This window comes from Budorcas taxicolor, chromosome 8 (assembly GCF_023091745.1).
Source record: "Budorcas taxicolor isolate Tak-1 chromosome 8, Takin1.1, whole genome shotgun sequence".
NCBI lineage: Eukaryota > Metazoa > Chordata > Mammalia > Artiodactyla > Bovidae > Budorcas > Budorcas taxicolor.
In genome coordinates, this window is record NC_068917.1 from 74,066,514 (window position 1) to 74,138,602 (window position 72,089).

The following is a 72,089-nucleotide window of genomic DNA, read 5'->3' on the forward strand; positions in this document are numbered from 1 at the left end:
TATCTCAAGCCTCTAGAACCTTGCCTGACTTACAATAGGTGCTAAAAATATTTCATTAAATCATTTGCTAAACTCTTGAATCTTCTAAACTCTAGCTTGATTTCCCTCAAAGGCACAACAAAATGCAATCTGGACTTGCAATTGAAGTCAATTATACAGTGGGAACTTATGGAGCTCCTGGTATGTGTGAATTCCAACTATTTTAAGAAAAATGTTTGTTGCAAGGAAAAGCATTGAGACTGGCCTTGGGTAAAATATTAAATGGGTTTCCCTGGTGGCTGAGTAGCAAAAAATCTGCCTGCCAATGCAAGAGATGTGAGTTTGATCCCTGGGGTGGGAAGATCTCCTGGAGAAAGAAATGGCAACCCACTCCAGTGTTCTTGCCTGGGAAATCTCATGGACAGAGGAGTCTGGTGGGCTACAGTCCATAGGGTCTTAAAAGAGTCAGATACAAGTAAGCAACTAAACAACAGCAAAATATGGAGTAGGGAAAATTTCATATCTCTTATATGCCTTCCTTCTTCTTCCTTACCCTTAACTATCCTGTTGCTCATTACCTTTTCTCCAGCCCACCTCACCTCCTTTATCCTTGTTTAAGGAAGATATATCTCAGTTATTTGCACCATAGTTTGAAATTAGATGAAAAAGACAATGTATGGGAATGGCTAACTACATAGGTCTAAATAATTATGTATTCCTTTATGGCAAGATTTCTCAACTTTGACAGTATGGCATTTTTGAACCAGATGATGCTGTTGTAGGATCTTTAGAGCATCTCTGCCCTTTATCTACTAGGTACAAGTAGCACTCCTCTACTCCCCATCCTCTCTTACCCTATTGTGACCATTGAAAATATCTTCGGACATTGCAAATATTTTCTGGGAGAGTGGGAGCAAAATATCTTGCTGGCTGAAGACCAGTGCTTCAGAGAAGTATTTGATTTTTCCAAGGATATTCAAGATGAGTTTCTCAATAGGGGACTATGAAGAACCTATAATCAGTATACTAGGGAGGTGGAGAGGGATTCTCTGGTGGTTCAGATGGTAAAGAATCTGCCTGCAGTGCAGGAGACCCAGGTTCAGTCCCTGTGTTGGAAGATCCTCTGGAGAGGGGAATGGCTACCCACCCCATTATTCTTTCCTGGGAAATCCCATGGGCAGAGGAACCTGGTCGGCTGTAGTTCATGGGGTCACAGAGTCAGACATGACTGAGCAACTAACACATGTCTGTCCGGAGGTCTCTTGAAATGCTTTTAAAGTGACTTGTTTATTTCATTTACCTTTCTGAACAGCTGTAGTTCAGCCTCATGTGACCTTGAGCCTGGATAGAGGTTGAGTAAATCAAACATATACAGCTTATCTGAGGACCCTTTTTGATTGTATACATGAGCCTAGACCTTGTCTGCCTCCTCATTCCCACTGAACCTTCCCCGTTATTAGGATGGTTGGGACATAATTTTTCTATACTTAATGATAACATAGTAATAACATGATTGTGTTATTATCATGATGTACTAGTCATGTTATTATTATGATGATAATTATTTTTAAAATATTTATTTATTTGGCTGCCTTGGCTGCATTGAGTCTTAGTTGCAACGTATGGGAACTTCATTGTGTTGTGTGGGCTTTTTCATTGTGGTGCATTGATAGACTAGTTGTGGCACAACAACTGATAGTTGTGGCACACAGGCTCAGTATTTGGGGCACATGGGCGTGGTTGCTCCAGAACACTTGGGGTCTTAATTACCTGACCGGGGATCAAAACTGCATCCCATGCTTTGCAAGAAGGACTCTCAACCACTGGACCACCAGGAAAGTCCCCTATTATGATAATTATAATAACAATGCTACTGAGTGCTTTCTTCTTGAGTGCAGTTGTTGAGTTGCTCAATCATGTCTGACTCTTTGTGACCCAATGGACTGCAATACGCCAGGCTTCCTTGCCCTTCATCAACTCCCAGAGCTCACTCAAACTCATGTTCATTGAGTCAGTGATGCCATCCAACCATTCTCTGTTGTCCCCTTCTCATCCTGCCTTCAATCTTTCCCAGTGTCAAGGTCTTCTCTAATGAGTTGGCTGTTCACATCAGGTGGCTAAAATATTGGAGTTTCAGCTTCAGCATCAGTCCTTCCAATGAATATTCAGGATTGATTTCCTTAAGGATTGTGGGTACACACACCATGCTAACTGCTTTATGTAAAATAACTCACTTCATCCTTTCAGCCACCCTCTGTGATGGATGAGAATAACAGTGGATTATATGCAGATAACTATAAGAAGATTATATGCTAATAACTATCATTATTAAAATCTGATTTGGGGGAAAAAATCTTCATGAATAGTTGATATGGGCAGAATACTCTGGAAAGTAAAGGGAATTATATCTCACATTAGCTGCCTTTAAATAGTAGTTAAATGGTTTATTGTGTCATCCATCCTTCTGACTCCCAACTACTTATATACACACCTGTCTGTCTCCACTAGACTCTTAAACCATTTGTAAGGATCTGACTTACTGTTTTGGATATCCTTAGCATTCGCCACGTAGTAAGTAATTCAGTGTGTAGTGAATGTATAACAGAGGGAATGGCCTGGCATTAGTGGTAAGGACTCGGGCTTTTACTGCTAAGGGCTGGGGTTCAGTCCCTGATGGGAGAAATAAGGTCCCACAAGGTGTGTGGTGCAGGCAAAAACAAAAAAGGGCAAACTGATTGTGTAACAGAATGGCTGAATGGGTAGGCGAATGGAGTGTATGTTGTATTAAAGAGAGTAACGCAAGTGAAGGAAATTCTGCTGGCTTGCTCTTTCCAGATTATTCAGACATCAAGGCCCCCCACTTTTTTTTTGGTATTTTCCCAGCTCCTTTTAGTTTCTTTCCTTTCCTATCTACTATGGAATTCCTATATGCATATCTTACAAATGCAGTTATACAAAATCTATTATTATTTTGGCTGAAAATTATCCTCACAACTGGAAAATTTTGGAGTTTGCCTTTGTTTTTTTAACTTTATTGAAGTATAGTTGATTTACAATGATGTGTGTAATTTCTGCTGTACAATAAAGTGACTCATTTATATATTTGTAAATATAGAAATATATTCATTTTCATATTATTGCCCATTATGGTTTACCACAGGATATTGACTATAATACCCTGTACTGTACAGTGGAACCTTGTTATTTCTCTTTCTACATGTAAGAGTTTGCCTCTGCTAATCCCAGTCATAGGGAAGGACTGGAGTCTGGGATCAGACATTTAGTTCAGTTCAGTTGCTCAGTTGTGTCTGACTCTGTGACCCCATGGACTGCAGCAAGCCAGGCCTCCCTGTCCATCAGCAACTCCCAGAGTTTACTCAAACTCATGTCCATTGAATTAGTGATGACATACAATCATCTCATCCTCTGTCATCCCCTTCTCCTTCTGCCCTCAATCTTTCCCAGCATCAGGGTCTTTTCAAATGAGTCAGCTCTTCCCATCAGGTGGCTAAGTATTGGAGTTTCAGCTTCAACATCAGTCCTTCCAATGAACACTCAGGACTGATCTCCTTTAGGATGGACTGGTTGGATCTCCTTGCAGTCCAAGGGACACTCAAGAGTCTTCTCCAACACCACAGTTCAAAAGCATCGATTCTTCGGTGTTCAGCTTTCTTTACTGTCAAACTCTCACATCCATACATGAATGCTGAAAAAACCATAGCCTTGACTAGATGGACCTTTGTTGGCAAAAGTAATATCTCTGCTTTTTAATATTCTGTCTAGGTTGGTCATAACTTTCCCTCCAAGGAGTAAGCATCTCTTTATTTCACGGCTGCAGTCATCATCTGCAGTGAGTTTGGAGCCCCCCCAAAATTAAATCAGCCACTGTTTCCACTGTTTCCCCATCTATTTCCCATGAAGTGATGGGACAGGATGCCATAATCTTAGAAAACATTTCAAAAAAGAGTCAGTCTGCATTCAATGGAGAATGATGCAGAACCCAAACTCCTGCCTCCATGATTTACTGAGATTTGTCCTTTAAAAAGTGTCATGGTAGGACTTCCCTGGTGATGCAGTGGTTAAGAATCTACCTTCCAATGCAGGGAACTCAGGTTCGATTCTTTTTTATTTTCTTAATTTTTATTTTATTTTATTTTTTTAAATATAAATTTATTTTAATTGGAGGCTAGTTATTTTACAATATTGTATTGGTTTTGCCATACATCAACATGAATCTGCCATGGGTGTACATGTGTTCCCCATTCTGAAGCCCCCTCCCACCACCCTCCCCATACCATCCCTCTGGGTCATTCCAGTGCACCAGCCCCGAGCATCCTGTGTCATGCATCAAACCTGGACTGGCAATTCATTTCAGATATAATATTATACATGTTTCAAAGCCATTCTCCAAATCATCCTACCCTCGCCCTCTCCCACAGAGTCCAAAAGACTGTTCTATACATCTGTGTCTCTTTTGCTGTCTCACATACAGGGTTATCGTTACCATCTTTCTAAATTTCATATATATGCATTAGTATACTGTATTGATGTTTTTCCTTCTGGCTTACTTCACTCTGTATAATAGGCTCCAGTTTCATCCACCTCATTAGAACTGATTCAAAAGTATTCTTTTTAATGGCTGAGTAATACTCCATTGTGTATATGTACCACAGCTTTCTTATCCATTCGTCTGCTGATGGACATCTAGGTTGCTTCCATGTCCTGGCTATTATAAACAGTGCTGCAAAGAACATTGGACTACACGTGTCTCTTTCAATTCTGGTTTCCTTGGTGTGTATGCCCAGCAGTAGGATTGCTGTGTCGTATGGCAGTTCTATTTCCAGTTTTTTAAGGAATCTCCACACTGTTCTCCATAATGGCTGTACTAGTTTGCATCCCCACCAACAGTGTAAGAGGGTTCCCTTTTCTCCACATCCTCTCCAGCATTTATTGCTTGTAGACTTTTGGATCGCAGCCATTGTGACTGGCGTGAAATGGTACCTCATTGTGGTTTTGATTTACATTTCTCTGATAATGAGAGATTATTGTCAGGAGGGCCTAGAGAAGCTATCCCACGTTGAAGGTCAGGAAGGGCGGCGGTGAGGAGATACCCCTCATCCAAGGTAAGGAGCAGTGGCTGTGCTTTGCTGGAGCAGCCATGAAGAGATACCCCATGCCCAAGGTAAGAGAAACCCAAGTAAGATGGTAGGTGTTGCAAGAGGGCATCAGAGGGCAGACACACTGAAACCATACTCACAGAAAACTAGTCAGTCTAATCGCACTAGGACCACAGCCTTGTTTAACTCAGTGAAACTAAGCCATGCTCACAGGGCAACCCAAGACAGATGGGTTATGGTGCAGAGGTCTGACAGATGTTGTCCACTGGAGAAGGGAATGGCAAACCACTTCAGTATTCCTGCCTTGAGAACCCCATGAACAGTATGAAAAGGCAAAATGATAGGATACTGAAAGAGGAACTCCCCAGGTCAGTAGGTGCCCAATATGCTACTGGAGATCAGTGGAGAAATAACTCCAAAAAGAATGAAGGGATGTAGCCAAAGCAAAAACAATACCCAGCTGTGGATGTGACTGGTGGTAGAAGCAAGGTCTGATGCTGTAAAGAGCAATATTGCATAAGAACCTGGAATGTCAGGTCCATGAATCAAGGCAAATTGCAAGTGGTCAAACAAGATGGCAAGAGTGAACGTTGACATTCTAGGAATCAGTGAACTAAAATGGACTGGAATGGGTGAATTTAACTCAGATGACCATTATATCTACTACTGCAGGCTGGAATCCCTCAGAAGAAATGGAATAGCCACTATGGTCAACAAAAGAGTCCGAAATGCAGTACTTGGATGCAATCTCAAAAATGACAGAATGATCTCTGTTCGTCTCCAAGGCAAACCATTCAATATCACAGTAATCCAAGTCTATGCCCCAACCAGTAATGCTGAAGAAGCTGAAGTTGAATGGTTCTATGAAGACTTACAAGACCTTTTAGAACTAATGCCCCAAAAAGATGTCCTTTTCATTCTAGGGGACTGGAATGCAAAAGTAGGAAGTCAAGAAAGACCTGGAGTAACAGGCAAATTTGGCCTTGGCATACGGAATGAAGCAGGGCAAAGGCTAATAGAGTTTTGCCAAGAAAATGCACTGATCATAGCAAACTCCCTCTTCCAACAACATAAGAGAAGACTCTACACATGGACATCACCAGATGGTCAACACCAAAATCAGATTGATTATATTCTCTGCAGCCAAAGATAGAGAAGCTGCATACAGTCAGCAAAAACAAACCGGGAGCTAACTGTGGCTCAGATCATGAACTCCTTATTACCAAATTCAGACTTAAATTGAAGAAAGTAGGGAAGCCACTAGACTATTCAGGTATGACCTAAATCAAATCCCTTTTGATTATACAGTGGAAGTGGGAAATAGATTTAAGGGCCTAGATCTGATAGATAGAGTGCCTGATGAACTATGGAATGAAGTTCGTGACACTGTACAGGAGACAGGAATCAAGACCATCCCCATGGAAAAGAAATGCAAAAAAGCAAAATGGCTGTCTGGGGAGGCCTTACAAATAGCTGTGAAAAGAAGAGAAGCAAAAAGTAAAGGAGAAAAGGAAAGATAAAAGCATCTGAATGCAGAGTTCCAAAGAATAGCAAAGAAGAGATAAGAAAGCCTTCTGCAGGGATCAATGCAAAGAAATAGAGGAAAACAACAGATTATGAAAGACTAGAGATCTCTTTAAGAAAATTAGAGATAGCAAGGGAACATTTCATGCAAAGATGGACTCGATAAAGGATAGAAATGTTATGGACCTAAGAGAAGCAGAAGATATTAAGAAGAGGTGGCAAGAATACAGAGAAGAACTGTACAAAAAAGATCTTCATGACTCAGTTAATCACGATGGTGTCATCACTCACCTAGAGCCAGACATCCTGGAATGTGATGTCAAGTGGGCCTTAGAAAGCATCACTATGAACAAAGCTAGTGGAGGTGATGGGATTCCAGTTGAGCTATTTCACATCCTGAAAGATGATGCTGTAAAAGTGCTGCACTCAATATGCCAGCAAATTTGGAAAACTCAGCAGTGGCCACAGGACTAGAAAAGGTCAGTTTTCATTCCAATTCAAAGAAAGGCAATGCCAAAGAATGCTCAAACTACCACACAATTGCACTCATCTCACACGCTAGTAAAGTAATGCTCAAAATTCTCCAAGCCAGGCTTCAGCAGTACGTGAACCATGAACTTTCAGATGTTCAAGCTGGTTTTAGAAAAGGCAGAGGAACCAGAGATCAAATTGCCAACATCTGCTGGATCATTGAAAAAGCAAGAGAGTTCCAGAAAAACATCTATTTCTGCTTTATTGACTATGTCAAAGCCTTTGACTGTGTGGATCACAATACACTGTGGAAAATTCTGAAAGAGATGGGAATACCAGACCACCTGACTTGCCTCTTGAGAAATCTGTATGACGGTCAGGAAGCAGCATTTAGAACTGGACATGGAACAACAGACTGGTTCCAAATAGGAAAAGGAGTCCGTCAAGGCTGTATATTGTCACCCTGCTTATTTAACTTCTATGCAGAGTACATCATGAGAAACCCTGGACTGGAAGAAACACAAGCTGGAATCAAGATTGTTGGGAGAAATATCAATCACCTCAGATATGCAGCTGACAGCACCCTTATGGCAGAAAGTGAAGAGGAACTAAAAAGCCTCTTGATGAAAGTGAAAGATGAGAGTGAAAAAGTTGGCTTAAAGCTCAACATTCAGAAAACTAAAATCCTGACATCCGGTCCCATCACTCCATGGGAAATAGATGGGGAAACAGTGGAAACAGTGTCAGACTTTATTTTTTAGGGCTCCAAAATCACTTCAGATGGTGATTGCAGCCATGAAATTAAAAGACGCTTACTCCTTGGAAGAAAAGTCATGACCAACCTAGATAGCATATTCAAAAGCAGAGATATTACCTTGCTGACTAAGGTCCATCTAGTTAAGGCTATGGTTTTCTCCAGTAGTCCTGTATAGATGTGAGAGTTGGACTGTGCTTTTGAACTGTGGTGTTGGAGAAGACTCTTGAGAGTCCCTTGGACTGCAAGGAGATCCAACCAGTCCATTCTGAAGGAGATCAGCCCTGAGATTTCTTTGGAAGCAATGATGCTAAAGATGAAACTCCAGTACTTTGGCCACCTCATGTGAAGAGTTGACTCATTGGAAAGGACTGTGATGCTGGGAGGGATTGGGGGCAGGACAAGAAGGGGACGATGGAGGGTGAGATGGCTGGATGGCATCACTGAGTCGATTGATGTGAGTCTGAGTGAACTCTGGCAGTTGGTGATGGACAGGGAGGCCTGGTGTGCTGCGATTCATGGGGTTGTAAAGAGTTGGACATGACTGAGTGACTGAACTAAACTGAACTGATGATGAGTTGTTCTGAGGATCTTTTCATGTGTTTGTTAGCCATCTGTATGTCTTCTTTGGAGAAATGTCTGTTTAGTACTTGGGCCCATTTTTTGATTGGGTCATTTATTTTTCTTGAGTTGAGCTGCAGGAGTTGCTTGTATATTTTTGAGATTAATTTTTTGTCAGTGCTTCATTTGCTATTATTTTCTCCCATTCTGAAGGTTGTCTTTTCACCTTGCTTATAGTTTCCTTTGTTGTGCAGAAGCTTTTAATTTTAATTAGGTCCCATTTGTTTATTTTTGTTTTTATTTCCAATATTCTGAGAGGTGGGTCATAAAGGATCCTGCTGTGATTTATGTCGGAGTGTGTTTTGCCTATGTTCTCCTTTAGTAGTTTTATAGTTTCTGGTCTTATATTTAGATGTTTAACCCATTTTGAGTTTATTTTTGTGTATGGTGTTAGAATATGTTCTAGTTTCATTCTTTTACAAGTGGTTGACCAGTTTTCTCAGCACCACTTGTTAAAGAGATTGTCTTTCTCCATTGTATATTCTTGCCTCCTTTGTCAAAGATAAGGTGTCCGTAGGTGTGTGGGTTTTTCTCTGGGCTTTCTATTTTGTTCCATTGATCTATATTTCTGTCTTTGTGCCAGTATCATACTGTCTGGATGACTGTGGCTTTGTAGTAGAGCCTGAAGTCAGGCAGGTTGATTCCTCCAGTTCCATTCTTCTTTCTCAAGATTGATTTGGCTATTCAAAGTTTTTTTTGTAATTCCTTACAAATTGTGAAATTATTTGTTCTAGCTCTGTGAAAAATACCGCTGGTAGCTTGATAGGGATTGCATTGAATCTATAGATTGCTTTGGATAGTATACTCATTTTCACTATATTGATTCTTCCTATCCATGAACACGGTATATTTCTCCATCTATTAGTGTCCTTTTTGATTTCTTTCACCAGTGTTTTATAGTTTTCTATATATAGGTCATTTGTTTCTTTAGGTAGATATAGTCCTAAGTATTTTATTTTTTTCATTGCAATGGTGAATGGAATTGTTTCCTTAATTTCTGTTTCTATTTTCCCATTATTAGTGTATAGGAGTGCAAGGTATTTCTGTGTGTTGATTTTATATCCTGCAACTTTACTGTATTCACGGATTAGGGCTAGTAATTTTCTGGTGGGGTTTCAGGGTTTTCTATGTAGAGGATCATGTCATCTGCAAAAAGTGAGAATTTTGCTTCTTCTTTTCCAATCTGGATTCCTTTTATTTCTTTTTCTGCTCTGATTGCTGTGGCCAAAAGTTCCAAAACTGTGTTGAATAGTAGTGGTGAGATTGGGCATCCTTGTCTTGCTCCTGACTTTAGGGGAAATGCTTTCAATTTTTCACCATTGAGGATAATGTTTGCTGTGTGTTTGTCATATATAGCTTTTAATATGTTGAGGTATGTTACTTCTATTCCTGCTTTTTGGAGAGTTTTTATCATAAATGGCTGCTGAATTTTGTCAAAGGCTTTCTCTGTATCTACTGAGATACACATATGGTTTTTATCTTTCAATTTGTTAATGTGGTGTATCACATTGATTGATTTGCAGATATTGAAGATTCCTTGCATCCCTGGGGTATAGCTCACTTGGTTATGATGTATGATCTTTTTAATGTCTTGTTGGATTCTGATTACTAGAATTTTGTTAAGGATATTTGCATCTGTGTTCGTCAGTGATATTGGCCTGTAGTTTGCTTTTTTTGTGGCATCTTTGTCAGGCTTTGGTATTAGGGTGATGGTGGCCTCATAGAGTGAGTTTGGAAGTTTACCTTCCTCTGCAATTTTCTGGAAGAGTTTGAGTAAGATAGGTGTTGAGTTCAGTTCAGTCGCTCAGTTGTCTGACTCTTTGCGACCCCATGAATCTCAGCACGCCAGCCCTCCCTGTCCATCACGAACTCCCGGAGTTCACTCAGACTCACATCCATCGAGTCGGTGATTCCATCCAGCCATCTCATCCTCTGTCGTCCCCTTCTCCTCCTGCCCCCAATCCCTCCCAGCATCACAGTCCTTTCCAATGAGTCAACTCTTCTCATGAGGTGGCCAAAGTACTGGAGTTCCAGCTTTAGCATCATTGTTTCCAAAGAAATCCCAGGGCTGATCTCCTTCAGAATGGACTGGTTGGATCTCCTTGCAGTCCAAGGGACTCTCAAGAGTCTTCTCCAACACCACAGTTCAAAAGCATCAATTCTTCGGCACTCACCTTTCTTCGCAGTCCAACTCTCACATCCATACATGACCACTGGAAAAACCATAGCCTTGACTAGACGGACCCTTGTTGGCAAAGTAATATCTCTGCTTTTTAATATGCTGTCTAGGTTGGTCATAACTTTTCTTCCAAGGAGTAAGCGTCTTTCAATTTCATGGCTGAGGACAGGTGTTAGCTCTTCTCTAAATTTTTGTTAGAATTCAGCTGTGAAGTCCTCTGGACCTGGGCTTTTGTTTGCTGGAAGATTTCTGATTACAGTTTCAATTTCCCTGCTTGTAATGGGTCTGTTAAGATTTTCTATTTCTTCCTGGTTCAGTTTTGGAAAGTTGTACTTTTCTAAGAATTTGTCTATTTCTTCCAAATTGTCCACTTTATTCACATATAATTGCTGAGAGTAGTCTCTTATGATCCTTTGTATTTCTGTGTTGTCTGTTGTGATCTCTCCATTTTAGTTTTTAATTTTATTGATTTAATTTTTCTCCCTTTGTTTCTTGATGAGTCTGGCTAATGGTTTGTCAATTTTATCTATCCTCTCAAAGAACCAGCTTTTGGCTTTAGTTTTGCTGTGGTCTGTTTTGTTTCTTTTGCATTTATTTCTGCCCTAATTTTTAAGATGTCTTTCCTTCTACCAACCCTGGGGTTCCTCATTTCTTCCTTTTCTAGTTGCTTTAGGTGTAGAGTTAGGTTATTTATGTGACTTTTTTCTTGTTTCTTGAGGTATGCCTGTATTGCTATGAACCGTCCCCTTAGCACTGCTTTTACAGTGTCCCACAGGTTTTGGGTTGTTGTGTTTTCATTTTCATTCGTTTGTATGCATATTCTGATTTCTTTTTTGATTTCTTCTGTGATCTATTGGTTATTCAGCAGCGTATTGTTCAGCCTCCATATGTTGGAATTTTTAATAGCTTTTCTCCTGTAATTGAGATCTAATCTTACTGGATTGTGGTCAGAAAAGATGCTTGGAATGATTTCCATTTTTTTTAATTTACCAAGGCTAGATTTATGGCCCAGGATGTGATCTATCCTGGAGAAAGTTCTGTGTGAGCTTGAGAAAAAGGTGAAATTCATTGTTTTGGGGTGAAATGTTCTATAGATATCAATTAGGTCTAACTGGTCTATTGTATCATTTAAAGTTTCTGTTTCCTTGTTAAATTTCTATCCATAGGTGTGAGAGGGGTTTTAAAGTCTCCCACTATTATTGTATTATTGTTAATTTCCCCTTTCATACTTGTTAGCATTTTTCTTACATATTCCAGTGCTCCTATGTTGGGTGCATATATATTTATAATTGTTATATCTTCTTCTTGGATTGATCCTTTGACCATTATGTAGTGTCCTTCTTTGTCTCTTTCCACAGCCTTTGTTTTAAAGTCTATTTTATCGGATATGAGTATTGCTACTCCTGCTTTCTTTTGGTCTCTATTTGCGTGGAATATCTTTTTCCATCCCTTCACTTTCAGTCTGTATGTGTCCCTTGTTTTGAGGTGGGTCTCTTGTAGACAAAATATATAGGGGTCTTGTTTTTGTATCCATTCAGCCAGTCTTTGTCTTTTGGTTGGGGCATTCAACTCATTTACGTTTAAGGTAATTATTGATAAGTGTGATCCCGTTGCCATTTACTTTATTGTTTTGCGTTCGAGTTTATACACCCTTTTTGTGTTTCCTGTCTAGAGGAGATCCTTTAGCATTTGATGGTTTGGTGGTGCTGAATTTTCTCAGCTTTTGCTTGTCTGTAAAGCTTTTGATTTCTCCTTCATATTTGAATGAGGTCCTTGCTGGGTACAGTAATCTGGGCTGTAGGTTATTTTCTTTCATCACTTTAAGTATGTCCTGCCATTCCTTCCTGGCCTGAAGAGTTTCTATTGAAAGATCAGCTATTATCCTTATGGGATTCCCCTTCTGTGTTATTTGTTGTTTTTCCCTTGCTACTTTTAATATTTGTTCTTTGTGTTTGATCTTTGTTAATTTGATTAATATGTGTCTTGAGGTGTTTCTCCTTGGGTTCATCCTGTTTGGGACTCTCTGGGTTTTTTGGACTTGGGCGATAATTTCCTTCCCCATTTTAGGGAAGTTTTCAACTATTATCTCCTCAAGTATTTTCTAATGGTCTTTCTTTTTGCCTTCTTCTTCTGGGACTCTTATGATTCGAATTTTGGGGCGTTTAACATTGTCCCAGAGGTCTTAGAGATTGTTCTCATTTCTTTTAATTCATTTTTCTTTTTTCCTCTCTGATTCATTTATTTCTACCATTCTATCTTCTACCTAACTAATCCTATCTTCTGCCTCTGTTATTCTACTGTTTGTTCCCTCCAGAATGTTTTTGGTCTCATTTATTGCATTATTCATTATATATTGACTCTTTTTAATTTATTCTAGGTCTTTGTTAAACTTTTCTTGCATCTTCTCAATCCTTATCTCTAGGCTATTTATCTGTGATTCCATTTTGTTTTCAAGATTTTTGATGATTTTCACGATCATTATTTGGAATTCTTTATCAGGTAGAGTCCCTATCTCTTCCTCTTTTGTTTGGTTTGGTGGGCATTTATCCTGTTCCTTTACCTGCTGGGTATTCCTCTGTCTCTTCATCTTGTTTATATTTCTGTGTTTGGGGTGGCCTTTCTGTATTCTGGCAGTTTGTGGAGTTCTCCTTATTGTGGTGTTTCCTCACTGTGGGTGGGGTTGTATGGGTGGCTTGTCAAGGTTTCCTGGATAGGGAAGCTTGTGTTGGTGTTCTGGTGGGTGGAGCTGGATTTCTTCTCTCTGGAGTGCAATGAAGTGTCCAGTAATGAGTTATGAGATGTCTGTGGTTTTGGAGTAACTTTGGGTAGCCTGTATATTGAAGCTCAGGGCTCTGTTCCTGTGTTGCTGGAGAATTTGCGTGGTATGTCTTGCTCTGGAGCTTGTTGTCCCTTGGGTGGTGCTTGGTTTCAGTGTAGGTATGGAGGCGTTTGATGAGCTCCTGTCAATTAATGTTCCCTGGAGCCAGGAGTTCTCTGGTATTCTCAGGATTTGGACTTAAGCCTCCTGCTTCTGGTTTTCAGTCTTATTTTTACAGTAGCCTCAAGACTTCTCCATCTATACAGCATCATTGATAAAACATCTAGGTTAAAGATGAAAAGTTTCTCCACAGTGAGGGACACCCAGAGATGTTCACAGAGTTACATGGAGAAGAGAAGAGGGATGAGGGTGATAGAGGTGACCCCAATGAGATGAGGTGGGATCAAATGAGGAGAGAGCAAGCTAGCCAGTAATCACTTCCTTATGTGTGCTCCACAGTCTGGACTGCTCAGAGATGTTCACAGAGTTATACAGAGAAGAGAAGAGGGAGGAAGGAGACACAAGTGGCCAGGAGGATAAAGAGGGGAATCAAAAGGAGCAAGATAGATCTAGCCAGTAATCCATTCCCTGTGTTCTCCACCATCCAGAACACACAAAGAGATTCAGAGTTGGGTAGAGAAGAGAAGGGGGAGGGAAGAGATAGAGGCGACCTGGTGGAGAAAAAGGAGAGTCCAAAGGGGGAGAGAGCAGTCAAGCCAGTAATCTTTCTCCCAAGTAAAAATGGATACTGAAGTTTGGGTTCTTAAAGGTACAAAATTGATAACAAATACCAAAAAGCAAAGATTAAAAATCTAGAGTAGAGATTGGATTTTCAAAAATACAACATTAAAGAAAAAAAAGTCACAAAAATTATAAAATATATATACATGAAGTTTGCTTTAAAAAATAAGGTCACTTTCTTTTTTTGCAAAGTAATAGTAGGTTATAAAAATGAAAATTAAAGAAGTAATAGAGGGCTTAAAATTTATTAAAAAATTTAAAAGATAAAGAATGATTGTAAAAATGGTAAAAATATATCTAGGACTTTCTCTGGTGTTGTTGTGGGCAGTGTGGGGTCAGTTCATTCTCAGAAAGTTCCTTGATCCGGCTTATATTTCTCAAGATCTATAAGCCCCTAACTACAGGGTTTTAATCTATTGCTCCTGTCACTTCCATGGAGGTTCCCTCTGTTTCAGCTTCTTCTGTTAGCTGGTCTCTTCAGTGTCTAATTTCCACCCTGACACAAGGAGGTGGTGGTGGACTCTTTTTTAGGCTCACTTGTTCAGTGGTGCTGTGGGGAGGGAGGGATGCTGCAAACAAACAACAATGGTGTGTGTTCTCAGTGTCTCGTCCACACTGGGTTTGCCCCTGCTCATGGCATGTGTGCTTTTCCTGTCAACACTGCTTTGTCTCTAGGTTGCTCTGCCGGGAACTGTCTGAGGCCGGCCCTGGGTTGTATGCACTTCCCGGGTCTAAGCCGCTCAGGTTCAGGTACTCAGGTAGTCCTCAGAGGCTCAGACTCGATTGGGTCTGCATTTTGTGCCCTTCCCAGGTCCAAGCAGCTCAGGTGACCAGGTGTTTGGTGAGCGTGGTCGCTGCGACTTATTGCCTCCCCCATCCCTGCTGCTCGGTTTTCTTGGTGTACAACCGGTGCACCTTCTCAGGTGGATGTTGACCATCCAGAATCCCAAGAAGTCTTAGTTAACAATGAAGCCTGCTTGCAATTTGTTAGATAATGCCTCCTTGGGGCTGCTATTGCCCCCTTTCGGCTCTGGCTGCCTGTCATTGGAAGGGGATGGTCTGCAGCCGGCTAGCTCTGTTCAGTCCTTTGTTCTGTGAGCAGCCCTGACGGTGTCTTAGGTTAGGGCTTTTTGTGTAGCTTTAGTCAGTCCATTGTTTTGTGAGCGGGCCTGGCTGTGTCTTAGGTTAGGGCTTTTCGCATGGTAGCTATCCCACAGTCTGGTTTGCTAGCCCAAGTTAGTTCCTTCAGATTGCCCTCGGGGCATTCAGGCCCGGTCCTTACTCTAAGCAATGCAGCCCACGCCTCCCTGCCCAGCCCCCGCTTGCTAGTGGTGGATGCAGGCGTCTGCACTGCTTCTCCGCTGGGGGGTTACGGTTGGGCACATAATCTGTGGGTTTTAATTATTTATTTGTTTTCCTCCCAGTTATTTGCCCTCTGTGGTTCCAAGGCTCGCCACAGACTCGGCAGTGAGAGTGTTTCTTGGTGTTTGGAAACTTCTCTCTTTTTTAAGACTCCCTTCCTGGAATGGACCTCCATTCCTACCTCTTTTGTCTCACTTTTTGTCTTTTCTATTTTTTCCTACCTCCATTCGAAGACAATGGGCTGCTTTTCTGGGTGCCTGATGTCCTCTGCAGGCATTCAGAAGTTGTTTTGTGGAATTAACTCAGCGCTCAAAATCCCATGGATGGAGGAGCCTGGTAGGCTGCAGTCCATGGGGTCGCTAAGAGTCGGACACGACCGAGCGACTTCACCTTTCATTTTTCACTTTCATGCATTGGAGAAGGAAATGGCAACCCACTCCAGTGTTCTTGCCTGGAGAATCCCAGGGACAGGGGAGCGTGGTGGCTGCCATCTACGGGGTCACACAGAGTTGGACACGACTGAAGTGACTTAGCAGTAGCAGTAGCAAATGTATTTTTGATGAATTTGTGGGGGATAAAGTGATCTCCCTGTCCTATTCCTCTGCCATCTTAAGATTGCCTCCCCAGGTTTGATTCTTAATTGGAGAAGTAAGATCCCACATGCTGCAGGTCAACTAAACTTGAACACTGCAACCCCTAACTGCATGCTCTAGAGGCCATGTTCCTAAAAAAGAAAAGCCCATGACCTGCAACTAGAGAAAGTCATTGAGCTGCAATGAAGACCCAGCACAGTCAAAAGAGAACAAACAAAGAAATAAAAGTCATGACTGAGCAGAATCTTTGGAGTTTGTCTCTGAACATGAGTCCACCACAACCTCTCCAGATTGCCACCTTGTCTGATTAAAGCAGCTTTCCTTTCTACTGAGACTTGTCTTTTGAGTTATTGGCTTATAAGCAGCGAGCAACTGAGCCTGGGTTTGGTTACAATTTCACTTGTACAGAATTTTTTATTTAAGGTTCAAGATGCACATTGATCTGACTTTCATCCTCCCCCTAGAGAACTCTATATATACAATGACTGTGCATTGTAATGTAAGGGCCAGATTCTTTTTCTTTTCTTTTCTTTTTTTTTTTGCATTTCCTTTAACTTACTGTAGGATTCTGATGTCTCCTCTTTCTCATCCTTCAAATATGAACATTATTCATTTCTGCCATCAGACCATGTCAGTGAGTACTTTGAAATCCGTAAATGAAAGACCCTACATAAACAACAAATATGGCTTTCCAGTGGCAGTAAACAATAGAATGACAGTAACTTGGGGCTAAAGTGTCAAGTTTAATCCTTTGAAATCTTTTATCTCCAAGCAGAGCCAGGGTGGATACATCTTCCTACAAACTTCCCAAGAACCACACACTAAAAAGTTGGGAATCTGTTTAGTTCTGCAAAAGATAAAGAGTTAACTAAATCATACCAGGACTTCAGACCATGGCCAGGACTTCAGACCATGGTACATCAAACCAGATGTTCAGACTGAGCCATGCCCTCCAGCTGTCCCAGGAAAACATTTTTTAGACCAAGAATGAACATCTTACTTGTCATCATTGAGCTGCATGTAGCTTCCAGCAAAGTGAAGGCTGGTACTACTTTTAATTTGTTTTTGCTATTGTTAAACTTTGTTCATTCTTGTGGTCTCCTTCATTTGTGTGTGAGAAAGAAAGGCTTAAGAAAACCACACATATTTGCTCTCTCTTTCTTTTGGTATTTTCCTGGGGATAGTCTTAATTGAGGACAATTGGGGATTTGCCAACTGGCTAATAGAGTCATGGAGACTGTTGTCTTGTTTTCCGGTAGGATAGTGGTCAGCAACTGTTTCCTTCAGAAAAGTGTCAATATGCAGAAATTTGGGGGACCAGTTTTTGGATGTTATCTTCAATTTTGTATAAAATATTATTTTGTCACTTCAGTGTTCCAGAACACCTCTACTTTCTGCTATTTCATCCTTCATACTGATTGAGACTTTACCAGTATAAAGATACAGCTGGAGCATGGCATTAATAAAAAGCAGGGAAAACATTTGGATTCACTTATCTTTTGGATATCTGCCTCTTCCCTTGCATTTAATCAGCATGCACGAGTTCTGGGTACCAGGTTAGAGAATAGAATGTCCTAGGACATTGGTGTCTAAGATATTTTCCTTCTTCATGATATCAGAAAAGATGAAATCATTTGAAAAGCATTTTTCCTTCTTTCAACTAGCAACTGTGCAATAGAAAATAGGTTAAGTTCCAAACCAATACTTTGGTAAAGCTGTTGCCTAACAAAATAAATGGGGTAGGTAGCATTCACCCCTCTATCCCTCTTTGATGGAAGTTTTGACAATGGAAACATAGTTACCTTAGAAATATGCACCATTGCATAAAAACCTTTTTATCTTGGGACCAAAATAACTGCTTTTGTGGTTATAAATACACTAAGAGAAACCTCAAGAAAACCTGGAGCCAATTAGTCAATTGATGTCAAAGTGACAGAGGCTGGTGTATTTACCTTCTTACTGTTACAGACTGGCTGTTACAAGCTTCTGAGTTTCTTCCTAATAGTTTCCCCTCTACTTATTTTACAATACTCAATGTATTTTTATTTTTGGATGTTAGATATTGTTTACTCTCATCCTTTCATAGACCAGCTGGTTACTTGAACAGAGACGATCTCTTTTTTTCTCTAACATGATGTAAAGGAAGGAAGTATACCACTTCATTTTAAATCCTGGGACTCTCAGAAACTGAAACAGAGCTTCAATAGTATACACTTAAAAGAAGTCCACCAGATAAAACTATAATTCAAAAAGATACATGTACTCTGATGTTCCTCAGTTCAGTTCAGTCGCTCAGTCGTGTCTGACTCTTTGCGACCCCATGAATCGCAGCATGCCAGGCCTCCCTGTCCATCACCAACTCCTGGAGTTTACTCAAACTGATGTCCATTGAGTCCATGATGCCATCCAACCATCTCATCCTATGTTGTCCCCTTCTCCTGCCCCCAATCCCTCCCAGCATCAGTCTTTTCCAATGAGTCAGCTCTTCGCGTGAGGTGGCCAAAGTATTGGAGTTTCAGCTTTAGCATCAGTCCTTGCAATGAACACCCAGGACACAGAGCAGTGCTATTTACAATGGCCAAGGTGTGGAAATGACTGAAATGTCCACCAACAGATGAAGGAATAAAGAAAATGTGATATATATATATATATATATATATATACACACAGACAAATATTTATGTATCAATATACATATACATGTAAACATGAATAATATTTAAATAATTATTCAACATGTACATATGAATGTGTGTAAATATATTTACACACATTTATATGTAAATATATGTCAATATGAATATACATAAATGTGAAAATGTGATATATATATGTGTGTGTATGTATATATATATATATATACATATATATATACTGAAGTGCTACTCAGCCATAAAAAAGAACAAAGTAATACCATTGCAACAACATGGATATAACCAGAGATTATCACACTAAGTGAAGTAAGTCAGAAAGAGAAAGACAAATACCGTAGGATATCACTCATATGTGAAATCTAAAATTTGGCACAACAGCCTGGATGCGAGGTGGCTTGTGGGGAGAATGGATACATGTATATATGTATGGCTGAGTCCCTTCACTGTTCACCTGAAATTATCACAACATTTTTAATCAGCTATACCCCAGTACAAAACGTTTTTGGTGTTACAATATGGCACAAATGAGCCTATTTACAAAACAGAAACAGACTCATGGACATAGAGAACAGGCTTGTGGTTGCCAAGGGGTAGGGGGTTGCCAAGGGGGTTGGGGGAGGGGTGAAGTGGGAGGTTGGATTAGCAGATGCAAACCATTATATATAGAGTGGCTAAACAACAAGGTCATGCTGTATAGTACAGAGAACTGTTTTTGATATCCTATGATAAACCAAAATGGAAAAGAATATAAAAAAGAATATATGAATAACTGAATCACTTTGTTGTACAGGAAAAATTAACATGACATCATAAGCAAACCATACCTCAAATTTAAAAGACAAATTTAAAAGGAAGTCAATACCTCTGCTTATAAAATCTGTTTTGCAACATCTTGAATATTTTTGATATCCCTTCCCTTGCCTGATACCAGTTCGTGAAAGGCACCCTCGTGCTTGATTTCCATTTCGAAATTGGGTGACATTGAAATACTTTCCTCTTGCTTACTCATTTGAAATTAAAGCTTTGGAAGCTACTGATGGCCTGACAGTGCCCATGTGGGGCAATTAATAGCTAAAGACAAATATTTCCAAGGAATGCTTTCTCAAAACAATAACTCAAGCCAAACCTTTTGAGATGGCATGGGTACTGTGCCACATTAGTTTGCTATCATATTTTCCTGCTTTAGTTTTGCTCTTTCACATGTCTCACTCTGTTTTCCACTGTTCTTATATCCTTTATTCAGCTTATATGGAAATGTGTTGCCTTTCAGTCAGTCTTATGATTTAGACATAGTACAAACACCAGAAACCTTAAAAGTAATCAATTATCGGCAACGGTACATTTCAATCAAGTAAACACTGAAGTTTAAGAAACACATTTTATTGCAAGAAACTCGACTTTCCAAATTCCTTTCTTTATTTCTTCTTTCCCTTTTTAAAGGTATATTGGTTCTATATTTTACTGGGAGAGAAAGGAGGTTATGAATACTCACAAGAATCTGAGATACACCATTATTTCAGAATAGTATTCAGAGTAAAAGAATTAAGTTTATTTGTTGGAGGTATGTCTTTTTTTTTTTTACATCTTAACATTGATTGGCATTAAGATTCCTTAAGGCATTAGTAACAAGCTTACCCCTTTGGTTTCTTGATTAATATTAATAAGATCTTTATTAAAATTTTATCTGAGGTATTATGGTTTGTAAAGCACAGAGCACAAAGCAATTTTAAAATATACATCAATGCTATATAAGCTTATACTCACAGATGCTCTTCAACCTGATGTGGTGGGGATAAAGTTTGAATTGGGAATTATAGTCCAATTCTTTCTGCCTTTATTCACCCATTCAAGAATTGTGTAATGAAAAGATAGCTCTATGTGGCAGTATCTTAGAGCAAGTTATTGGGTATACAGAAATAGAGTCATGTGCTCAGTCATGTTCGGTTCTTCAAGACTCCATGGCCCGTAGCCCACCAGGTTCCTCTGTCCATGGGGTTTCCCAGGCAAGAATACTGAAGAGGGTTACCATTCCCTCTTCCGACAGATTTTCTCAACCCAGGGATTGAACTTGGATCCCCTGTGCCTACTGCATTGCAGCTAGAATCTTTACTGCTGAGCCATTTGGGAAGCCTCTAGGAGAGTCATTCAGAAACTGTCAAGTCTCTCAAGTTAGACCCATGGAATATGCAAAAAATGCAGGCAAACAAAACTTCAAGAAAATAATATGAGATTCAAATTATAAATAATCTTTTTGTCAGGTGTTTCTGAATGAATTTTGGGAGATATAAAAGACAAATTTAACCAAAAGGAAATACAAGAAAAAATTTTCAGGATTCTTTGTAAATCATGAAATTACACTGGTGATCAAAAGTAACTAAGATCATGTGACATCCAAGTTACTTTGGGATTTTGTTGTTCAGTTGCTCAGTCATGTCCAGCTCTTTGTGACCCCATGGACTGTAGTACGTCAGGCTTCCCTGCCCTTCACCAGCTCCTGGAGTTTACTCAAACTCATCTCCATTGAGTTGATGATGCCATCCATGTTTTTATATGTGTATCTGACTTAAGTCTCATTAAAAAAAAAAAGGGTAATTGAAATAAAATTTACGTGTCTGAGGATTCACATGGTATTGAAAGGCAGAAAGTTTCAAAAGACTGTAATCTCTGAATATATTAGAAGGTTTAGAATAAGTCTGCAAGTATGAAGAGACTGTAGTTATGTTCATTTGTATGAGTGAATGTTATTACTGCACTTAAATATATGTTTATACTTAATACAGTGTTTATCTCCAAAAATCATATAATTTAAATTGAGAGTATATTAAAATATTAAAAAATATATTTTATCTAAACTCTGAGGGTATGACACTGACAAAAATCCCTGTTCTCATGGAATTAATCCCATCGAGAAGATAAAAACAGCTTTTGCCTTCATTGAGTCTATCTTACCGGCTTAGTAACTTTAAAACAAAACAAACAAAAAAAGCCACACAAATGAAATTATTTCATTTGGTGATGCATACTGTGGAATAAATAAATGAGGCTGTGAATTAAGTTCTTTTTTCTCCCTGAACTTCAATCTCATCTATAAAAACGAGATGTTTACCTTCAGTTTAAAAGGTCTAAGGATCTATTGAAAATGTGAATTAAAGAAACATACTGAAAGTGAAAGTTTAGTCACTCAGTCGTGTCCGACTCTTTGCGACCCTGTGGACTGTAGACTACCAGACTCCTCTGTCCATGGGATTTTCCAGGCAAGAGTACTGGAGTGGGTTGCCATTTCCTTCTCCAGAGGATCTTCCCAACCCAGGGATCAAACCTGGGTCTCCCACATTGTAGGCAGACATTTTACCGTCTGAGCCACCAGGGAAGTCATACTAGCTCATATAAATGTTTTTAAAGATGCATAAAATCATCATAATTACATCTATGTAGTCAAAGGGGCAGAAAGTCATTGACAAGTTTTGGTAGGGATTGACGACGATTGGTGTCGCTTTCACCTTCTAGCTTTAAGGAGAAGCTGAGGACTCAGAGATGGTCAGAACAGTGACCAAGAGCTGACAAGCTGATAGAGAGCAGATGCTTTGGAAGGAATATTTGTGTCACCCCACACCGAATTCATATGTTAAAATTCTAACACCTGACATGATGGTATTTGAAGGTAGGGCCTTTGAGAGATAATTAGATTTAGATGGGGTCATGGGAGTAGGATTTTCAGGATGGGATTAGTGTCTTTAGAAGAAGAAAGACCAGAAGTCTCTATCTCTATTCAAAGGCACTGAGCAAGGGCCATGTGAAGACATAGCAAGAAAGAAACTGTCTACGAGCAGAAAATAGGTCCTTACCAAGAACTGAATCTGTTGGCACCTTGATCTTGGATTTCTCAGTCTCCAGAGTTGTGAGAAATAAATGCCTGTCATTTAAGCCCTTGTGCATGCCTGCTAAGTCACTTTAGTTGTGTCTCTTTGCAACCCTATGGACCGTAGCCTGTCAGACTTCTCTGTCCATGGGGTTCTTCAGGCAAGAATACTGGAGTGGGTTGCCCCTCCAGGGGATCTCCCTGCCCCAGGGATCTAACCCCCAGCTCCTGTGACTCCTGCATTACAGGTGGATTCTTTGCCACTAAGCCACCAGGGGAGCCCCATTTAGGCCCCCAGAATATGGTATTTTGTTATAGTCACTGCAGTTGACTAAGACAACAAGTAATGGTGTTGACTAGGTCAAACAGCTAAGTAGAAAGTGTTAGAGACAGCAGCTCTATAGAAGCATGAGGACCAGACTCAGAAGACCTTGAACCCAGCCCTGCATTTCTCAGTTGTATAACTCTAGTGAGTAGCTTGACTTCTGGAAGCCACTGTCTCCTCACTCATTAAACAAAGATAGTATCTAATTTACAACATTGTGAAGATTCAAGATACATGTATGAATAGACTGAAACATGACAGATACATATTTTTTTTCTTTTTTTAGGCAATAATTTTTGAAAGGCTACAGGCTCGAAGATTCATCAACAAATTACACATTTCTTCTCTCAAGATCCTCTGTACTCTACCTATTCATCCCTTGCCTCAGCTTGGACAGCATTGATCTTTTATTGTCCCCAGAATTTTGCCTTTCCTGGAATGTCATACAGTTAAAATCATACCATATGTAGAATTTTTAGATTGGCATTTGAAGGCTGGCATTTTAAGAGTGGCATTTAGATTGGCATTGAAGACCCTGATGCTGGGAAGGATTGAAGGCAAAAGGAGAAGAGGGCAGCAGAGGATGAGATGGTTGTATAGCATCACTGATTCATAGGACATGAACTTGGGCAAATTCCAGGAGTTAGTGAGGGACAGGGAGGCCTGATGTGCTGCAGTCCACGTAGTTGCAAAGAGTTGGACGCGACTTAGCGACTGAACAATATGCATTTAAGTTTACTCTATGTCTTTTCATAACTTGTTAGCTTATTATTGGTGCCGAACAATATTCCATTGTCTGGATGTACCAAGATTTATTTATCCATTCACCTACCGAAGGGCATCTCGGTTGCTTCCAAGTTTTGCTAGGGTTGGGTAAAGCTGCTATAAACACTTGTATGCAGTTTTGTAGACATAACATTTTAACTTCTTTTGGTAAATACCATGAACCATGATTGCCAGACTGGATTGAATTAATAATGTTACAAATCTCCCCAACTAATATTTATTTAATCATTTAAATTTAATTTATGAATCTTATTTTGCTTATATTTGATCTTTGTATTGCTTTATAAAAAGATTGTGGTTAAATAATACATAACACATAATCTACTCTTAAAATGTACTTCAGTGTATACTACAGACAGTACTGTTAGCTACATGCACATGGTTATACAGCAGATGTCAACAACTTTCCCATCTTGCATGACTGAAACTCTATATTCACTGAGCAGTGCCCCATTTTCCCCGAGCCCCTGGCAACCACCATTCTATTTTCTGCTTCCGTGAGTTTGGCTTCCCAGGTGGCGCTGTGGTAAAGAACCTGCCTGCCAGTGCAGGAGACACAAGGTACAGGGGTTCGATCCTTTGGTCAAGAAGATCCCCTGGAGAAGGAAATGGCAGTCCACTCCAGTATTATTGCCTGGAGAATCCCATGGACAAGGGAGCCTGGCAGGTTGCAGTCCATAGTGAAAGGTTGCCACTATGAGCAATGAACAACACCAGGATTCTTGGCCTCCGGAGGAGAGGAATTCGATCTGGGGCCAGTGATGAGGCTTTACCACTCAGAGCTTTTGTATAATAAAGTTTTATTAAAGTATAAAAGAAATAGAGAAAGCTTCTGACAGAGACATCAGAAGGGGGCAGAAAGAGTGCCCCCTTGCTAGTTTTTAGCAAGAACTTATATATCTATTAGCAAGCTGCTATTTAGAGAAAGGAAATGTCTCCAAACTCAGAGAGTGGCACCAGGCCCCTCATCCACAACATGCATTTTGAGATAGCACTGGCACAAGGTGAGTCATCTCGAGCCATAAAACAATTGACATGAATCTTAAAGAAAGGCAGGTTTCTGAGTAAATAGTTAGTTTCATTAACATAGCTTAAGAGAATATTTCCATGAGTAAAACATACTGGTTTGTTGAGCCGTTATCGGTTCTGAGTCTTAAGTGGAACCGACTTGAAGAAAGAGTTTAAAGTAAATTCATAGTTCATTAACAAGGCTTAAGAAAAACATTTCCATAAGAAAAATGCATTGGTTAGCTAAAGGTTTGAGAAAAGTTAAGTTAGGGTGGAAGCAGGTGTCATCAGGACAACACAGAATTTTAAAAGAAACCTCCTTTTAATTTTGTATAGAGAAAGGAAAAAGTCTGACACTTGTACTTTGTTTCCTCCTGCTGGTTAAGTGAGAAAAAAAAAGTCTCACACTTGCAGTCTATTTACTCTGCTTGCCGACCCCTAGCTTTCCTGCTTGTTACCCTCTCAATAGGATGGCAAAGAGTCGGACATGACTAAAGCGACTTAGCACACAGCACGTGAGTTTGGCTACTTTATTTACCTTGTACAAGTGGAATCAAGGAGTATTTGTCCTCCTGTGACTGACTTATTTCACTTAGCATAATGTCGACGAAGTTCACGCATATTGTACCATATGACAAGATTTCCTTCTTTTCCACGTCTTTAATATTCCAAGTGTCTGTAGACCACATTTTCTTTATCCATTCATTCATCAATGGACATTAGGATTGATTCCAGGTTTTGGTGACTGTGAATAAAGCTTTTATGAACATGAGAATACAAATACCTCTTCAAGATCATATTTCAAATACTTTTGGATAAATCCCCAGAAGTGGAATCACTGTATGATAAGGTAGCTGAATTTTTAATGTTTTTAGAAAACTCTATGTTTTTCATAGTGACTGCACCATTTTACATGCACACCAAGACATAGGAATTCCAATCATGCCACCTTCTCATCAATACCTGTTATATTCTTTTATTCTCTTTCTTTCTCTATTTCACTCCTATGCTCCCTACCTTCCTTTTTCTCTCTCCCTTCTCTTCCTTCCTTCCCACCCTCCTTTCTTCTTTTCTTCCTCCCTCTTCCTTCCTTTCTTTCTTCCTTTCTTACTTCCTATATATCTTTCTTTCTTTCTTTCTGCCATCTTAATCATTGTTCCGTTACTAAGTCATGTCCAGCTCTATGCAACCCCAATGACTGCAGCACCCCAGGCTTCCCTTCCCTCCACTATCTCCTGGAGTTTGTTCAAACTCATGTCCATTGAGTCAGTGATGCCATCCAACCATCTCATCCTCTGTAGTCCCCTTCTCCTCCTACCTTCAATCTTTCCTAGCATCGGGGTCTTTTCCAATGAGTCAGCTCTTTGCATCAGGTGGCCAAATTATTGGAGCTTCAGTTTCAGCATCTGTCCTTCCAATGGATAGTCAGGATTGATTTCCTTTAGGATTGATTGCTTTGATCTCCGTGCAGTCCAGGGGACTCTCAAGAGTCCTCTCCAACACCACAGTTCAAAAGCATCAATTCTTTGGTGTTCAGCCTTCTTTATGGTCCCACTCTCACATCCGTACATGACTACTGGAAAAATCATAGCTTTGATTATGTGAACCTTTGTCTGCAAACTGATGTTTCTCCTTTTTATGACACTGTCTACGTTTGTCATAGTTTTCCTTCCAAGGAGCAAGCGTCTTTTAATTTCATCGCTACAGTTACCATCTCAGTAATTCTGGAGAGGTGATAGGCCATCTTAATAGGTAATAGGTAGTATCTCATTATGATTTTGATTTGTATTTCCTTGATGATTAGTGATGTTGAACATCTTTTCATATACCTGTAGACCATTTGTAAATCTTTTCTGGAGAAATGTCTATGCAAGTCCTTTGCACATTTTTTTTTTACTAAGATTGTTTTTTGTTTTATTTTGCTTTTGAGCTTTATGAGTTCCTTATATTTTTTTGGTTATTAACCTCTAATCAGATGGATATATGGCTTGCAAATAGTTTCTTTCATTCTGTAAGTTGCCTTTTCACTCTGGTTTGAAGGTTTTCTTTGCTGTGTAGGAGGTTTTTAGTTTGATATTATCCCACTTGTCTATGTCTGCTTTTGTTGCCTGTGTTTTGGGGGTCATATCCAAGAAATCTTTGCCAAGACCAATGTTATAAAAAAAATTTCCCCTATGTTTTCCTATTGGAATTTTGTGGTTTTAGTTCTTGTTTGTAAGGCTTTAATCCATTCTGAGTTGTTTTTTTGTGTGTGTGGTGTAAATTAAGGGTCCAATTTAAATTCCTTGGTGTGTGGAGATCTAGTTTCCCCAACATTATTTGTTGAAGAGAGTATTCTTTCCCTTCATGTAGGTTTGGCACCCTTATAGAATATGAGTTGATTCTATACGTGTGGGTTTGTTTCTGGGCTCTCTATTTCACTGGTCTATATGACTCTCATTATGCCCGTATTATACTGTTCTGATTATTATAGCTTCATAATGTGGTTTGAAGTCGGGAAGTGTGATACTTCCATCTTTTTTCTTCTTTCTCAAGATTGTTTTGACTATTCAAAGCTCTTTATGGATTCTTAAGAATTTTAGAATTGCTCCTTTTTCTTTTTCAAAAATGCCATTGGGATTCTGACAAGGATTGCATTGAATCTTTATAATGCTTCAGTATAAGCATTTTAACAATATTAAGTCTTCCAATCCATGAACCTGTATGTATTTCCATTTGTTTTCTTTTATTTTTTTAATCAGTGTTTTGCAGCTTTCAGTGTATAAATCATTCACCTCCATAGTTAAGTTTTATCCCATCTTAGTTTTTCTAGGCTATCGTAAATGATTTTGTTATTCTTAATTTTACTTTCAGCTAGCATGTTGTTAGTGTACAGATGTGCAACTGATTTTGGTGTACTGATTTTTTATCCTGAAACTTCGTGGAATTTCTTTTTATTAGGTCTGACAGTTCTTTTGGTGTCTTTGGGATTTTCTACATATAAGATCATATAATCTGCAATCGGAGATAACTTCACTTCTCTCTCTCCAATTTAGATGCTTTTCTTGTCAAATTGCTCTGGCTAGGACTTCCAGTACTATGTTGAACAAAAGTGGTGAGAGTGGGAATCCTTGCCTTGTTCCTGATCTTAGAGGAAAAAACTTTCAGTTTTCCCCTTTTGAATATAATATTAGCTGTGAGCTTTTCGGATATGGCTTTTATTATATTGAGGTAATTGTCTTCTATTCCTAGTTTGTTGAAATTTTTATCATGAAAGTGTGTTCAGTTTTGTCAAGTGGTTTTCTGTATCTGTTAAGAGGATCATGTGATTTTAATCCTTTGATCTGTTAATGTTTTTCATATGTTGAATCATCCTTGCAACCTAGAGATATGTTCCACTTGGTCATGGTGTAAGATCATTTTAGTGTGCTATTGAGTTCTGTTTATGAGTATTTTGTTGAGATTTTTTCCATTTGTACTCATCAGGGATGTTGGGCTATAGTTTTCTTTTCTTATAGTGTCTTTTCCTGGCTATGGTGTTAAGGTAATGCTGGCTTCATAAAATAAGTTAAGAAGTATTCCCTCCTCTTCATGTTTTTGGATAAGTTTGAGGATTGGGACAAATTCTTTATTAAATGTTTAATAGAATTCTCCTGTGAAGACATCTGGTCCTGAGCTTTTCTTTGGTGAGGGGTTTTTGCATCCTGATTCAATACACTTGTTAGTTATAAGCTTGTTCAGGTTTTCTATTTCTTCATGATTCAGTTTTGTTAGGTTGTGTGTTTTTTAGGAATTTATCCATTTCTTCTATATTATCCATCTTAGGGCACATAATTGCTCATACAGTTGCAATTTTGTTAATTGTTTTATATTTGGTTTATAACATTTTTGTCCCTTTTTTTCTCCCTTGCTTTCTTCTTTGTGTTTTATTGATTTTTAGGTGAGATTCTTTCATTTTTTTTCTTTTTGTCTTCTATGGATATTTTCTTTATGGTTACAATTGTGCTTACATGGAACATCTTATTTGTCTTTCTTTTTTTTAACTTGTCGGCTTTGTTTTATTTATATTTATTTAAAAATTTTTAAACTTTTTATTTTGTATGAGAGTATAACAATATTCCCCTAACAGTTTCAGGTGAACAGTGAAGGAACTCAGCTGTACATATACATGTATCATTCTCCCCCAAATCCCCCTGCCATCCAGACTACAGGTAACACTGAGCAGTGTTCAGTGTGCTATATAATAGGTCCTTTTAAACATAGAAGTCTGTACATGACCATCCCAAACTCCCTAACTATCCCTTTCCCCTGGCAAAATATTTTTTCATACAGACCAAGAAATAATTATCCATAAGTTCATTTTCTAAGTCTGTGAGTCTCTTTCTGTTTTGTAAGCAAATTCATTTATATGGTCTTATTTATAAAAGTTTGTTTTCAGCTGATAATAACTTACATATAAAAACTATTTAATTTCTTCCCTGTCTCACCATACTTTATATTACTGATGTCACAATTTATATCTTTTATATTATATATCTTAACATGTGCTTATTACATTTTTCCTTTTAACTTCCACACCATAATTGAAAGTGATTTAATCTACCACCACTGTTGTAATACTGTATTCTGTATTTGTTTATGCATTTACCCTTACCAGCAAGCTTTATACTTCCATATGCCTTGTTACTATCTAGTATGTTTTCATTTCACCTGGAAGAACTCACTTTAACAATTCTTTTAAGACTGGTTTGAAGTGAGATACTTTCTCAACTTTGGCTTATCTGTAGAAGTCTTTACTTCTCCTTCATTTTAAAGAACAGTTTTGCCAGAATTTGCATTTTGGATGGCAATTTTTTTCTTTTAGTACTTTGAACATATCATTTTCATTCCCTTCTACCTATAGTGTTTCTGTTGAGAAGTCTGGTAATAATCTAATGGCTACTCCCCTGTATGTGATGAGTTGCTTTTCTCTTGCTCCATTTAAAATTGTTTTTGTCTTTGACTTTTGACAATTTGATTATAATGTGTCTGGATGTTCACTCTTAGTTCATCCTTATTGGAATTCACTAGGATTCTTGAAACTAAATGTACTTTTTCTTCGCCAGCTTTGAGACATTTTTGGCCATGATTTCTTCAAATAATCTTTCTTCCTTTTTGTCTCTTCTTCTCCTGGGACTTCCATAATGCATGTATTGCTCTTTATGGTGGTGTCTCATCAATTGCTTAGGCTTTCTTTATACTTTTTCATCCATTTTTTTTTCTTTTTGCTTCTCTGACTGGATAATTTTCAATGATATGGCCTCAAGCCCACTGATTCTTTCTTCTGCCCGAAAAAGTCTGATGTTGAATGTTCCTCCCCTTCCCCTAGTAAGTTTTTCAAATGAATTATTATGTTCTTTAGCTCCAAATTTCTGTCTGGTTCTTTTTAATTTCTTTTAACCTCTAATTTATATTCTCATTTTGTTCATGCATTGTTGTTTTGAGCTTTTGAGCATCTTTATAAAGGTTATTTTGACTTATTTGTTGGATAATTCATATACTTCCATTTGTTTAGAGTTAGGTTTTGGAGGGTTAGGTTAGGTTAGGTTTAGAGTTAGGTTTAGGGTTAGGTTAGGTTAGTTTGAGTTAGGTTTTCCATTCACATTTATTTTTCTCCTTTGAATGGCCCATGTTTTCCTGTTTCTTAATGTGTCTTTGTTAGGATCTATACACTGGAAAAACAAACAACAACAACAACAACAACAAAACGCCTTTCACAATCTGTATGAACGGACATTATAAGAACTTCACCAATAAGTTTGTCTGGAGATGATTGGGGTCTCTCAAACCTTTTCTGAGGATGTATCTTCTCTGGGTTTGTGTGTAAATATCAGTCTGAGGAATTTGCTGATTTCCTTTTTCAGAAATCTGTGAACTCTTGCTCCCTCTCATGTCTATCAATGGTACCACCAGTGCTCAAGTTCCACTGCCTGTCCTCAGTGCTCTCTTTTTCGTTTCCACAAGTCTTCTAGAGTATGCCAGCTATCATCAGTACTGCAAATTTGTGAATCAGAAACTGGTTTCTCAGGCAGCCTTTTGAAAGTCTAGAATGTCGAACACTAAGGCTGATCAGTCAGTTTCTCTTTATGTTGAAGAAAAAGTTAAAATGTTAGTTGCTTAGTCATGTCTGACTCTTTACAACCCATGAACTGTAGCCCTCCAGGTTCTTCTGTCCTTGGAATTCTATAGGCAATAATACTGGAGTGGGTAGACATTCCCTTCTCCAGGAGATCTTTCCGGCCCAGGGATTGAACCTAGGTCTCCTAGATTCCAGGAGGATTCTTTACTGTCTGAGCCACAGGGAAGCCTCCTTTATATTAAAATTAAATGCCAAATATCTATCCTTTTGAACTGTAAATCCATAATTCTACTGACAAGAACTACAAACCTGATTGTGTACAATCATTTCAAGCAGTTATCAGAAACTTGCTCCAATACTTCGCCTTTTCTCCACACAAACTGGAAACTGTAAGTTTATGGAGTTAAGCATAACCTAGCATGACTTGGCTGTAAGGGAAATTTTATTCTTACGTGTGTGTGTGACAAGTTGCCAAAGGTTGACTATTTGCATCCCTTTGGACTGTAGCCCACCAGGTTCCTCTCTCCATGGGATTCTCCAGGCAAGAATACTGGAGTGGGTTACCATGCCCTCCTCCAGGGGATCTTCCTGACCCAGGACTCTAACCTGTGTCTCTTATGTCTCTTACATTGGCAAGCAGGTACTTTACCACTAGCGCAGGCAGCATATTGATGTCAAGCACTCTCCCTGACTTGATCTCTCTCATCTGACGTCAGGGGATGGTTTTGGTAATTTTGAGTTCAAGGGCTGCTGCTGCTGCTGCTAAGTCGCTTCAGTCGTGTCCAACCCCGTGCGACCCCATAGACGGCAGCCCACCAGGCTCCTCCGTCCCTGGGATTCTCCAGGCAAGAACACTGGAGTGGGTTGCCATTTCCTTCTCCAATGCATGAAAATGAAAAGTGAAAGTGAAGTCACTGAGTCGTGTTCAACTCTCAGCGACCCCATGGACTGTAGCACACCAGGCTCCTCCGTCCATGGGATTTTCCAGGTAAGAGTACTGGAGAGGGGTGCCAGGGCAGGGCTCATCATTTTTTTCAATCTTTCTAGCATAGAAGAATCCTTAAAGGAAAACCTCATTCCACTTTTACCTTTCCAGTGTCAGGTGGATTTGTACTACATATCCAGATTAAGATAGACAGAAAAATATCTCCAGCATACTCATCTCCCGTTGTATCCTTTTGAAAGTTTCAGTTTACCATTAATGTTTACACATTGCTTCATTGTTTCTGTTTATTAATTTGCTTCTTTCCATGTGGATTCTGTTTATTATATTGCTGCAAAGAGAGTTTTTTAGTATTTAATTTATTTTTTATTTTTATTTTCTTCCAGTTTTATTGAGATGTAATTGAAATACAGCACTGTATATAAGTTTAAGTTTAAGTATACAGCATAATAATTTGACTTACATACATCATGAAATGATTACCAAATGGTGAACATAACTATCTCACATAGATAAAAGCATCAAAGGAGTACAAAAAATTTTTTTTCTGTGATGAGAACTCTTAGAATTTACTTTAACAATTTTATTACAGCATATAGCAGTATTAATTATATTTGTCATTGTACATTACATTCCTATTACTTATTTTTCTTATAACTGAAAGTTTATACCTTTTGACTGTTTTTATACAATTCCCCCTCCTGCAACCCTCACCTCTGGTAGCCACAAATATGATCTCTTTTTCTATGAGTTTGTTTGTTTTTGAAGTATAATTGCCCTCTGATACTATGTAAGTTCTTGTTACACAATAAAGTGATGCAATATTTCTACATGTTTCAAAATGATTACTATGGTAAGTCTAGTCACCATCTGTCACCATCAAAGATAATACATAGTTTTTGACCATATTCTGACACTGTACATGTCATAACTGTGACTCATTTATTTTTGTTTTACAGCTGGAAGCTGGTGTCTCCCAATCTTCCTCACCAATTCCTTTCCTCCCTCGCCCCCCTCAACTGTCTTCTTTCTGGCAACCACCAATTTGTTCTCTGTACCTATGACTCTGTTTCTGTTTTGTTGTACTTGTTCATTTGTTTTAAAAATTTTTTTAGATTGTATATATAAGTAAAATAGTACAGCATTTGCCTTTCTCTGTCTGACTTAGTTCGCTTGTTATAATACCCTTTTAGGTCCATTTATGTTGCTGCAAATGGTGAGAATTCAGTATTTTTTATGGTTGAGTAGAGTTAATATTCCATTGTATACACATAACCACATCTCCTTCATCCATTCATCTAATGACGGACACTGGGCTGCACACTCAACTTGATGGTTTGGTGGGTCAGATTGCACCCAGTGCATGAAGGATAGCTCAGGTTCATGGTAATTTGGTGGCCCATGGTCAAGCATTTAGTCTCTAGTAAAGACCAGTAACAGGCAAAAAGCTGTTTCACAAATGAAGAATAATTAACTGTATTTGATGGCAGGGCTTTTCTCCCAACTCTGAAAAGCCTGTGCTGCAGTGCACAGATAGAGGCCTGCTAAAGTCTTGAAGCCATGAAATTAAAAGACACTTATTCCTTGGAAGGAAAGTTATGACCAACCTAGATAGCATATTCAAAAGCAAAGACATTACTTTGCCAACAAAGGTCTGTCTAGTCAAGGCTATGGTTTTTCCAGTAGTCATGTATGGATGTGAGAGTTGGACTGTGAAGAAAGCTGAGTGCTGAAGAACTGATGCTTTTGAACTGTGGTGCTGGAGAAGACTCTTGAGAGTCCCTTGGACTGCAAGGAGATCCAACCAGTCCATTCTGAAGGAGATCAACCCTGGAATTTCTTTGGAAGGAATGATGCTGAAGCTGAAACTCCAGTACTTTGGCCACCTCATGCGAACAGCTGACTCATTGGAAAAGACTCTGATGCTGGGAGGGATGGGGGGCAGGAGGAAACAGGGACGACAGAGGATGAGATGGCTGGATGGCATCACCGACTCGATGGACGTGAGTTTGAGTGAACTTCAGAGGTAGGTGATGAACAGGGAGGCCTGGCGTGCTGCAATTCTTGGGGTGGCAAAGATTCGGACACGACTGAGCGACTGAACTGAACTAAACTAAAAGTCTTGAAATAGCATTCTTATCACTGACACTTCAACATCATTGAATCTTCTGAATCATATAACCCAACTGGTGGAACATCTCACACAGTAGCCTGGACCTATTGTAAAGCTTTCTCTCTTTCTGGGCTCCTCTCAAAATGAACAGCTTTTCTGGTCACTCTATTAACTGACTGGGATAACTCAGCCACATTAGGAAGATACTACTTTCAAAATGCAAAGAGGACTGCTACGTGTTGTGCTTCTTTCTTGGCTATTGTTGAGTCACTAAGTAGTGCCCAATTCTTTCGTGGCCCCATGGACTGTAGCCTGCTGGACTCCATTGTCCATGGGTTTTCCTAGGCAAGAATTCTGGTGTAGGTTTCCATTCCTCCTCGAGGGAATCTTCCTGAAATATGGATTAAAACTGCATCTCCTGCATTGGTAGGTGGGTTTTTTACTGCTGAATCACCAGGGAAGCCCTTTCTTACCTATAGGACAGGGCAGATGCAACAACTAATCTTTTATGTTACAAGGGGGATATTCGAACATGCCCTACACCACTGGACCCTTAGAAATTCCATGGAAGTAAAAGGCCCCTGAATTTTAATATAGTTTATTTCCCACTCTCTAACAAACAAATGTCTTATCAATAAGTCTTAGGTAGTTTCTCCTTCTAGCTCCTTCTATCCAATCAGCATAATATCATTGAGATTCCTGAAAACTAATTTCTGACATAGGTCTGGAGAGTTGATATATTGTTAAGATAGAACAATGAAGGTATATTCCTGGCCTTGGCAGTTGAAAGCAAGTTGCTTCTGGTATGAACGGGTATGGAGAAAAAGACATTTGCAAGATTATTATCTGCATACCAAAGGGTATGCTAACTTGCTGAAGAAGTGAAAGCACATCTGGTACAGCAGCTGCAATTGGAGCCACCACTTAAGCTTGCAATAATCCATTCTCATTCTCCAAGACTTGTAGACACAGTGGGGGAGGGAGAAGGTGGGACGAATTGAGAAAGTAGTATTGGCATATATACAGAATCATGAGTGAAATAGATGGCTAGCGGGAAGCTGCTGTGTAACACAGGGAGACCAGCCTGGCATCTGTGATGACCTAAAGGGATGGGATGAGGTGGGAGGAGCGGAGGGAACTCAACAGGGAGGCAGTATATGTACACTTATGATTGATTTGAGTTGTTGTACGGCAAAAACTAACACAATGTTGGTAAAGCAGTTTTCACCCAATTAAAAATAAATTAAAAAAATCATCTATTCTCATTCTCCAAGGTCATATCTGCCTTCTGCACAGGCTAAATAGAAGAGCTGACTGGAGATGCCCTGGGAATCACCAGTCATGCATCTTTCAAGTCCTTGATGGTGGCACCAGGCTCTGTAATTCCTCCAAGGATGTGTATTGCTTTTGATTTACTGTTTTCCTAGGTGGAGGCAGTTCTAATGGCTTTTATTTAGACTTTCTTATCACAAGAGGTCTCACTCTACATTAGTCAGAGAAACATTACTGGATTCTGCCAACTGCTAAGTAGGTCTATTAGAATTATATGCTCTACAACTGGGGAAATAACCATGGAAGGGATCATTTCCCTACCTATAAGCCCCTACTCTGACTGCACGGCCATAGTGACATTTGGGTCTCTTGGAATCAGTGTCAGTTTGGAGCTCTTGCCCAATAGTCCCCAAGAGGTCTGACTGCTTCCCTTTCCCCAGTGTATGATGTACCTTGGCAAAAGATAATATGTCACGGAACATGACTGGAAAATCGGTGACAAAGAAATTTTGGCAAACAGGTACATAGAGAGACCTCACTGAATTGGCGAAAACATGAAGATATTTGTGTTCCACAAAAGGGTAACCTCAGCAGAGGAAGATTTAATCATCAAGAGTCTACCCATCCAGCACTTTCTTTCCCCAGCACTCTCGTCATTGCCCAGTGGGCCATGATGTCAGGGATGGAGGTTAGTCATGGACTCAGAAACATTGAATTCCACTCACCAATGCTGATCTGACTATGGCCATGGATGAAAGCTCAACCTGCTAGCAGCAGAGACCAACACTGAGCTCTTGATAGGGTACCATGGCCCTTCCGACCCAGGGATCAAACCTGCATCTTCTGCATTGCAGGCAGAGTCTTTACCACTGAATCACTGGTGAAGCCCATGAAGAAACTTATTTCCCTGCAAAAGAAATGTGGCAGTGGGCCCATGATGAAGGAATTTGCTGATCTAGACATGTCTCCTACTATCCTGATGCAGTTGGCTTGATGGAACAATGAAAACAGCCCTTTGAAGACTCAGTTACAGTGGCAGTTAGGTGACCATGATTTGCAAGGCTGGGGCCTCCAGAAGACTATATATATTCTGAGTCAGTATCCAATATAGGTGCTGTTTCTCCCATAGCAAGGATTCATAGGTCTGGAGATTAAGGGGTGGAAACAGGAATGACACCACTCAATAGTAGCTCTACTGCTCCACTAGCAAAACTTTTACTTCCTGTTTCCACGACTTTATGCTCCACTGGTTCACAGGTCTTATTTCCAGAGGGAGGAATCTTCCACCAGGAGATACAACAGCGATGTCATTGAACTGGAGGTTAAGTTGGCTACCAAGCCTCTTTGGGCTACTCATTCCTCTGAATCAACAAACGAATATGGGAGTTATGGTGCTGGCTGGGTTGACTGGAGAAAACTGGGCTACTATTCTACAATGGAGGTAAAGAAGATTATATGTGGATCATAGGAGATCCTTTAGGGTCTTTCTTAGTATTATCATGCCCTGCAATTAAGTCCAGTGGAAACTACAATTCAATCTAGGCAGAATGAGTAGTGGCCCAGACCCTTCAAAGATGAAAATTTGGGTCCCTCCAGTAGGTAAAGAGCCATGAATAGCTAATGTGCTTGCTGAAGACAAAGCAAATACAGAATGGGTAGGTAAAAAAAGGTAATTATAAATGCCAGCCATGACCATATGACCACCTCCAGAAATGAGAACTGTAATTGTCATGAGTATTTCCTTTTTAGTTATGAATATGTTGTGTATGCATATATACATATACACACATTTTGATGTATATCAAATGGGCTTCCCTGGTGGCTCAGACAGTAAAGAATCCACCTGCAATGTGAAAGACCTGGGTTCAATCCTTGGGTTGGGAAGAGTTCCTGGAGAAGGGAACAGCTACCACACCAGTATTCTGGCCTGGAGAATTCCATGGACAGAGGAGCCTAGCAAATTATAGTCCATGGGGTTGGAAAGAGTTGGACATAACTGAGTGACTTTCACTTCACTTCATATATGTCTAATAGTTTTATTTCCTCTCCTACTCCCTTATTATGTAATCATGGATGTATTGATTTATATCAGTGTTCACATCTAGTATTTAAATTACAGAATATCAGAACACATGTTATTTAAGGACTTTGCCTCCTCTTCTGGGGAAGATATTTGGCTCTATGCAGGATATAGTTGTATCATATTAGGTAGAATTATGAACCTGTTAATGTTTTTACTTATGGATTAAGTTTGGTTTAAGGAGATGCATGTGGATGCTTCATTGACAAGGGATGGACTTGTGATTACAATTACCTCACAGATTTTCCTGGCTTTCCAGCTTGCAGATGGCAAATGGTGGGATTTCTCAGCCTCTAAAATCACGTAAGTTAATTCCTATAATTCTTGTTGCTTCTGTGTCTCGCAGGAGAACCCTGATAGCATACTCTCTTATTATTAACCAGGCCAGTCTTCATTGATCTGAATTAAGGTGAAAAGAATATTTTATCTTTTCTTTTCTCTCTGATACTTACAACTAACTTTAAGGCAACTCAGGATATATTTGATTCTAGCAGAATTATACCTCAAGTTGATCCTTCTTTAAGTTTTGTTCCTCTAGAAATTCTTATGTCATCACCATCTTATTGCTTTCATAAATTACAAAGCTAGAATCATATGTAAATTGAAATATTTTTCTATACTTCTTGTCACATATAGGATTCTCTAAGTGCAATCAGTTTTATTTCATGTTTCTTCCCAATGCAGCTAGGTAGCAGCTAGTTGTGGAGGCAATAAGGTATTTGAAATTTTAATCTTTTTATTGTATATTTGATGACAGTAAAAGAGGTGTTACAGGGGAGTACATGTAATAATCATATATCTTAAAAACAAGTGCTATATGCATTCTGAAGGAAACAAGATGACATTTGCCTAAGGTTGACTTGTATGGCCTTAAAGAGCAAACAAGATTCAAATAGGAAAGATGATGAGATTCAGAGAGGTAGAAAAACCTGGAATGATGTGAGCAAAGATTTGATCTGAAAGCATAAGATTAGATTTGGAGAAAGCTGATATGTTTGGCTGCTCCAGCAAAGCATAGCCGCTGCTCCTTACCTTGGACGAAGGGTATCTCCTCACCATGCCCCTCCTCACCTTGAACGTGGAATAGCTCCTCTAGGCCCTCCTGCGCCCTCGCAGCCATGGCTCCTTGGTGGGGTTGCTCCTCCCGGCCGCCGCCCCTGGCCTCGGGCAGGGATAGCTCCTCTTGGCTGCTGCCCCTGACCTCGGACGTGGAGTAACTCCTCTGGGCCCCTGCCCCTCGGGCATGGGGTCCTCCTGGCTTCTGCCCCTGACCTCAGACGTGGGGTAGCTCCTCTTGGCCGTGCTCTGTGCGCCATCACAGCGGTCATGTATGGATGTGAGAGTTGGACTGTGAAGAAGGCTGAGCGCCGAAGAATTGATGCTTTTGAACTGTGGTGTTGGAGAAGACTCTTGAGAGTCCCTTGGACTGCAAGGAGATCCAACCAGTCCATTCTGAAGGAGATCAGCCCTGGGATTTCTTTGGAAAGAATGATGGTAAAGCTGAAACTCCAGTACTATGGCCACCTCATGTGAAGAGTTGACTCACTGGAAAAGATTCTGATGCTGGGAGGGATTGGGGACAGGAGGAGAAGGGGACAACAGAGGATGAGATGGCTGGATGGCATCACTGACTCGATCGATGCAAGTCTGAGTGAACTCTGGGAGTTGGTGATGGACAGGGAGGCCTGGCGTGCTGTGATTCATGGGGCTGCAAAAAGTCAGACACGACTGAGCGACTGAACTGAACTGAACTGAACTGATATGTTTGGCTAGATTGGAGCATTAGTGGAGTACTGATATAAGATTTAAACTTGAACGAGTTGAAGTAGAAGAGAAGCAGAATCCTCCAGACGGTTGAAATGTTAATGCCTTAGAGGAAATGGCCTTGACCTCTGTAAGAGGAAAGTTTGATATTATTTTGGTATTTCATTTACATGAAAGAACAACCTAGACTCTATGTTGCTTAGTATCACCTGGTGTTAAGCCAGCCTATTTGAGATAGCTTACAAAAAGGAAAGAAAAGGAGAATGTTCAGAGGTTTATCAGTGGATGTGCTGTCTATAAGCATTTTTGTAAGATCATTATGTCTTGCTAGTCTACACTGTAAAAAATTCTGTTGGTCTTCCTTCTCATGTTCATGCAGTTTTTCTGCTCACCTGGAATCTTACATTGCTTTTCCAAAAGTCTCGAGTCATGTTGGGCATCTCAAAAGCTAGAGATTAATCTGACATTAAATCTGGGTTTGGCTTACATGTCTAGATGAAGAGATGTTCTTGTTGAAGTTTGGCAGTCACTTAGATGTTGAAGTCTCAATGTTTCAAACTCAGCTCAAAAATCCTTTGGAGTGTTTTGAGTTTAGCTCTTGGCAAGGCATGATTTCCTGTTTCTAAGAAAAAAGACTCATAAGAGAACCTCAATAAAGCTTCTTGGACATCAAAACAACATTTTGATGAATTAATTGTAAATGAATCAGAAACATATGGATTCATTCTCTTGAGACACACATGTGTTTAAAAAAAGAGGGGAATGCGTATTGCTCAAGGCTAAGTGTGTTTTGGGTTTTATCAAATGCAGAATGCTTAGGGGGAAAAGAGTAAAAAGGATATATTATAATGTCTTCCTTGTCTTTGAATAGACAGGCCCATTTAGGATCTTATTTATTGCCACCTATTATTGTTGTAGAAGAAATTCGGCAGTCGTGACTAATCACTACCGGTCATGCCTGGTAATTTACACCATTACATAGTTTTCAATGTCAGTGGCTTGAGACCTTAGGCAAGGAGTTTGAGGCTTAGGAAAGAATAGGTCTTTTTTTCGTATTATTAACAAAGTTAAAGTTGGTGAGGATTGCTGTCCCTTATGAATAACTTGTAAATCTACTCATTTGTTACTGAATACATTTTTGTCCTCTTAAATGTAATGGCTGAAATGCAGAGCAATTTTCTAAAAATTCTGTTTCAAAAACTAATGGAATGACGATGTGATACCCCTCTGCACAATTAAGATGGTTCCTTCACAAAAACAGAAAATATCCAGGGTTGATGAGGATATAGAGAAATTGGAACCATTGTGCACTGTTTGTGGGAATGCAAAATGGTGCAGCTGCCATGGAAAACATTATGGCATTTCTGCAAAAATTTTAAAATAAAATTACCATGTGATTCAGCCATTCCATTTCTGGATATTCCACCAAAGAATTGAAAACAGGGCCTCCAAGAGATTTTTTTTATGCACTTACATTCATAACAGCATTATCCACAATAGCCATTGTGAGGAATTATATCAGCAATCTAGCATCATCAAATTCCTAAAGACAGAAGGTAGAAGAGTGATTTCCTGTGGCTGCAGGGAGAGGAGAATGGGAAGTTGCAGTTTAATAGGTATGAAGTTTCAATTTTGCAATATATCAAATTTTCTGGAGGTGGATGGTAGTGACAGTTGTACAACAGTGTGAATGTTCCTAATACCACTGAAGTGTGCACTTAAAAATGGTTAAGATGGTCAGTTTTATGCTGTGTATATTTTACTACCATCTTAAAAAGTAGCCAACTAAGGAATGTTTATTTGAATACTGTTGACCACAGTGGTCTCAAGTACATCAGGCACCTGCAATTCCAGATTTTGTCCTTTGCTTTGATGGAGTCCAGTCTCTGGACTAGAAGGATTGGTATAGTCTTATGAGAAGGTGACTGCACACATAAAACCTAATGCCAACTTAATTTTACTAACCACTATTCAATTCAGTTCTATAGACTTTTGTTCAGTGTCTTCACTGTGCAAAGAATTGTGAGAACTACAGGAAGATGAAAAAGACTGTCTTTTCCTACTATCTGGACATGGAACAACAGACTGGTTCCAAATAGGAAAAGGAGTACGTCAAAGCTGTATATTGTCACCCTGCTTATTTAACTTATATGCAGAGTACATCATGAGAAACGCTGGACTGGAAGAAACACAAGCTGGAATGAAGATTGCTGGGAGAAATATCAATAACCTCAGATATGCAGATGATACCACCCTTATGGCAGAAAGTGAAGAGGAACTAAAAAGCCTCTTGATGAAAGTGAAAGAGGAGAACGAAAAAGTTGGCTTAAAGCTCAACATTTGGAAAATGAAGATCATGGCATCTGGTCCCATCACTTCATGGCAAATAGATGGGGAAACAGTGGAAACAGTGTCAGACTTTATTTCTGCAGATGGTGACTGCAGCCATGAAATTAAAAGATGCTTACTCCTTGGAAGAAAAGTTATGACCAACCTACATAGTATATTCAAAAGCAGAGACATTACTTTGCCGGCTAAGGTCCACCTAGTCAAGGCTATGGTTTTTCCAGTGGTCATGTATGGATGTGAGTGTTGGACTGTAAAGAAGGCTGAGCACCGAAGAATTGATGCTTTTGAACTGTGGTGTTGGAGTAGACTCTTGAGAGTCCCTTGGACTGCAAGGAGATCCAACCAGTCCATTCTGAAGAAGATCAACCCTGGGATTTCTTTGGAAGGAATGATGGTAAAGCTGAAACTCCAGTACTTTGGCGAAGAGTTGACTCATTGGAAAAGACTCTGATGCTGGGAGGGATGGGGGGCAGGAGGAGAAGGGGACGACCCAGGATGAGATGGCTGGATGGCATCACGGACTCGATGGACGTGAGTCTGAGTGAACTCTGGGAGTTGGTGATGGACAGGGAGGCCTGGCGTGCTGTGATTCATGGGGTCACAAAGAATTGGACATGACTGAGTGACTGAACTGAACTGAACTGAGATTTTCATGATAGAGTCTGAGAGATAAAATGAGCATGTATGCATGTGTGCTCAGTCATGTCTGACTCTTTGCATAGCCCGCCATGGCTTCTCTGTCCATGGGATTTTCCAAGCAAGAATACTGGAGTGGGTTGCCATTCCCTCCTCCAGGGGATCTTCCTGACCCAGGGTTTGAAACCACGTCTCTTGTGTCTCCTTCCTTGGGAGCCTGATTCTTTACAACTAGGGCCCCCAAATGAGCACAAATACCTATAATTATTGGCAGGCTGTGGTATAAGAGCACAAAATAGAGAGACTACTTTAAGGTAGGGGATTGGGAAAGAGGAATTTGGGGCTTGAAGAATGTGTAGAATTTCAAAAAGCAGAGAGTTTTAGTATCTGAATTCCAAGTGGACCAATGCAAGAGTTTGGATTTACTCTGCGGGTAATAGGGAGCCACTGAAAATGTGAGCAGGAGAGTAATAACAGTGTGGTTTAGGAAAATTATTTTAACAGAATTTTACTGAGATTGATTGGAACTGGAAGAAAATGGACATGGAAGGCAGACACCAAGGGGAACCACAAATACACACACACCTGCCTCAGGCCCACCTTAGACTAAAAGTTCTATCCCATTTTGCAACACATCTCCCTGACTCCAAAGGCAGTATATGGTGTTCATTATAAGGACCTATCATCTGAAAATTAATTTTTCCCTGGAGGAGGAAGCATAATTGATTTTCCAAGTTCTGCTTCCTTGAGGATGGTCCTGTTTATTTCTGCATAGTATCATACAACTTACATCAAGTTCTAATGGAGTTATTCACATGTAGGAGATAAAGGAGAGTGTTATTTATTGGTTAAGCTTTATAAATGGCATTCTTACCACTACATAGAATACATTTTACCCTGCATGTTTCTTTCCAGCTTATGCCTATAAACACTTCATCTTGTTTTGAGAAATGAGAAAAACTGTATAATTTATGGATTATATGATTGATTTAAACTATAGCTCATTCCAAAAAGAGTGTGAAATAACTTAAAAATAAGAGAAAAAAATAAATTGGCTGTATAATTAGTTTTAGTATACTAAATATGGGCAATAAAAATGCTATTGTTGCTACAAAGAGGTTAAAAATTTAAGTCTGGATTTCCTAAACCAATAAAGCAAGAAGGAAAATATGCAATACAAGATTCACAGAAATGAATCTTGCTCCTCCTGGCAAAACAACATGAAATAAATATAATAGATAGCTTAATCTGATTTTATCTTATTCTCCATATTTACTTAATTCAGCTCACCAAAAAATCCACTGGGTGCTATAGAGTGGCTGAGAAACCCATGGTTTATCAACTTTAATAGATGAGACTGGAATTAATAGTTCAGGAGTTACCTGTTTTTGGAGTCTTCAAGATCTTTGCTTATCCCTTCCTCCTTCAAACTCTCCTAATTCTCTATTTTATTAACATCCTCTGGAAAAGAAATAAGGATTACATGAGAGGAAATATAATTCAAGTTTGTTTTTTCCTCTGTGTTTACTTACCTGATTCCTTTAGAAAATCTCAATTTTAGTCAGTATTTGGTTATTCCTGTTTAAAATATTTAACTTGAGGTCTGAATAGCCACACGGCTTTGGGCAGTGGCTCTAATCCTGAGTCTGTGCTATGTTAGCAACTAGGTAGATTGGCAGAGTGGGGAAGGCAATTTATTAAGGGTTATCTAGGACTATTAGGTTGGTATAAATGTAATTGTGGTTTCAGATGAATTTTAAATCATTATATCTAGGCTCAAACACATCTTTATTAATCAAAATAGGAACCATTATAACCAACACAATTTTGCCAATGAGAAGTAAGTCTGTTTCTTCTTATAGCATAAAATTTGTGCTTTGGGATTTGATGAACTCTTGGAAAGCATTTTCTGCATCCTGCTGGTTGTGAAAGCATTTTCCTGCAAAAAGTTATTGAGATGCTTGAAGAAGTGGCAGTAGTTGGTGAGAGGTCAGGTCACTATGGCAGATGAGGCAAAACTTCGTAGCCCAATTCACTCAACTTTTGAAGCATTGGTTGTGAGATGTATGGTTGGGCGTTGTCATGGAAAAGAATTGAGTCCATTCTGTTGATCAGTGTAAGCTGTAAGGATTGCAGTTTTCAGTGCATCTCTTTGATTTACTGATCATTCCTTTCAGATGTAATGGTTTTGCCGGGATTCAGAAAGCTGTCATGAGGCACCCACTTACTGAGCTTTTTCATCTTTCCAATTTGCTTCAAATTCTAAACTACTATATAAGGGTCAACATTGAGTTCTTTGGTAACCTCTTGTGTAGTTGTAAGTAGACCAGTTTCAATGATTCTCTTAGTTGGTCATGGTCAACTTCTGATGGCCAGCCACTGTGAGCCTCATCTTCAAGTTTCATCTCCTTTGCAAAACTTCTTGAACCACTGCTGCACTGTATGTTCATTAGCAGTTCCTAGGCCAAATGCATTGTTGATGTTGTGAGTCATCTCCACTTCTTAACTACTCATTTTGAACTCGAATAAGAAAATTGCTCGAATTTTGCTTTTTGTCCAACACAAAAAGAAATTTGCTGTTTGTCTAACACCATTTCCATAGTCTGAACTCTTAATAAATACAAAATAAACAGCAAGTAATAAGCCATTTAGGAAAAAAAATAAAATGGAAAATGTGCATTAAAATGATATATAACATAACCACATTTATTTAAGAATATATTCTAACATCCAAGGCAAATTTTAACAGTGCATAAGCAGCAATTACTTTTGTAACAACCTACTAGCACATGGTGTGAGGAGGTATTGGCTTGTCTGTGCCTTTGTCCTGGGTTTAATACAAGGAGGGTGAGTTAGACAGTCTCTAAATCCTTCTCAGCTCTACATTATAGAAGTTCTTTAATCTTGCTGCTCAAAGAAGACTCAAGTATGTGCCAGTATCCTTTGGTGCAGTGTTATCTTTCAGTCACCTCTATTCAACAATCTCTCACTAGGAAATGTTGATAATAAAAAGACAACTTAAAAGTGCTTCTGAGTTTTCATGGGCAGGAGTCCAACAAGACTGCTTTCTGTAATTAAAATTAAAAACAACAACAACAACAACAACGACAGGGACATGAATGAAAGGCAGAGGAAAAGAGGTTGGGATACTACCCTAGGAAGAAAATGACTCCTCTGTACACAATGGAATTTGGCAGTCTAGATTGTTTTGCCTTTATTTCCATTTTCTTAAAACAAGAGGGAAGAAGTGTGTGGGAAGAAGTTTGTGGGCCATGGAGATGGAGGAGATAGAATTTATTTGGGGTATTGAGTGTTAGTCATTTTTCATCTGCGAAGTCACCACCTGAAAGAAACATCATACAGCAACAGACGTCATTCATAAGCAAGATGTTTTGTTTGGAGAGAGACAATTATGATGTGATTAAGCCCTGTTAAACATCCTATGCCAGTGGGACCGGAAGCCTTCTCATTGTGTATTCTCTCTTGTGAAACACCAGGACTTAGGAAATACATGAACTTTAAAAACTATTCTGGCTGGATCCATATATACTTTGGGAACTGGGAAAGGGAGATAGACTAATTCAACTACTCAAGCTTTGATTGTTTGGAAATTTAGTCGTAAATCACCCAGATGATTTCCTTAATTTTCCGTGTCCTTTTTCTGGAAGTAGATACTGTGGATTTTGCATCCGAAAGCAACTTATTCTTTTCACTTAACTATAATATTTCAGATTATGTCCATGGTAATTTACTGGTACAACTTGGAGTGATCATTATACACACATTTTCAGTAATTCTCCACAATGTTGCTCGTGATGGTCTTAATCTAAAACTAATGGACAGGGTTTATTTTTAGTGTAACCTCGGTATTTTGCTAGAAGGAATGAAAAAGTCTTTACAAAAAGAAAGGACAAATAGCTTTTGTAGTAAAATAAAGCCCTGGGTTAATATATTTTGATGTAACTCACTGACTAAACAGACACACTGGTGAATAATATGAAAGCCATGATGTGGACCTGTGATGTGGGTTTTTCCTTTCCCGCATTTGGCCATAACCGGAAAATATTCCACACTTTATTGACAACTCACATTACGAAATCTGCATTGATGTGAATTAAAATACATTTTAAAATATCTTGAGAGCTAGTTCATAGTAAATAATGCCATTTTTATACATTTTAGTTAGAAGTGAGCTGTAATTTTATTGGGATACATAAATCTCTCTATCAGTATGATGGTAATGTCTAACATTACACCCTTCATATTTTAAAACTGGCTCCATCCATAGTTTAATTGGTTAATTAAATGTAAAATACTTAAATAGTTAATTTACCCTGGTTTGATAAAGACTGTCATCATGCAAAAAAACAAAAACAATAGCAAAACTCAATCTGTAGAAGTTAGTTGATATGTATTATCACAAGAAGATACTTGGCATATTTTATCAGTTTAATTCTATTATGAGGGCTTCTGAGGTGGCACTAGTGGTGAAGAAGCTGCCTGCCAATGCAAGAGACATAGGAGAGATGGGTTCAATCCCTGGGTTGGGAAGATCCCTTCGAGGAGGGCATGGCGACCCACTCCAGATTCTTGCCTGGAGAATCCTATAGACAGAGAAACCTGGCAGGCTACACTCCATGGATTCACAATGAGTCAGACATGACTGAAGCAAATGAGCATGCATGCAGACCATGTATGAGCCACTGATGACCCCATAATAAGCTAATACATTAGTGGCAGGAACTTCCACAGCTAGACCAGTGATTTGGGGTTCCCTGAAACTAAAGAATGTCCTCATCTCTGGGGATTTGTGTAGTAGGTAAACAAGCCAATAAGGCACACACATGAGGCTGTGGCTAATCTTTTAAGTACAGCTGGAAGAGTAGCCTTTGCTAGCTGCTGTATGCCTCTGTGGTACTCGGTTATGCTACGATGTCATCATTATGGCTTCCCCTAAGAGGGATATTGAGAGCCCAACCCCTGGGGTGAACTAGGAAGACTGTAACTTTAGGTGAATAAAGGCAAGGGAATTTATATCATTGGGTATCCCAGAACTCCAAAGAGATAGCTGTGCTGCTGAATGGATGCTCCAAACCATAAGTTATGTGCTGAGCCTTGGTTGTGGCAGCTTCTCACAAAGAGAGAATGAGAAGCCCAGAGTCTTGAGGGAGATTATACAGAATAGAAAGACCATAGGAAGGTGGATGGACTGGTGTTCTCTCCAGATGAAAAGGCAGAGGAGTGTCTCCAAGATAGTGATGGGGTAATCTACCCTCTGCTTTGCCTGTAACCACCCACAGAGTAATAAACACAGGAAACACAAAAGTAAAGGGCCAAATTCTTTTCCCATTTCGTTTACTATAGAATATCAAGCAGAGCTCTCTGTGCAAAACAGTAGATCCTTGTTGGTTATCTATTTTAAATATTGTCGTGTGTACATATCATATATATATATATATATATATATATATATAAATTTTCTGTACACCTGGAACTAACACAACATTGTTAATCAACTATGAAAAGAAAGAAAGTGTTCACTCAGTCATGTCTAACTCTTTGTGACCCCATGGACTGTAGCTTGCCAGGCTCCTCTGTCCATGGAATTCTCCAGGCAAGAATCCTGAGATGGGTTGCCATTCTCTTCTCCAGGGGATCTTCCTAAACCAGGAATCAAACCCAGGTCTCCTGTGTTGCCAGGCAAATTCTTTACTGTTTGAGCCACATGCTCCAATATAAGATAAAAATTTGGCATTGGCCCCCTTCCAGTGCAGGGTGCCCACTTTCAACCCCTGGTCAGGGAACTAGATCACACATACCACAACTGAGATCAAAGATCCTGTGAGCTACAACTAAGATCAAAGATCCTGTGAGCTGCAAATAAGACCCACCACAGCCAAATAAATAAGTACAATTTTTTTTTTTAAAGAGAGGATGAAGAAACACACACACACACACACACACACACACACACACACACACACACACACATATCAAGTAAAGGGCCAAAAAGGAGGAGAACATTCTCAGAATCAGAAACACAGTCTCTCTCTTACCTTGGAGACCAATCTCACCTTAAGGAGTAACCCAAGAAACAAATTCAAAATAGGCTACTTTGCTATGTATAATGTATCTGCTGGAGAGTGAATGCCAGCTAACAGGGGCTGAATTTAAATAACGAGCTACTATAGTTTTGGGTGCAAAACTACTATAGTATCTTGCCCAATTAGTGGAGGAGGTGGAAATGATCTACAGAGGAAGTTTTGGACCCTAGTACACATATACCTTGCTTATGTGAATTTTTAAGTCCTGGAAAGCTGTTAGCCTACATTAGGTCTCATAATGGCCAGGGCAGATGGTCAGTGGAAAATGCTCATTGAGGCCAAAATCTCCTCCACCACTTAGGGATTTTGGAGTAAGCTTATCAGGCAACAGATGGTGTTGTAGCATGATGACTTGGCAAGCCCAAAGGAGGCTGAAATGAATATTGAGTCCAGCCAGTTGTTTCTCAGAGGGGCTTCTGAAAAACTTAAGTTCTCTTTAATGGCAATGATGGCCAGTAAATAATTTAAGAGGTCAGACATGTCCTGAGTTTAAAAGAAGTTATGAAAAGCATATCCTAGGAGTAATCTACACAAATTAAACAAATGGCCCAAGAGCTGAAACTCATGGCTGAGTTTCATCATACTTAAGGGTCCATGGTGTTAAATGACCACAGTGTCCTGCATTACTTACTGGCTGATAAAGGGAGGGGGTTTTCTGTGCACTTATTAACACACTTTCCTTGTAGATTCAGCAAGATTTACAGACAGTCAGAGACATGTACCAAAGGGTCATAATGTTACTCTATTACTAAAGGATTAAACCAATCAATGTCTTCATCTCTGATCCATCCTCCTGAATTCCTTGTCCCCCAATTGGTCAGACTTGCTTCAAGTGGACTTTGACATTTTAGTTCACCACCATAAAGGATTCTGTTTTTAGACTACTCTATCACTGACTCCAAACTCAGGCTTTGTGAAATAGTATGCACTCAATTGTATAACAGTGTGGCCAAGGGATATATTGCTATAACAATGAGTGGAAAATGCCCCCTGTATGTTGGCCTTATGTTTACTTCTTTTTTGTTATTAATTTTCTTTTTGGAGGCTAATTACTTTACAATATTGTGGTTTTTGCCATACATTCACATGAATCAGCCATGTGTTCCCCATTAGTACATGTGTTCCCCATCCTGATCCTCCCTCCAACCTCCCTCCCCATCCTATCCCTCAAGGTCATCCCAGTGCACCAGCCCTGAACACCCTGTCTCATGCATTGAACCTGGACTGGTGATCTATTTCACATATGATAATATACATATTTCAATGCTATTCTCTCATATCATCCCACTCCTGCCTTCTCCCTCAGAGTCCAACAGTCTGTTCTTTACATCTTTGTCTTTTTTGCTATTTTGCATATAGGGTCATCATTGCCATCTTTCTAAATTCCATATATATGCATTAGTATACTGTATAGGTGTTTTTCTGACTTACTTTGCTCTGTATAGTAGGCTCCAGTTTCATCCACCTCATTAGAACTGATTCAAATGCACTCTTTTTAATAGGTGAGTAATATTCTATAGTGTATATGTACCACAGCTTTCTTATCTATTCGTCTGCCAATGGACATCTAGGTTGCTTCCATGTCCTGACTGTTGTAAACAGTGCTGCGATGAACACTGGGGCACATATGTCTCTTTCAGTTCTGGTTTCCTCAGTATATATGCCCAGCAGTGGGATTGCTGGGTCATATGGCAGTTCTATTTCCAGCTTTTTAAGGAATCACCACGCTGTTCTCTATAGTGGCTGTACTAGTTCACATTCCCACCAACAGTGTAAGAGGGTTCCTTTTCCTCCACACCTTCTCCAGCATTTATTGTTTGTAGATTTTTGGATAGCAGCTATTCTGTCTAGCGTGAGATGATACCTCGTGGTTTTGATTTGCATTTCTCTGATAATGAGTGATGTTGAACATCTTTTCTTGTGTTTGTTAGCCATTTGTATGTCTTCTTTGGAGAAATGTCTGTTTAGTTCTTTGGCCCATTTTTTGATTGGGTCGCTTATTTTTCTGGAATTGAGCTGCAGGAGTTGCTTGTATATTTTTTGAGATTAATTCTGTGTCAATTGCTTCATTTGCTATTATATTCTCCCATTCTGGAGGCTGTCTTTTCACCTTGATTATACTTTTCTTTGTTGTGCAACTGCTTTTAAGTTTAATTAGGTCCCATTTGTTTATTTTTGCTTTTATTTCCATTACACTGGAAGGAGGGTCATAGAGAATCTTGCTATGATTTACATCAGAGAGTGTTTTGCCTATGTTTTCCTCTAGCAGTTTTATAATTTCTGGTCTTACATTTAGATCTTTAATCCATTTGAGATTATTTTTGTGTATGGTGTTAGAAAGTGTTCTAGTTTAATTCTTTTACAAGTGGTTGACCAGTTTTCCCGGTAGTTTGAGCATTTTTTGGCATTGCTTTTCTTTGGGATTGGAATGAAAACTGACCTTTTTCAGTCCTGTGGCCACTGCTGAGTTTTCCAAATTTGTTGGCATATTGAGTGCAGCACTTTCACAGCATCGTCTTTCAGGATTTGAAATAGCTCTACTGGAATTCCATCACCTGCACTAGCTTTGTTCGTAGTGATGCTTTCTAAGGCCCACTTGACATCACATTCCAGGATGTCTGGCTCTAGATGAGTGATCACACCATTGTGATTATCTGCGTTGTGAAGCTCTTTTTTTGTATAGTTCTTCTGTGTATTCTGGCCACCTCTTCTTAATATCTTCTGCTTCTGTTAGGTCCCTACCATTTCTGTCCTTTATTGAGCCCATCTTTGCATGAAATGTTCCCTTGGTATCTCTTATTTTCTTGAAGAGATCTCTAGTCTTTCCCATTCTATTGTTTTCCTCTATTTCTTGGCATTGATCACTGAGGAAGGCTTGCTTATCTCCTTGCTATTCTTTGGAACTCTGCATTCAGATGCTTATATCTTTTCTTTTCTCCTTTGCTTTTCACTTCTCTTCTTTTCACAGCTATTTGTAAGGCCTCCCCAGACAGCCATTTTGCTTTTTTGCATTTCTTTTCCATGGGGATGGTCTTGATCCCTGTCTCCAGTACAATGTCACGAACCTCATTCCATAGTTCATCAGGCACTCTATCTATCAGATCTAGTCCCTTAAATCTATTTCTCACTTGCACTGTATAATCGTAAGGGATTTGATTTAGGTCATACCTGAATGGTCTAGTGGTTTTCCCTACTTTCTTCAATTTAAGTCTGAATTTGGCAATAAGGAGTTCATGATCTGAGCCACAGTTAGCTCCTGGTCTTGTTTTTGTTGACTGTATAGAGCTTCTCTATCTTTGGCTGCAAAGAATATCATCAATGTGATTTCAGTGTTGACCATCTAGTGATGCCCATGTGTAGAGTTTTCTATTGTGTTGTTGAAAGAGGGTGTTTGCTATCACCAGTGCATTTTCTTGGCAAATCTCTATTAGTCTTTGCCCTGCTTCATTCTGCATTCCAAGGCCAAATTTGCCTGTTACTCCAGGTGTTTCTTGACTTCCTACTTTTGCATTCCAGTCCCCTAGAATGAAAAGGACATCTTTTTTGGGTGTTAGATCTAAAAGGTCTTGTAGGTCTTCATAGAACCGTTCAACCTCAGCTTCTCCAGCATTACTGGTTGGGGCATGGACTTGGATTATGGTGATATTGAATGGTTTGCCTTGGAAACGAACAGAGATCATTCTATCATTTTTGAGATTGCATCCAAGTACTGCATTTCAGACTCTTTTGTTGACCATGATGGCTATTCCATTTCTTCTGAGGGATTCCAGCCTGCAGTAGTAGATATAATGGCCATCTGAGTTAAAGTCACCCATTCCAGTCCATTTTAGTTTGCTGATTCCTAGAATGTCAACGTTCACTCTTGCCATCTCCTGTTTGACCACTTCCAATTAGCATTGATTCATGGACCTGACATTCCAGGTTCCTATGCAATATTGCTCTTTACAGCATTGGACCTTGCTTCTATCACCAGTCATATCTACAACTGGGTATTGTTTTTGCTTTGGCTCCAACCCTTCATTCTTTCTGGAGTTATTTCTCCACTGATCTCCAGTAGCATATTGGGCACCTACTGACCTGGGGAGTTCCTCTTTCAGTATCCTATCATTTTGCCTTTTCACACTGTTCATGGGGTTCTCAAGGCAAGAATACTGAAGTGGTTTGCATTCCCTTCTCCAGTGGACCACATTGTTTCAGACCTCTCCACCATGACCCGCCCATCTTGGGTGGCCCCACAGGGCATGGCTTAGTTTCATTGAGTTAAACAAGGCTGTGGTCCTAGTGTGTTGCACTCATCTCACATGCTAGTAAAGTAATGCTCAAAATTATGCAAACCAGGCTTCAGCAATATGTGAGCCGTGAACTTTCAGATGTTCAAGCTGATTTTAGAAAAGGCAGAGGAGCCAGAGATCAAAGTGCCAACATCCGCTGGATCATTGAAAAAGCAAGAGAGTTCTAGAAAAACATCTATTTCTGCTTGATTGACTATGCCAAAGCCTTTGACTGTGTGGGTCACAATACACTGTTGAAAATTCTGAAAGAGATGGGAATACCAGACCACTTGATCTGCCTCTTGAGAAACATATATGCAGGTCAGGAAGCAACAGTTAGAACTGGACATGGGACAACAGACTGGTTCCAAATAGGAAAAGGAGTACATCGAGGCTGTATATTGTCACCCTGCTTATCTAACTTCTATGCAGAGTAATCATGAGAAACGTTGGGCTGGAAGAAGCACAGGCTGGAATCAAGATTGCCGGGAGAAATATGAATAACCTCAGATATGCAGATGACATCACCCTTATAGCAGAAAGTGAAGAGGAACTAAAAAGCCTCTTGATGAAAGTGAAAATGTAGAGTGAAAAAGTTGGTTTAAAGCTCAACATTCAGATCATGGCATCTGGTCCCATCTCTTCATGGCAAATAGATGGGGAACAGTGGAAACAGTGTCAGACTTTATTGTGGGGTCTCCAAAATCACTGTAGATGGTGATTGTAGCCATGAAATTAAAAGATGCTTACTCCTTGGAAGAAAAGTTATGACCAACCTAGATAGCATATTGAAAAGGAGAGACATTACTTTGCCAACAAAGATCCATCTAGTCAAGGCTATGGTTTTTCCTGTGGTCATGTATGGATGTGAGAGTTGGGCTGTGAAGAAAGCTGAGCACTGAAGAATTGATGCTTTTGAAGTGTGGTGTTGGAGAAGACTCTTGAGAGTCCCTTGGACAGCAAGGAGATCCAACCTGTCCATTCTAAAGGAGATCAGTCCTGGCTGTTCTTTGGAAGGAATGATGCTGAAGCTGAAACTCCAGTAGTTTGGCCACCTCATGCGAAGAGTTGACTCACTGGAGAAGACTCTGATGCTGGGAGGAATTGGGGGCAGGGGGAGAAGGGGACAACAGAGGATGAGATGGTTGGATGACATCACTGATTCGATGGACGTGAGTCTGAGTGAACTCCGGGAGTGGACAGGGAGGCCTGGTGTGCCGCAATTCATGGGGTCATAAAGAGTTGGACATGACTGAGCGACTGAACTGACTGAACTGACTGACTGACCAGTTTTCCCAGCACCACTTTTTAAAGAGATTGTCTTTTCTTCATTGTAAAATCTTGCCTCCTTTGTCAAAGATAAGGTGTCCATAGGTGTGTGGATTTATATCTGGGCTTTCTAATTTGTTCCATTGATCTATGTTTCTGTCTTTGTGCCAGTACCATACTGTCTTGAAGACTGTCGCTTTGCAGTATAGCCTGAAGTCAGGAAGGTTGATTCCTCCAGTTCCATTCTTCTTCCTCAAGATTGATTTGGCTATTCAAAGTTTTTTGTAATTCCATACAAATTGTGAAATTATTTGTTCTAAATCTCTGAAAAATACCATTCGTAGCTTAATAGGGATTGCATTGAATCTATAGATTGCTTTTCGTAGTATACTCATTTTCACTATATTGATTCTTCCAATCTATGAACATGGTATATTTCTCCATCTATTTGTGTCATCTTTGATTTCTTTCACCAGTGTTTTATAGTTTTCTATATATAGGTCGTTTGTTTCTTTAGGTAGATTTATTCCTAAGTATGTTATTCTTTTTGTTGCAATGGTGAATGGAACTGTTTCCTTAATTTCTGTTTCTGTTTTCTCATTCTTAGTGTATAGGAATGCAAAGGATTTCTGTGTGTTAATTTTATATCCTGCAACTTTACTGTATTCATTGATTAACTCTAGAAATTTTCTGGTGGAGTCTTTAGGGTTTTCTATGTAGAGGATCATGTTATGTGCAAAAAGTGAGAATTTTGCTTCTTCTTTTCCAATCTGGATTCCTTTTATTTCTTTTTCTGCTCTGATTGCTGTGGCCAAAAGTTCCAAAACTATGTGGAATAGTAGTGGTGAGATTGGGTATCCTTGTCTTGCTCCTGACTTTAGGGGAAATGCTTTCAATTTTTCACCATCGAGGATAATGCTTGCTCTGGGTTTGTCATATATAGCTTTTATTATGTTGAGGTATGTTCCTTCTATGCCTGCTTTCTGGAGGTTTTTTTTTTTTTTTTTTTAAATCAAAATGGATGTTGAATTTTGTCAAAGGCTTTCTCTGCATCTATTGAGATAATCATATGGTTTTTATCTTTCAATTTGTTAATGTGGTATATCACATTGATTGATTTGTGAATATTGAAGAATCCTTGCATCCTTGGGATAAAGCCCACTTGGTCATGATGTATGATCTTTTTAATATGTTGTTGGATTCTGTTTGCTAGAATTTTGTTAAGAATTTTTGCATCTATGTTCATCAGTGATATTGGCCTGTAGTTTTCTTTTTTTGTGACATCTTTGTCTGGCTTTGGTATTAGGGTGATGGTGGTCTCATAGAATGAGTTTGGAAGTTTACCTTCCTCTGCAATTTTCTGGAAGAGTTTGAGTAGGATAGTTGTTATCTCTTCTCTAAACTTTTGGTAGAATTCACCTGTGAAGCCATCTGATCCTGGGCTTTTGTTTGTTGGAAGATTTCTGATTACTAAGTTTGAGGTGGGTCTCTTGTAGACAGCATCTATAGGGGTCTTGTTTTTGTATCCATTCAGCCAATCTTTGTCTTTTGGTTGGGGCATTCAACCCATTTACATTTAACATAATTATTGACAAGTATGATCCCGTTGTCATTTACTTGGTTGTTTTGGGTTTGAGTTTATAAACTTTTTCTGTGTTTCCTGTCTAGAGAAGATCCTTTAGCATTTGCTGAAGAGCTGGTTTTTTGGTGCTGAATCCTCTGACCTTTTGTTTTTCTGTAAAGCTTTTGATTTCTTCATATTTGAATGAGATCCTTGCTGGGTACAGTAATCTGGGTTGTAGGTTTTTCTCTTTCATCACTGTAAGTATGTTCTTATATTCCCTTCTGGTTTGAAGAGTTTCTATTGAAAGACCAGCTGTTATCCTTACGGGGATTCCCTTGTGTGTTATTTGTTGTTTTTCCCTTGCTACTTTTAATATTTGTTCTTTGTGTTTGATCTTTGTTAACTTGATTAATATGTATCTTGGGGTGTTTTGCCTTGGGTTTATCCTGTTTGGGACTCTCCAGGTTTCTTGGACTTGGGTGACTATTTCCTCTCCATTTTAGGGAGGTTTTCAACTGTTATCTCCTCAAGTACTTTCTCATGGCCTTTCTTTTTGTCTTCTTCTGGGACTCCTATGATTCAAATGTTGGGGTGTTTAACATGGTCCCAAACGTCTCTGAGTTTGTCCTCATTTCTTTTAATTCTTTTTTTTCCCTCTCTGCTTCATTTATTTCCACAATTCTATCTTCCACCTCACTTATCCTATCTTCTGCTTCAGTTACTCTACTGTTTGTTCCCTCCAGAGTGCTTTTGATCTCAGTTATTGCCATACTTTGGCCATGTCATGTGAAGAGTTGACTCATTGGAAAAGACTCTGATGCTGAGAGGGACTGGGGGCAGGAGGAGAAAGGGACGACAGAGGATGAGATGGCTGGATGGCATCACTGACTCGATGGACATGAGTTTGAGTGAACTCCGGGAGTTTGTGATGGATAAGGAGGCCTAGCGTGTTGCAATTCATGGGGTTGCAAAGAGTCGGACACGACTGAGTGACTGAACTGAACTGAACTGATTGCATTATTCATTATTGATTGACTCTTTTTTATTTCTTCTAGGTCCTTGTTAAACTTTCCTTGCATCTTCTCAATCCTTGTCTCCAGACTATTTATCTGTAACTCCATTTTTTTTTTTGTTTTGTTTCATTTTCAAAATTTTGGATCATTTTTACTATCATTATTCTGAATTCTTCTTCAGTTAGACTCTCTATCTCCTCCTCTTTTGTTTGGTTTGGTGGGCTTTTATCATGTTCTTTTACCTGCTGAATATTTCTCTGCCTTTTCACCTTGTTTAGGTTGCTGTGTTTGGGGTGGCCTTTCTGTATGCTGGAAGTTTGTGGTTCCTCTTTGTTGTGGATGTTCCTCCTTGTTAAGGTGTCCCAGTCATTAACCACTGGAAGAGGGAGAATCTCGTTAAAGACACTTGTAGTTTTGGGTGAGGTCTGGGAGGTTCTGCAGAGCTTCCGAGCCCTCTCCCTATGAAGTCAAGGTGCCTTATCCTTCTAGTACACTGATTCTATGTTTACTTCTTCACATCCAGCTGGGGCAACTCTCAAAAGCCTATCAGAGCTAAACTCAAAATTTTACTCATCCAACTGCTTTAAATATAGCCATGGAATTTCAAGAGTGTTTATAAATTTAAAAAGGTTTCAAACTAAAGTGGAAATACAACTTATTATGATTTGTGGGATAGAGTGAGGCAGTGCTTAGGGAAAATTTGCAGCACTGAGTGCACATATTAATAAAGAAGAAAGATTAAAATCAATAATTTAAGTTTCCTTTGGAAATTAGAGAAAAAGAACAAACTAAATTTGTCACCCTGCTTATTTAACTTATATGCAGAGTACAACATGAGAAATTCTGGGCTGGAGAAAGCACAAGCTGGAATCAAGATTGCCGGGAGAAATATCAATGACATCAGATATGTAGATGACACTACCCTTCTGGCAGAAAGTGAAGAACTAAAGAGCCTCTTGATGAAAGTGAAAGAGGAGAGGGAAAAAGTTGGCTTAAAGTTCCCCATTCAGAAAACTAAGATCATGGCATCCGGTCCCATCACTTCATGGCAAATAGATGGGGAAACAGTGGAAACAGTTGTTGACTTTATTTTGGGGGGCTCCAACATCACTGCAGATGGTGATTGCAGCCATGAAATTCAAAGACCCTTACTCCTTGGAAGGAAAGTTATGACCAACCTAGACAGCATATTAACAAGCAGAGACGTTACTTTGTCAATAAAGGTCCGTCTAGTCAAGGCTATGGTTTTTCCAGTGGTCATGTATAGATGTGAGAGTTGGACTATAAAGAAAGCTGAGCACTGGAGATTTGATGCTTTTGAATTGTGGTGTTGGAGAAGACTCTTGAGAGTCCCTTGGACTGCAAGGAGATCCAACCAATCCATCCTAAAGGAGATCAGTCCTTGGTGTTCATTGGAAGAACTGATGTTGAAGCTGAAACTCCAATGCTTTGGCCACCTGAATGGAAGAGCTGACTCATTTGAAAAGACCCTGATGCTTGTAAAGATTGAGGGCAGGAGGATAAGGGGATGACAGAGGATGAGATGGTTGGATGGCATCACTGACTCAATGGACATGGGTTTGGGTGGACTCTGGAAATTGGTGATGGACAGGGAGGCCTGGCATGCTGCTGTTCATGGGGTCACAAAGAGTCAGACATGACCTAGCAACTGAACTGAACTGAAATTCAAAGTAACCAGGAGAAAAATACTCTCTTAGACTTGCCATCAATGAAATTAAAAATAGGAACTCAGTAGAGAAAATCAATGAAGCCAAAAGCTGGTAATTTAAAAAGACCAATTAATAGATAAATTTTCACCAGATTGATTAAGAAAAGAAGGAGAGGATACAAATTGCAAATATCAGAAGTGAAAGAGGAGACCTCAGAACAGATTGTATGGATATTAAAAAGATAATGAAGGAATATTATGAACAACTGTATGCTCACAAAGTTGATAACCTAGATGAAATGGACCAATTCTTTTAAAGAAATGTCTGTCAAATCTCACACAAGAAGAAATAGATTATCTGAATAGGCCTATATCTACTAAAGAAATTGAATTAAAAATTTATAAATTTCCCAAACAAGAAGCACAATAAACCCTAGATGAGTTTATTGGTAAATTCCACCAAATATTTAAGGGAGACATGCCATTTCTCTATAATCCCTTCCAAAAATATAAGCAGGGGTAATAAATCCTGAGTCTTTCTAGGCCAGAATTAACCTAATATCAAAACCAGACATGACATTATGAATAAAGAAAACTGTAGGCTGATACGTCTCTTGAACATAGACACGAAAATCCTCAAGAAAATACAATCAGATCAAACCTAACAATATATCAAAAGAATGATACACAATGACCGAGTGGGATTCATCTCATATAGTCAAGGCAGATTTAACATTCAAATATCAATTAATGTGATCCATCACATCAACAGGCTAGAGAAGGAAAAATTACATGATCAAATCAGTAAATGCAGAAAAAGCAGTTGACAAAATCCAACACCTATTCATGATAAAAACTCACCAAACTAGAAAAAGAGGGGAACTTCTTTGACTTGAAAAGAACATTTACCAAAAAATTCACAATCGATGTCATATTTAATGATGTGTGTATGCTCAGTCACTCAGTCGTGTCCAGCTCTTTCATGACCCCATGGATTGTAGCCCACCAGTCTCTTCTGTCCATGGAATTTCCCAGGCAAGAATACTGGAGTGAGTTGCTATTTTCTACTCTAGGGGATCTTCTTGACCCAGGGACCAAAACCATGTCTCTTATGTCTCCTGCATTGGCAGGCGGATTCTTTACCACTGTGCCACCTGGAAAGCCCACCAACAGTCTACTGAAATCCCTGACCATTGTCCATTGCTTGATTGTATTTTATCATCCTAAAGAGTGATTTCTACCTTTTAGGTTTCACCCATTATCTGTCCTTGAAGATTTATTATTTGCACAAAATTTATACTTCATTTGTGGGCCAAAAAAAAAAAAAAAATGAAACAGGAAGGAAATTTCTTTCTCAGTAAGGAAGAATTCCATGAGAACAAGAATAAGAAAATTCTCTCACTTGTTTGGGGGCCATTAGCAGTCCCCTCAAGTTTTTTTCAATTATTCACTTATAAAACAGGAATGATGACACTTATTTTAGAGCATGGTTGCAAAGATTAAATGAGACTCAGAATGCCATGTTCTGAAAATATTAGCTCCCTTTGCAAATTCCTGTGACTTTCATCCTTTTAGCTTGTTTGAAAGGAACAAATTTCACTTTTTAAAAAAACATTCATAGTTGTCAAGGCGCCACATATTCAGATGGAAAGGCCCTATTTTTATCTTCTGTTTTAATGTAACACATATTCTACTGTAGCTAAGGCAAACATAAATATAGATGCATATACTTGAGGATAGAAATTTGCTAGAGAGCTAAAAATGTTCCAGCATTCCCTACTATTCTTTTGTTCCTATTTTCCATGTGTGTGTGTGTGTGTGTCTCCTGTCAAGGAGGGAGACAGTATTACCCTTGTGCATGTGTGTTTCAAGCAAGTTTTCATGAGAGTAAATGACAAAACACTCAATGAATGGAAACTCAGGTGGAAAGCAGAATTCCTTGGCATGCTTCCTGAGTCAATCTCAAAATGAAAGTTTTTCCCTCTTGCTAGTGTCAACATACGTATTTATATATGATATAATCATCAGGAAAACTATATACAGCAGACCCTGCAGTCATTAAACTGAAGTTAGAATTGCTATATTGTCACTCATCAGCTATGGGATCATAAGTAAATTTACATCTGTGAACCTGAATTTCTTCATCTGTGAAAATAGGAATTATATCTGCATCTGAGTGAGATAATGAATATACATAGAAAAGATACATGTTTGTGTGATTTTAATCAAAAAGTTTTATGTAAACTTTGCATAACATTCCTATGTCCAAGTGGAAGAACATTTCCTCAACCCTTCACTGCCCCAGCCCACTGCAATGAAAACCCAACTTTAAAAACAGTACCAGTTAAAACACGATTAATTTACTTTCTATGAGTAATTACAGAATATTAAGTGCTTTATGTTTATAATTTGCATGTCAAAAGAGTGCTTGTAAGTAAAGATTTATATGCATTTCTAAGCAAGACATGGTGCTATCACTGATTTATTTATCTATATTCCTTACAATCTTCTTTTCTGAAGAAAGGCAGAATAGTAAAAGACAAGGTGACACATGTGTGTCATATTTATCATGGCTCCCCTCTCTTGTGCCCACAGCAGACATTTCAAGTCAATAACAGAATTTATGGTCTCAGAATCCTTCACAGTGTTTCCAGGAGCCGCTACCAGTCTGTAATACTTGATTGGTAAAATGAAACCCATAGGCCATCCAGTCTATAGGGAAAGGAAGAATGCACAGCAAGCTAACATGATTGCTTCCCTCCCAATTCTCTCTGAGGTCTTAGACATATCACGCAACTTGTCCAAGACCTACCTCTCTCATGTGTAAAACAAGAGAAGTGCAGGGACTTTGTGATGTGTCCACATAGCTGGGCTGAATTAACCCCTAATTTCCTTTCCAGCTAGCATTAACCAGAAGAGAGATTCTTACAGGAGACTTAGAGGATGGAAGTGAAGTAATAGCCATTCTGTAGACTGTATGCATTGTCACTCATCTGCTGACTCACCTTGCTAGTGTGAGGCAGCAAATGAGCCTGGATTGTTAAACCATGTCAGTTATCTTCTTTATATTTCTCCAGTTTCTGGGCCAGGTGTATCTGTGTTCCTAGCTCCTGCCTCAGCAGAGTTCAGAGATGATTGAAACTGATGCGGGTTTCATACCATCCTTCATTTGTGCTTATGGGTTCCTTCCTCCTTGATCTTCTTCTTCCTCATCCCATACCCATCTCCCCTTCCCAACTTCTGTCCTGTGAACTTTGAACTCCAAAATTGGACACAAATACAACCTGACTGAGACCAACAGTTGCATAAGATCAAGTCTCTGTAACAAATCCATGCATAGCCTAGTGATTTTGTGTCTGTGATTGAACCCTGACTGATATGGAAATTACAATCAGATCATTTATAAAATTTCTTCTAATTCCTTCTGTTTACGTATGGGAAGCTCAGATAGCATAATTGTTAGGGGCTGGTAAAGTGTCTGTCTACAATGTGAGAGACTTGGGTTCAATTCCTGGGTTGGGAAGATTCCCTGGAGAAGGAAATGGCAACCCACTCCAGTACTCTTGCCTTGAAAATCCCATGGATGGAGGAGCTTGGTGCAGGCTACTATCCATGGAGTCACGAAGAGTCGGGCACGACTGAGGGACTTCACTTTCACACTTTGTAGTCTGGGCTAACCCAGGTTCAAATGTTAGCTTTGACATAAGACAAAGCTCATGTCTCTTTAGACAGTTTTTAACCTCTTTAAATATCATGTTTCTTGCCTATAATAAAAAGTTGTTAATAAGACCATTATGAGGATTAAAGAAAATTATAGAATACTTTGTATCATGCCAGGCAGTCAAAAAATGGTAGCTTTAAAAAATTTCAAGAAGCCATCTATCTATGAGAAGGAAAAAAAGTATCAATTTTATCCATAAAAACTATATTGCTTGTACTTCCATTTTCATTTTATCTTCTTTAAGCTATGATTTGATATTTGATTTATAGTTCATTATTTTAATTCAGTGGCTTTACATTTTGAAACAAAATATTTCTGTTGATTAATTCTTTTTATGCAGTACCAAGTCTACATACGTCAGTATCGTATAGTGTAAAGAGCACCTGGATGACTCCAAAGTTCTGGATTCAAGCTTGACTTCCCTTGCTTCTGGCAGGTCACTTGAACAGATAACATAGCACTACTAAAAACTGCTTCCTTATCCATGAAACTACAGTAATACCTCTTAGGAATATCTGACTTTAAAATGTTGTCATGAAGGTTAAAGGTGAAAGAATGTTGGTAACTTCAGAATGCTTTGTAAATGCATGTGGTGTCATTGCTATTGGACATGTTCTTGTTAAAGTCCAATTTGAACTGTTGTTCTGCATCTGTTCAGCCAAATAGCAGTGCTATTTAATTTCCACTTTGTAAGATGACTTGGGAAGCATCAAATCCAAAGGGAATCGAGTTTTCCTCTTACTCCCCAAAATAAGAATAATGCAACATATTGTGCCTATTAATTATTTAACCTTGCATACCAAAATGTGGGAGAAAAAAAAGCCAGACCTCTAAAATTTCTCCATTATATTATTTTTGTATTGAATAAATGAGTAACTGAATGACAGCTATAAAAAATAAAGTTAGCATACATAATTTAATGCTTAGAATGGTCAGGATACTTGGGCAAGTGTGATGAGTTTGATGGAATCTTGGTCTTGAAAGAGAAACAAACCTAATAGGGAGACTAGATCATGTCACATGTACAAATTAAACATAATTCATAATAGGAAACGAGTGTCAGCATCTGGAGGAAAACCCAGTTTAGACAATCAGATAATTTTTTTCTCATACAGGACTTTTTTGTACGACCTCATATGGCTTAGCGGGTAAAAGAATCCACCTGCCAATGCAGGAGACTCAAGTTTGACCTCTGGGTCGGGAAGATCCCCTGGAGATGGAAATGGTAACCCACTCCAGTATTCTTGCCTGGAAAATTTCCAGGACAGAGGAGCCTGGCAGGCTATAGTCCATGGAGTCACAAAAGAGTCAGACATGACTTAGTGACTAAACAACAAATACTTTTTTAGTACCATGTTTACTAAAGTTGAACTAGCATGATCAAATGAACTTCAAGTTGGGCAATTAGGCCAAGGCTTGATATCTAGATCAAAAAAGAATAAAATGGATAAATAAAGAAAAGATGGCGCACGATATAGCACAAGGAGCTCTACTCAGTGCTCTGGGGTGACCCAAGTGGGAAGGAAATAAACAAGAGAGGATATATGCATACGTGTGGATGATATGCTTTCCTGTACAGCAGAAACTAACACAACATTGTAAAGTTCAAAATCTTCAAAATCTAGATACTAGATTTCCTTGGTCAGGAACTGGCTAGTAGCGTCTCTCATGGTGACTATGAAAACTGAAAAGTGAAAGTGTCAGTCGCTCAGTTGTGTCTGACTCTTTGAGAGTTCATGGGCGGTAACCTTTGTCCGTGGAGTTCTCCAGGCAAGAATACTGGAATGTGTTGCCATTCCTTCTCTGGGGAATCTTCCCGACCCAGGGGTCAAACCTGGGTCTCTCACATTGCAGGCAGATTGTTTACTGTCTGAGCCAACAGGGAAGCCCCATGGTGACAACAGACACCATTTTATTATCTTGGCTAAGTAGGGACTTTTTTTTCCTAATTTCCCACTGTATTGGTGAAAGTGAAAGTCACTCAGTTGTGTCTGACTCTTTGCAACCCCGTGGACTATACAGTCCATGGAATTCTCCAGCCAGAATACTGGAGTGGGTAGCCTTTCCCTTCTCCAGGGAATCTTTCCAACCTAGAGATCGAACCCAGGTCTCCTGCATTGCTGGCAGATTCTTTACCAGCTGAGCCACAAAGGAAGCCCCAACTTTTCACTTATTAATTATATAATTTTCGTGTTTTTTTTCAGTAAGTGTGAATGTAGCAATTCATAAATAGACTCACTCTCCAAAAAGCTTATGATATGGCTAGAGAGCTAAAACATATACACATAAAACTGTAAAATTTTTACCGAATATTCAGCAATTCAATAAAGACGTAAGCAATAAATGCTTGAAAATTTCTGGTGAAGTGATATGGGGAGAGAGACCTGACTTACAGCTGGACTGGAAATGATGGCTCTTTATCTCCAGGGACCCCTGGATGTCTGGTTTTACGTTTAGCCAAGATAATGGCAGTGGTATTTACAATGTGCTGAAACTCCCCTAGTGACCCTTAGGTCACTTTCTTTACTGTGGTCTGCAACTGGTCTAAATAGTTTTGTAACCTAACTTGATTACTTAAAGAGCCACTAAGAGCTTTGGGGGGATTTCTCTCTAAGATTCATGACATAGATCTTCTGGTTTAAGTGAGAGGGTCAATCCATTGCCTGGTGCTCAGAGAAAAGGTCCTAGTGTGTTTGGGTCATATGATGTCTCTTGGACCTCTGATGCTCCCCTGCATTCTCTGTTTCTTGATCCCCTGTATCCTTTGTTGTTGTTGTTTAGTTGACAAGTGGTGTCCAACTCTTTTGTGACCCCATGGATTATAGCCCACCAGTCTCCTCTGTCCATGGGATTTCCCAAGCAAGAATACTGGAGTGGGTTGCCATTTCCTTCTCCAGGGGATCTTCCCGACCCAGGGACTGAACCTGAGTCTCCTGCAAGTCTCCTGCATTGCAGGTGAATTCTTTACCACTGAGGCACCAGGAAAGCACCCTTGTATCCTTCTGTTGTTTTTGTGTTAGTCATTCAGTTGTGTGTGACTCTTTGCAACCCCATGGACTGTAGTCCACCAGGCTCCTCTGTCCATGGGATTCTCCAGGCAAGAACACTGGAGTGGATTGCCATTCCTTTCTCTACCTGTATCCTTTACTTTTAAATAAAAGTACAGTTGAGTACATGCTGTAGAGTCCAGTGGTGGCATACCCAAACTGGAGAACACAGTATACTTCACTGAACACCAAACAGTCAGCCTCCCAGATGGGACATGGGAAACGACCCTCCCCCATGCTGTAATTTAGATAAGAAAGGCAAAGTCATTGTTTAGGGAAAGGAAAAATGAGGTAAGGGGTGGAGAATGAAAATATTGTTTCTATGTGGTTTCTCCCTGTCCACTCCTAAGCTGAGGTCACAAAAATATTCCTTCTACTGATGAACAGAAATGTAGTTATAGATCCAGGGCCTGAGGAGGAAGCTAAATAGACAATACAAGAGATTCAAACAGAGGGAAAATGCCGCGGCCAGCACAAGCAAGAGTTGCACCTGCACAGGGAGAGAACGGAGCGTCCCCGCTAAGAAAAATAAGAGATAGAGACAAAAGATGGGGTTGAGAGGATCAGACCACAAATGGCTGATGCCTTTCTTTATTAGGCTACAATATTTATAGGATAAAATACGTGACTTAAGACATGCACAGGATTATTTTTTAACCTCAGGATACAATCACCAGACCCTTACCATTGTGTACAGAGCACTATAAGATTATCTATCTTACATGTTGCAGAAACAAGACATCTTGGGGCCTTAAGGGCTATAAAAATTCTTGAGGGTGGCGGGACAGGGAGCTTAGGAACGTGCCTAAGGCTCTGCATATCTGCCGAGCAGCTCCCAAGACTTAACCCTTTACGGGCGGTCCCCCGCAGCTCCCCTCTCTTTATTATTTTTTAAAAGCTCCATAAGATGTCGGTGTTGTAACATGTTTTTATGTATCAGAATTTTCACATGTAAAAATTCTTTAACAATACTACGAATAAAACAAGGAGCCAAACAAATCACGATAAGTACAACAGTCAAAACCACGCCCACAGCAATTATGCTTTGCCACAGTGAATGCAGGCTAGGGAAGTTAGAAAATAAATTTTGTAAAAAATTGTTGACAGTATCAGCTATATTTAAAGTAGCCTTAGGAGAATTTTTAATATTAAGGATTTCATTATGTAATTGCAATAGATCTAGAGAAACATTAGTATTAAACCAAATTCCTTGTAGATGTTTTTTCACCTTATCCCACGGAAAGTCAGATGCATTATAGGCCTTTTTAGTAACACAAATCCATTTATAATTAGCATGACATTGAATTTTCATACGAAAGTTAATGCTCTGAACTTGTTCTCCTAGAACTCTAACCACATCATATAAAGCTGATAATCTATCTTCTATTTTTTTATCTATATCTTCTTGTGTTCCCATTACTTTAGTAACGTTATATGACAAGGAATCTACAGTATGAGCAGCTTGAATGGATTGTGCTAGAGATACAGAAGCGGTAACAGCAGTTGCTATAAGGGTGATTAAAGATACTATACCCAGAACAATCAGGCTCACACTTTTTTTAGTGCGGCTAAGAGCCGTGTTAATGTGTTGTAGCAATTTTAAAGCAGTCTCGTCATACCAAGCTTCAGTTATTTTAACTGGTAACATTACAAAAGCAGGTTGTTTTACTATTATAACTTGTTCTCCTTTTTTAACACCTCTTATGCAATTGGTAAGTATGCAATTAGAACAATTTAAATGATAAATATTCAATGACAATGTTATTTCTATATGGCCTTGTATCAACATGAATGGGTAAGGGACACAAGCTCGGGGATATAAAAACCCCGTAACTCCTACATTACCATATTTACTCCCACTGATATTGGGTTGCAAATATAGACTATTACCATGACCAAAGGCAGCCAAAAGTTTTCACAGTTTTGTTTGATATACATTAGCAGTGTTTACAGAGAGAATGGGTGGATGCTGTCCTCGATTTTTAGGAAAATCAGGTTTTCCCCCAGGTGCCCAATCTCACAAAAAGGTGGTATTTGCATTGTTGATGTTGTACACCGACGCAACCCAGGCTCGACATAAAGTCCAAGGAGTGTCTATTCCTATGCGGATGCTTAGATGTTTGTCACAAAACGGAATGTCGAGAGGTCCAGTTCCGTCACAGTGTGATCTTTTTTCGGTTTTTTCATCAATGTCAGAAATAGTCACTCGAGGATAGGATATATCAGCTGACACCTGTATACAGTGAGGATGTTGTAATTGATAAGAAAAGCACATAGGATATTGCGTAGTAAGACCATAAAAGGAGATATTGGCTTGCTGAGGGGAAATATGAGTGTCTGATTTTCCTCCTAAAAGACTTGTGTCGTTGACATAGACAGGTACTATTTTTTTATCCCATCTTAATGATTGAATCATAGGCGGGTCAGGAATGTATGCCCAAAAAGCCGTAGCCTCTCCGTTTTGTATCCGCTGTAACAATAATAATAACATGATCAATATATTTGTAGGTGTCACTGGAGGTTTGTATACCTTGTTGCCGATTAACATCGGCTATATGAGCACACTGTTTAACATTCAGATTTCTACAATAAATAATCTCCCCCCGAAAGACAAGCTCTAGCTATTTGTTTCCAATCATTTGGGGGTAGATTCTGAGTACCCAAATTTTCTATCATAGCAACAGTGAATGGAGCGGTAGGACCGTATTGTGAGCAAGCAATCTTTAACTCTTTTAATTGTTTGAAAGGCAGCGCTTCATAGAAACGCTGGTTGTTATGTTCAAAGACAGGAAAAGCAAGAGAAAAATCGGAGACAACCTCACCAAGTCGTTGTGCTTGTCTTAATGCCTTTTGTAGCGGAGACACAATTTTAGATGGCGGAGGAGGAGGAGGCCCCGGAGGGGGATCGAGACCTGCAACAACAGAAGGAGCATAGGCAGGGGGAAGAGGCGGAGCAGAAGCGGATTTTAAATTGTTATTAGGAAGCTTAATTCCTGAGTTCTGTAAAGCAACAGTGAGATTTGTTAAACATTCAACCAATTCATCTTTAGATGTTAACGCCCCCTTTTCTTGTGCTAAAAAACCCCAGTCTTCTTGATGGTATTTAGCAGCCCCTTTGTCTAATTTCACCTCATCTGTGGAGGAAAGTGAATCATCATTATCCGAAGGACGCGATAAGTTACAAAATGGAGGGTCACCTTCAATTCCCTCGGGAACAGCATACTTGGGCTCCGAATCAGGAACATGAAGAGGATTTTCTTCCTGTTTTAAAAAATTTCCTAAACATTTTAATTCATCATTATCAAAGTCCAAGCAATCACGAATTAGTGTCCAAAAAGATAAAGTTTCTACAGGAACCTTTTCAGGGCCATGTAAAGTATAATGAGTCCGAATTTGTTCCCCTACCTTTTTCCACGTCTCTAAACTTACTGTGCCTTCTCTGGGGAACCAAGGGCAGACTTCTTCAATAAATGAAAGAAAATTGATTAATTTAGGTTTGGAAATAGTAATTCCCCGGTGTTTTAACATTACAGATAACATATGTGCAAACAATTGACGACTATGCATCTGTCCCATATTTATACTCTCAACTATATACCTTACTACTCCTCCTTAATTTAAATCACTTGTATACTTATATACTCACTCTTTTCAGCTTAATAAGAGTAGTGGCAAGGAAAACTGTCGATCTGCCCCACGTTGGGCGCCACCTGCCGTGGCCAGCACAAGCAAGAGTTGCACCTGCACAGGGAGAGAACGGAGCGTCCCCGCTAAGAAAAATAAGAGATAGAGACAAAAGATGGGGTTGAGAGGATCAGACCACAAATGGCTGATGCCTTTCTTTATTAGGCTACAATATTTATAGGATAAAATACGTGACTTAAGACATGCACAGGATTATTTTTTAACCTCAGGATACAATCACCAGACCCTTACCATTGTGTACAGAGCACTATAAGATTATCTATCTTACATGTTGCAGAAACAAGACATCTTGGGGCCTTAAGGGCTATAAAAATTCTTGAGGGTGGCGGGACAGGGAGCTTAGGAACGTGCCTAAGGCTCTGCATATCTGCCGAGCAGCTCCCAAGACTTAACCCTTTACGGGCGGTCCCCCGCAGGAAAATCAAGAAGAGATACCTTTCTACTGAATTAAAAAAAAAAAGATTGGGATTAACATAGACACACCACTATAAACATAATAGATAACTAATAAGGACCTGATGTATAGTACAGCAGGAGATCCAACCAGTCCATTCTGAAGGAGATCAGCTCTGGGATTTCTCTGGAAGGAATGATGCTAAAGCTGAAGCTCCAGTACTTTGGCCACCTCATGCGAAGAGTTGACTCATTGGAAAAGACTCTGATGCTGGGAGGGATTGGGGGCAGGAGGAGAAGGGGACAACCCAGGATGAGATGGCTGGATGGCATCACTGACTCAATGGACCTGAGTCTGAGTGAACTCCGGGAGATGGTGATGGACAGGGAGGCCTGGCGTGCTGCGATTCATGGGGTCGCAAAGAGTCAGACACAACTGAGTGACTGAACTGAACTGAACTGAACTGTATAGCACAGGGACCTCTACTCAATGCTCTGTAATGATGTATATGGGAAAAGAATCCAGAAAAAGAGTGGCTATATGTATATGTAGAACTGATTCACTTTGCTGTACAGCAGAAACCAACACAACACTATAAATGAAAAATACTCCAGTAAAAATTAATTTAAAAAGAATGAAGCAGATTCACAGATATAAAGAACAAACTAGTGGTTACCAGTGTGTGTGTGTGGGGTGGGGGGGGGGGGTTATTGGGGAAGGGGAGTGGGAGGTACAAACTAGTGGGTATAAGATCAGCTCAAGCATCTTTGTACAACATGGGGAATGTAGCCAATATTATGTAGTAACTTTAATGGAAAACAACCTTTGAAAATTGTATAAAACTATTTATATTTTTAATAAGAAGAAGTGCCTTTCTGGCCCTGTCTTTTTCTAACTGCTGTTGCTGCTATTTAGTTGCTCAGTCATGTCCAGCTCTTTTGTGACCCCACAGACTGTAGTCCGCCAGGCTCCTCTATCCATGGGATTTTCCCGTCAAGAATACTGGAGTGGGTAGCCATTTCCTTCTCCAGGCGATCTTCCCTACCCAGGATTGAACCTATGCCTCCTGCTTGGGAAGCAGATTCTTCACCACCTAGCAACCTGGGAAGCCTGTTTTAAGTAAGGTACCTGAAATCAGTGAAGCTGCCAGAGTCACTGTGTTAGGACCTGTGACTGTCTGTGATGGGGAGGAATGTCCAGGAGGAATTTGCTTTCACTGGAATTTGATAAAGAGTTAAACTGCTTTTGAAATGGAAATTGCATTTGGAAGATTAGAAGGGACAGCCTGTGGGACAATCTTACTCAGGATCTTAGACTATCTAGGATCTTACACTAGCTTGCAGCTTTCCTAGAAATGTGTTTAGAGGAATAAACTCCTAGTCTTAAGTTGCATAAAGGCAAGAGTATGTGGTTTGTGTCCTGAAATGTGATATTGTCTATGTGCTTTCTTAGGTAGTAAATGGTATAGCCTGAAGCTACTGAAATGCTGGAAATGCTAGTAGCTTTAGATTGTCTGTATGATAATGTCTGTATGCATAACCCAGTGCTATGACTCAGACTCAGGTGATGACGATGCTGAGATAAAAGAGAGCTTCAACTTTGTGGAATCCTTGGTACCTACGTCATTGAGGGGATGAGCGGATGTGAGGGAAGCTGCCTTAGATCTCCTTGCTCAGCTCCCTTGAATGGGATCTAAAGATAGGGGAAAAAATTAAGGTGATTCAGAAGAAGTGGAATGATAAGAATATGAGAGATAGGGGTGAGGGTTGGGGGTGGCCCTGGACAATTGAACCAGGCAGAAATGTCTTATAGTTGATTTTTAAAGGCATGAAAAAGGAAGAGATCAATGAAATTGTCAGTAGCTTTTAATAAATCATTATAAAAGATTACACAAGTGCCAACACCACCTCCTCAAATTAGAAAATAACAGTTACTCAATTTATCCTATAGTCTTGATGGATTAAAAACATGAGTATTACACAAAAGGAGAGTCTTTTCAGAGTGCTTGCCAATGGAAAGAGAAGCGCGAAGCAAAAAGAGGATTAGGACTTTGTGTGATGGGAGAGCCCAAGTCACAGGAAAACTCCAGCCATTGACATTGTTCTGGCTCCAGTGGCTTTTGCTGCTGCTGCTGCTAAGTTGCTTCAGTCGTGTCTGACTCTGTGCAACCCCATAGATGGAAGCCCACCAGGCTCCCCTGTCCCCGGGATTCTCCAGGCAAGAACACTGGAGTGGGTTGCCATTTCCTTCTCCAATGCATGAAAATGAAAAGTGAAAGTGAAGTTGCTCAATCCTGTCTGACTCTCAGCGACCCCATGGACTGCAACCTACCAGGCTCCTCCATCCATGGGATTCTCCAGGCAAGAGTAGTGGAGTGGGGTGCCATTGCCTTCTCCGCCAGTGGCTTTTAGGTAGTGACAAATCTATTAGGATTCCTGGGCATTGGTACCTAAAGCTCCTCATGAAGGGTTTAAAGGCAAGGTAATTACAGTAGGAGAATATGGTGATATAAGTGTGGAAGCCTTGCAAGTGAAAGCATGGTTCAAAATGGGGATTTATGAATACAAATTGTGTATGGTGTTGCCTTGCTCTTGCACAGAATGTATCATTGCAATAGACATGATGTCTGAATGGAAATTCTTTCTGCATCTAAATCACTGGGGAATGTATATGCAAGTTTGCTCCTTTCTCCACTATAATTAGGCATGCTAGAATGAAAACTTTAGAATTATCTGAGTCTACTAAAGTGGTTAATTTAAACCAATATAGGATGCCCTGGAAAGAAATTTTGGCTTTAAGTATTGGTCTGTGATATACAGTGGTATCAGTGACCACAAACTCTTTACTTTCTAGTTCAGTGGAGTCTATAAGAAAAGCCAACAGATCCTGGAGGTTAACTGTACATGATAAGAGGACTGAATAAAGAACTTGGCATGGCTGTGGAAATTTCTACTGCTTGAAGTTCTGCTGACAAGAGCTTCTGGCAAAAGTCTGTTACTGCCACCCAGTGGCAATAGCTAGGATTATTGGATTAGGAATAATGGACTGGTAATGTAATTTGGAAAAGGGGGTATTCTCACCTGGGAAATCCCATGCACGGAGGAGCCTGGTGGGCTGCAGTCCAGGGGGTCGTGAGGAGTCAGACACGACTGAGCGACTTCACTTTCACTTTTCACTTTCATGCATTGGAGAAGGAAATAGCAGCCCACTCCAGTGTTCTTGCCTGCAGAATCCCAGGGACGGGGGAGCCTGGTGGGCTACCATCTATGGGGTCGCACAGAGTTGGA